The sequence below is a fragment of the Erigeron canadensis genome, chromosome 2 (assembly GCF_010389155.1).
Source record: "Erigeron canadensis isolate Cc75 chromosome 2, C_canadensis_v1, whole genome shotgun sequence".
NCBI lineage: Eukaryota > Viridiplantae > Streptophyta > Magnoliopsida > Asterales > Asteraceae > Erigeron > Erigeron canadensis.
Genome location: NC_057762.1, coordinates 22,467,991 through 22,528,294, shown reverse-complemented (window position 1 = coordinate 22,528,294; position 60,304 = coordinate 22,467,991). Strand labels below are relative to the sequence as shown.

The 60,304-nt window shown below is 33.8% G+C and overlaps 5 protein-coding genes across 5 annotated transcripts; 2 read left to right on the top strand and 3 right to left on the bottom strand.

Annotated features, from left to right (window-relative positions):
* Positions 1 to 4,649: 4,649 nt before the first annotated feature.
* On the bottom strand, positions 4,650 to 6,234 carry LOC122588780 (E3 ubiquitin-protein ligase ATL6-like). The gene has a single exon (XM_043760978.1). The coding sequence runs from the start codon at positions 6,072 to 6,074 to the stop codon at positions 4,902 to 4,904; it is 1,173 nt and encodes a 390-aa protein (XP_043616913.1). The 5' UTR covers positions 6,075 to 6,234; the 3' UTR covers positions 4,650 to 4,901.
* A 10,320-nt stretch (positions 6,235 to 16,554) lies between these two features.
* LOC122586864 (probable protein S-acyltransferase 17) lies at positions 16,555 to 27,222 on the top strand. The gene is made up of 10 exons (XM_043758876.1): positions 16,555 to 16,779; positions 17,675 to 17,768; positions 19,629 to 19,723; positions 19,817 to 19,984; positions 20,320 to 20,392; positions 20,499 to 20,551; positions 20,735 to 20,826; positions 20,914 to 20,966; positions 21,103 to 21,228; positions 26,766 to 27,222. The coding sequence occupies exons 1-10, from the start codon at positions 16,625 to 16,627 to the stop codon at positions 27,039 to 27,041; spliced, it is 1,185 nt and encodes a 394-aa protein (XP_043614811.1). The 5' UTR covers positions 16,555 to 16,624; the 3' UTR covers positions 27,042 to 27,222.
* A 2,452-nt stretch (positions 27,223 to 29,674) lies between these two features.
* Positions 29,675 to 32,881, bottom strand: LOC122586865 (guanosine deaminase-like). Its single transcript, XM_043758877.1, has 5 exons — positions 32,709 to 32,881; positions 31,579 to 31,638; positions 30,929 to 31,119; positions 30,459 to 30,563; positions 29,675 to 30,015 (listed from the first exon to the last, which is right to left on the bottom strand). Exons 1-5 carry the CDS (start codon positions 32,737 to 32,739, stop codon positions 29,827 to 29,829), a joined length of 576 nt encoding a protein of 191 aa, XP_043614812.1. The 5' UTR covers positions 32,740 to 32,881; the 3' UTR covers positions 29,675 to 29,826.
* A 4,192-nt stretch (positions 32,882 to 37,073) lies between these two features.
* On the top strand, positions 37,074 to 47,210 carry LOC122587877 (WAT1-related protein At5g64700). The gene is made up of 7 exons (XM_043760036.1): positions 37,074 to 37,246; positions 37,344 to 37,406; positions 37,480 to 37,596; positions 38,225 to 38,483; positions 44,006 to 44,164; positions 46,402 to 46,553; positions 47,078 to 47,210. The coding sequence occupies exons 1-7, from the start codon at positions 37,074 to 37,076 to the stop codon at positions 47,208 to 47,210; spliced, it is 1,056 nt and encodes a 351-aa protein (XP_043615971.1).
* A 3,466-nt stretch (positions 47,211 to 50,676) lies between these two features.
* LOC122589839 (guanosine deaminase-like) lies at positions 50,677 to 53,437 on the bottom strand. Its single transcript, XM_043762159.1, has 4 exons — positions 53,327 to 53,437; positions 52,124 to 52,314; positions 51,653 to 51,757; positions 50,677 to 51,052 (listed from the first exon to the last, which is right to left on the bottom strand). Exons 1-4 carry the CDS (start codon positions 53,352 to 53,354, stop codon positions 50,867 to 50,869), a joined length of 510 nt encoding a protein of 169 aa, XP_043618094.1. The 5' UTR covers positions 53,355 to 53,437; the 3' UTR covers positions 50,677 to 50,866.
* Between the last annotated feature and the right edge of the window lie 6,867 nt (positions 53,438 to 60,304).

Sequence of the window (60,304 nt, the reverse complement as noted above, 5' to 3'; positions counted from 1 at the left end):
AGAGTATCATCAAACTTTCTTTTATCTGTGACAATGATAGACCATAGCCACCAATAACCAAACCTTAGAAAATTTTATATTAACGTAATATTTGTTATCTTGTTTAATTTTCCCCCGTCTTTATATTTAAGGGTGAAAAAGCGAGTTTATATGTTTGTGTGTAAATAAAAATATGTGTGCATATTAAACATGAGTTATTATCATACACGATAAATTTATGCAAGTCTAAACAAATTAATCATAACTTTTAAAGAGTATTATTCGATTTGAATATGATAATTAGGAAATACTAGCACGTTACCCGCATAATGTGCCGGTGGTCGTGGTTGCGACGATGTGGTGGCGGGGGAGACTGTTGGTGGTAGATAGGGCGTCAAGTGGTGTATATAATTGATGTAAAAGGTTAATGGAGATATTTTAAAAGATAAAGGGTTGATAATGTAATTTAATCATTAATGTTAAGGAGGTAGTGTAAATGAAAATATTTTAAGGGTGCTAAATGAAAATATTATATTTTTTCATTACTTTCAAAAATAAATCGTTATTCATTTTATAATATAGTATAAAAGTATAGATATTAATTATACGGACAAAAACCATAGTTTCTTCTAATAAAAATGTCAAATTACTTTGTTGTACTCACGTAAAGAGCACATGAGGAGACTTAATGTTAAAAGTCGCTCATTCGCTCACCTTAGTTGCGAGGATATTTAAATTGAAGGATTTACTAAGCTAAGGTTTTTTTTTTTAATCACTATTATTTTAATTCGATGACGATGTATGAAAAAAGAATGAGTGCCCACAAAACTTTTGTATACGTGGGACCAACCGTAAATAAAACAAGATTATATGCATCTCGAATCGAAGATATATAATATTTCGAGGAAAAAACTTGTATAAGTTGACAAATTACATAGAGAATTGATATAATTTATTACAAAGATATATAATGAAAGAATTTTTTATTTTATTTTTTTGTTTGAATCTACCAATATATATAGCAATTGTGGAATACTTTCTAAAAATATTATAAAATTCCTACCATAATAAATGCATGTACATTAATTTGGTATGTATCATATATTATATAGTTGGAAAATGATTAACCGTGCTTAATGATATGCCTAAAATCTTAGGAAGTTGACATGTGGAATGCACTAATTCTCTTTCCTAATATTGTCTCCTGATTTTTCTACATGTCATCATCCTACAATTAGGCACACCAATTAGGTTGATTTATCATTATCCTATATAGTTATTTAGTGATATTTAGTTTTAGTTTAATATAATAAAATAATAATTAGTTAACGATGGTCAGTTCAGTTAGTTAGTCACGGCTTTACCCAATGTCTTGAATTTGATCCATATTCATAAATCTAATTTAACAATATATCATAAACCATTACATTTATCTTAGACAGAAACATATATGTATTATTTTACATTGACCTTTTTAACACTTTCTATCTTGACAACCAAGAATAGATATTAGTTGTTGCATTAAATATATATCGTGATAATACTATTTTGACAATTTTTTAAAAAGTATAAACTTGCGTAAAAGTATCTATGTTCGTATATGAATAGTTCGCACATGAACTTTACTATATATATATATATATGTTATATTGAGAGAAAGGTTATTTTAAGACCCCAAAATTGCAAGAACTTTTAGAAACCTTTTTTAAATTTAAATTATTTACTATATGATTATTTAGACATGTTTCTATGACTATATAATTACTTTAAAAATGTTCATATAACTATCTATATATATTTGATCATCATCAATCTGATGAAAACATTAATTTACAAAATACTTGCATATATATGACCAACCTGCATACATGTGCTGATAGCACTATTCATGTATATGTGATCATAGAATTCATGTCTCTAAATCTATATAATGGATGATAATTCATGTCTCTACGTAATTGTAATTTAAATCCAAAATTGCACCTAAATAACTCAGATACAATCGAAAAACAATCACCATGTAAAGAATAATCAATAATTAAGCTTGATTTAAAATTTTTTTTAAAGTTTTCTGTAACTTTTAGGGTTCCTAAAATAACTTTCGTATTTATAAGTATGACTTTTTGGTGATGAACACTTATTTTGGGATAATTGAGAATTAAATGACTTTGTCTATTGTAAGAAAACCTCATTGTAGATGTCACGTTTAGTTATGAACAAGTATATGTTGTAGTATATAGTTAGTAAATTGATACTTCAATTTGTATTATATAAAGCTAATATGTTTTCTTAGAATTATATTAACCACCCCCTTCAACTTTTAAGTATAGTAGTATGAGTTTTTGGATATTTTTTAAATGGAAAAATGATTGATCTTCATAAATATGAACCTAAAAATCCTCCTAAAACCTTATGAATATGAAATGTGGATTCCATTTAATCTTTTTCCTAACCAACCACCCCCCCCCCCCCTGAATTTTCACATGTCACCATCAAATAAATTAGAAGAATTTTTAGGCTAATGAATTAGGAGGGTTAATCATTCCTTTTTTTATTATTATTTCGACTGTTTTGTTTGTATTATAAAAATAAATATATAAATGAATGGAGCTTTAAATGTATTTATGTTGATATAACTTTGATCAAATATTATATAAACAAACACAAATTTAATCGTCAAAGTTGAAAAAGCAAACGAAAAAAACAAATTCAAATTAATATTCTAAATTAGGATGGATGAATTATTACACTAAATGAATATGTTTTAATTCTAAATCATAATTATACAAAAATATTAAAAACATATATTCAAACCATATACGATAAAATCATTTTCAAATAACAATTGCATTTTAACATGTCTTTTCTAAAACTATTACTGTTATTATAAGGATAGGTAAATGATTAATTTTTCTAAATTAATAACCTAAACCTCTTCCTAACTATTAGATGATATCATGTAGAAAAATTAAGGGACAAGATTAGGGAAGGGAATTATTGGATACCACATATCACATTGTCACCTTCTTCTAGTTTTAAAAAAAATTTTAGGCTAATCTTTAGAATAATTTATCATTTTTCATAAAAATAAAACATGTTTATCTAGTTTAGTTATACTAGCATTGTACCCGCGCGATGACGGCTACGGTGTGGTGGTGGAGGCGAGTGTTGTTGGTGGATGCGACGTCGAGTGTCATAGATAATTCATATAAAAGTAATTGATTTAAAAGGTTAATGGAGATATTTTAGAAAAATAAAAGATTGATAGTGTAATTTAATTATTAATGTTAAGAAAATAGTGTATGTGAAAATATTAAAAAGGGTTGTAGCCTTCCCGTGTTTTTAGGCCATAAACTAGAGAGTTAGGTTAAAGGTAAGCCGGCTAAGAGGACTAGGAGCTTAGCTTGCTGGCGAGAAAGGGTGAGTGTTCAGTACGCTCTTTAGCCATTAACAAGGGCTAAGCCACTAGGAATGGCTTGCTGGCCTGTTGGGAGAGTGGAACGAAGTGATTCTCGTTAGAGAAGCACGAGTGGAATGACTTTAGTGTCAGTAGGTGCCTAAATGAAGCGATTAAGCGTCAGGGGCTTTGCTGGCTTGCTGGCTAGCTCGTGCAATCAATAAAAAAATGATTCGCATTAGTAAGCTAGCTTTGTAAGCTAAGCAAGCCTGGTTCTCCAGGCACTACGGTAGGACGTGGATCGACCATGACGAGAATGGACTTCTCCATAATGTAATAGAAGAGTCACAGTCCAGTTCTACGGGCTTTCTCCTTTCACGAAGGAGATATGAATTCCATTTAGGCGGGTAAGGGCTTGGCTAGGTGAAAATATTACATAAGAGGACATTTTAGACATTTCTCCCTATGTAACTTTCAACATGGGAGGTATTTTCTTTAATATAGAGTATAGACAAATGATTGATAGTGTAATTTAATTATTAATGTTAAGAGAATAGTGTATGTGAAAATATTTAAAAGGGTTGTAGCCTTATAGGTGAAAATATTACATAGGAGGACATTTTAAACATTTCCCCCCATGTAACTTTCAACACGGGGGGTATTTTCTTTAATATAGAGTATAGATAAGAGAATGGTGTATGCGAAAATATTTAAAAGGGTTGTAGCATTATAGGTGAAAATATTACATAGGAGGACATTTTAGACATTTCTCCCATGTAATTTTCAACATGGGGAGTATTTTCTTTAATATAGAGTATAGATATATCAATCAAGTAAAGAAAATTCGTTCTTTGATTTATCCCTCATTTCATTTGTGACCCCGTCAAACAAAATATTTGAAAAAATAATGTAGTATGTGTATGTCAACTTACCTTGTTTGATATAATATTTAGCTAAAATAGATATTTTGTTCAATATAATCGATGATTAATCTATATAGAAATTTTCTTCGAAAAGAAAACAAAACTCAACCTCTAAAGATGTAAAAAGTCTTCCTACCATTTTCATACCTATTATAACCCTCACAAAACTAATTAATTCAATGTTGTAGATATTTCATCATAGCCCATAAGTTTTTGTTATGATGGTATAAAACGAAAATGAGAAGTTAAGTTTTGCTTCTGCGAAGGTTCCAAATTTAAAAATACTAATATCGACTTTTAACTAAACTACTTATAATTATAACTAACATTATAGCGTTAAATACTACTAATATCACATAATTAAGCATCCTGTTTAGATCATAATAAAAAAACACATTTTGTACATCACATTAAGTCGATACATATGTACAAATTTTAATTTTAATCTCAAAAATCAAAAACCATTCAAAATTTCATTAAATCAATAAATATTTTATAGCCACGAGCGTCCAAGGTCAACATTAGCGACTCCGACCAATAATGTTAATCGTATCCTGGCCCCACCAAATAAGCATCAATCAGAAACCGGCGATTCAAAGATTCTAAACCGGCGGTCTTTTCATACCGGGGTCATCACTTTTTGGCCCGACGTTATTAAGAGGCACGTCATCTGCCGTTGATGTTGACGTCGACGGCCCAGCGTTATCCGACACTACTTTTTGTGGCCTAACTGAAAACGCCCGTGATAAAAAAGAGGGCCACCGGTCCAACCGGTTAGTCACCCGGTCTAAACTTCCCATACGTTTGTAAGACCTTCCTTTGCTACTTCCTTCACCGGTTCTGTACCCTTTTTTAGTACTTCCTTCACCGGCCGGCATCCTTACCGTACTTCCAGACCGGTTCAGTAAAGCATTGCTGATCATTTGCTTCCTTATTTCATCCGGTAATCTTAAAGTGAACCGGTCAGTATTTTCACCCGGTTGAACCAGTGAATGCCCGGTTGAGTGCGATCTAAACTTTTCAAGTATCCGCGACACAGAGTTTGATCGTGGAGCTCTTTCCGGTTTAGCACTCTGATTTCTTTTAAGTACCGGAGTCTCATCTATAGGAATCGAAACCGAATTCAAACCGTTTATATTATCCAATTCATCTGATGCTGTAACTCCATCTGGATTCTGACTATTACTCGTCTCATCGTGTGTTAAATCATTAGGCAATTGTTGCTGCTGAGTAATTTCACCCGGTTGAGGGACAAGATTAGACCGGCAAACCGGGCAAGTAACGTGATTCTCAAGCCAAGCATCAATACACTCAGCGTGAAAAACATGATCACATTTCGGAATCAAACGAATCGTTTCTTCATCATCAAACTCATTCAAACAAACCGCACATTCCAACGCACCTTTACCGATTTTCAATCCCTTTACAGCTGAATAAGCAAAAGTCGGAAATGTTTCAAGAACCTCTGAACTAAGCCCGCGAGAAACCGCGGCTAACCGGGCTGCACGGTGCATAGAAAGAGCGCCACGGATACTTGACCCGCCGTCGTTAGAACATCGACGTATGTATATTGAAAAAAAACCCATGAAAAAAAGAGCGGCGACGAGGACGACGATGATAATAGCCATCGATGGGCTGAACTTGGCGTACGGATAGCCATCCGGTGGTGGTGTAGGTTGAGATTTCACAAATGTAAATGATAATAGTAATGAAATTAATAAGAAAATACACTTGGTTGATGTATTTGAACAATTGTTATTATTCATTGGATTCATTTTTTTTTTTTTTTTGTGAAAGTCGTCGGGAGAGGGCTAAGAGAAGGTAGCGTAGTTTTAGAATGGAGAGAGGGGGAAACGGTGAGGTGTGTTTGTGTTTATAGGTGAGAGTAGTTTGTGTGGGTAGCGTGAGAATTATAGGAGTCGATTTGTTCTTTTGACTTTTGCTTCAAGGCTAGTTAGGTTGGATTAGTAGCTTCCATTTATATTCGACGTGGAAATTTCATATATACATGTTTGGTTATAATACCTATATAATATAATATATGATTTAATAATATATACATAAGATCGATTTAATAGAATAACAAGTGGATTATATATATATAGCTAATATATTTTGTGATTAAAAATGAGTAGTCAATTCTTAAAAGTTGCAATTTCAGTTTTAGCATAGTAAGGATATTTATCTTTTATGAAAAAAATCATCTTCGATTTTTTGATATCGATAAATTTAGTAATATGATATAGTAATTTAGAAATAATTTTATAATTAGTGCAGGATACGTTATTTTTTTAAAGAGTTTTTAACTAGAAAATTCCAGTGTAGTTTTTTTGAGTAATAGACCGACTAGTATTATATTTAGATTAAAATATATACCATATGAAAAGAGAATGCAATATTTACTACACGTAGTATATGTAGAAGTTTTAATATTGAAAGTAGAACACTTTACTTTATATGCACATCTAATAATATAATTTCCATTACTCCTTAATCATGGTATGATTATTAATCTTGCCATGGATAACCGCTACACATTTTTTAATACCCACTCGGCCATACAAATAAGGTTCCACGAGGTGTGATGGCTTAGTTTTATTGTGGGCGAGTAGTATATTTGTCCAGCTATCTATATATCCTTTCCAATTTTTTTTTTTTTTTTCTTTTTGTTTTCTGTCCAAATCTTACTTGGTTGCTCTTCAATATGGAAATATACAATAAGGAAAAATATTTATAGATGCTCTCTTTGCTTTCGAATATTGGAAAATTAAATTAAGATTTTAGATTTTAGAATTTATAATTAAACTAGCGGATATGAATGACGATGCCAGCGGTAGCTGTGTGTGTTGTCATAGGCATTTGCCGATGGCTATGGAAATTGCTATAAATAAACTGGAAAAATATTTTACAGGTTTTGTTAATGTGCATTTATTTTAACTTAAAAAACCATCGAATAATAGATAATAAAACTTAAAAAACCATCGAATAATAGATAATAAAATCTAAATTTATGTTTATGTCATTCATGTAACTATAAGTGCTCATAGAATGGACTCTAGTACCTGATATAGACCCGACATGTCATATAAGTTAACCTTTCGGTATTCAATAAAGATACTAAAATGATTTCATATTTTCATTCTAACCATGCATCAAAAATTAATCTAATATTTCGAATCAAGTTATACTGTAAAAAATATAATAATACTATTTTATAATGTATTTGAACAACTGGATTTTTGGAAATCTCGATTTTTGAATATAAAACACTAACATGACAACTTACTCCTTTAATTAACATTTTTATGTTTATCTAGTTGTATTATCTCTACTAAAGAGTCAACACTAAAGAAAATACAAAACCCCGCTTATTCTCTTGCAAATCATTTCTACATTACATTACAATTAACTATAAATAACAAATAATATATCTCTAAATGTGTGCGAGATAATCCAAAACTAGCATTCAACAAAACCGATAATCGGCGAAAACAGCTAATATTGGCCCAGTCACACTTCTAAAGTTTCTTATTTTAATTTTATAAGTTTCATATATGGACTTAAAAATTTTGAGGAACCATTTACAATTGTAAATCATGCAAATACGATATTATTACGAGTACTTTATAGTGGTATTTAACTTGTTTTCCTATAATATTGACTGCTAATAAAAAAAAAATCAAAATTGTCACTCTTTAGATTACGAAAGTAAACTATCCATTAATAAATTAAAATCTTTAGTTGAAAATGGAGGGATGAATGAAACGGTCATGGTCAAGCTTTTCCATTGTTTTTTTTTCCCCCCTATTTTCCAGTCTTTGCAATCAAATGGAGACTTTGAATTAATGACGTAATCAGTTTGGTCACACATTCCCGAAGCCAGATTAGAAGAAAAGTGGAGTATACAAAGATGGAAATAAAAGCTAATTAATTAAGAGGAGAAACAACAAAGAAAAGTTTGTTTGTGTTTGGAACAGGATATGAATGTCTATAATTCGATCAATGCAAGTTTTGAAGAAATACCATACATATGATCCAAGGACAAAGTGACGAAACCCCTGAAGCTTGAGGCCCTATATGAAACATGAAAATCATTTTTAATGTGACTAAATACGATATCTATATCTGGCAAAACCATCTGAAAATGTCGGTAAAAAATTGGGCCCGAGGCAAAAAGAAAAGGAAAATGATAATGACAGCCCTAAGGGTTGTTATTAACAGCTTATTACATGCATAAAAAGTAGTACTTTATATATCAATAACCGCCCCCTGAATTTTCGCAAGACAAAGTACAAATTTTAATGCATCAAATTAACTAATACTGAGAGCTCTAAGGGTTGTCATTAACAAAACTCAAAAGACAAATAAGTCAAAATTATAAAAGTTCTAAAAATGTTTTAGATAATGTAATTTTAATAACTTTTTATAGGTTTATGGAAACAAAGGTTAAGAACCTATAACTAAAGATCTTTAAAAAGAAGGGCAGATGGTGTACCAAATAAAGGGTAAAGGGATACCCCGATGATTTTATAGATATCAAATAAATGAGTACAAGTAATGTGGCAGAATACCACACTAGTTCATATATACGACATGTCGTATATATGTAACAAGGAAACACAAAAACCTACACCTACTTCATAAACACCACTATTACGTTGAGACAACATAACTAGACCGTGAATATTTATGACTAGCTGAACTGGGACGAAAACATCACACGATGAGGCTGCTTAGATTAAAACTTGTTACAACTCATTACATTGGTAGGTTCCAAGCTGCCAAGGCTTGAGCAACAAGAGGCTTGTGTTTAAACTTTAATGAAACCAGCCTATAATGTATTGTTTGAATAATAATCTCTGATAATTGAGCTTGACTCCGTACTTTGTTTGTAAATGTTTGTTGATTCCTTTCTTGCCATATGTAGTACGCAGTAGCAGCAACACAAATCTTCCCAATAATTGTACTTGCTGATCGTGATTTAGAGTTAGATTCCAGCCAATTCATAATGTCACTCCAATTACTAGAGACATTAGCCATCCCGGGAAGGTCACGAACCAAATGCCAAACTTGAGAAGAATATTTGCATCCAAAAAATAGGTGCTCATGTGAATCAGGTCCTGTTTTACACAAAGAGCAAACAAGAAGATTAAGATTAGTAGCAGCGCCACCAACATCCCAACATTTCATGTTGTCATGGGTCTTGAGTTTCTTCCTTAGCAACAGCCACATATGGAACACATGACGCGGAATGCATTGAGGAAACCACACACTATGCTAAATAAAAGGTGTACCAAATAAAGTAAAAGGTGCTAAATAAAAGTTTGAACGGATGATCGTATCGTATCGAACCGAGTCAAAACTTTGTCTAAGACACTAACCGAGACATTACTTTTCTTTAAGTTGTGATACGACTCATATGAGACGTATTGTGTATCCTACCATACTAACAACTATGGGGTAATATATCCATTTGCAGCCGCCATTATTGTGATGCCTATTTTTTTTTACGGATTCTTGTTGTCTTGTACAACTATCTAATCTATCAAATCACCTCTGAAAGTAAAATGTATTGTTCCATTTAATTTTAGTTTATACATATGCTCTTCTCTCCCAGGCCCCTCCCTCCCTCGTCTCTCTCTAACATATACATGTTACCGACCATAAAACCACCACTGGAGAACACTATCGCAATCCAGCGACAACCAACATCCTTCTAAAATTTCGGGCCCCTACAGGTATTGGGTCCTAGGCTAATACCTTTACTGCCTATTTTCACAGCCGGTCGTGGAATTTGGGTTGGTTCAACTTTTTTGATGGTTTTAAACGACACTATAACTTTAGGGATTTTTATTAAGTCTAAACAAAAATCGCTTTTATATGTTTCTGTGTAACTTTTGTATATTTTTTCAAAGCGTTTAATTACAGATGTGGTGAAGGATGCAGATCTTTTTTTTTTTTTTTTTTTTACTTTTATTGATAAAAAGCTGCCAAATTGTGTAGGGTCAAAGGAAATATGAGAGTAAAGGGGGTTTGAATTTGGACGCGGGATAATCTTTATTTTGCAGGAAACACCCCCGGGGGCTGTGTGCGGGGGCTTCCCAGGGTGCTCTCGACGCTTTTTAGGCATTTTTTGGGAAATGGGACGCCTCACTCCATTTGGCCTAAAAATTCTTTAATTCAAAATTTTCGCGTTAAAACGTCTTGAGATGGTTAGTTTTTTTTGTTAAAAATTAACATCTCGAAATAGCTAGAAAAAGAATAAGATGCTTTGAAATTATATGATGGTTAATAGTATATTTTGAGTATTTCCTAGTTAGTTCAAGTGGTTGAGCACTTGGCTTATAAGCAAAAGGTCTTGGGTTTAATACTTGGGAAATACATAGAAAGTCTTTATATGAAGGCTTGGCTTGGGTATACCCAGGTTCAAGTCCGAGGAGGCAAGGTTTACCCCTATTGATCGTCGTGCTTTCGGGCAGGTTAGTAGGGGGTTTTCCCCCATCGGATATTTGAAATAGGCATTTCTACTTCGAGGGAGTTCTCTAACGCGGACCCGGTTAAGACAACGTATGTTAGACCTCTCGCTATCGAATCCCGATACAAAGTTCTCAAGCGAAATTCACCTTTCAAAAAAAAAAAGGAGTATATTTTGAGGATCCAAATTCATGTAATAGTCAATGTTTTAAAACTTATTTATCTATATTCCTTTATAATAGAAACTAAACTCTCTTCACTTAAATGATCTAAAAACTTGATATGTCTACTTTACCTTCTATTTTAATATATCTTTGTTTCCATTTTATAGATAGTGACTAAAATTTCCTTAAAAAAAGTTCAACCTCTATTTCTTCCATACGTAGAAACACATAGCAAAAACCCTAACTCAATATTTGTCCCCCTCCTCCCCCCTTTCACATTCCAACTGGAAAATTCATCACATCTCCACCTACAATGAAATTACCTTTACGTTAATAACTACATCATCACTGTCGTCTTTACCGCCACTACATTGCGCCAGCACCAATATAGTTATTCATAAAGTAGTTCAGTGATCTATTGAATTTTCCTTTTCTTTATACATAGCAATTTACTGGACCATTATTATTGGACTAAACAATGTCCGTAGGCATAATGAACTACAATGAACTACTTTAATTGGAATTTAGGGGTGACTCTATATGCGATTACACTACTTACGCACCTTAAAGATGGCCCAGCAAAAATGAAGTTTGGGATACCTTTAGCCTTTAGGATGTGATTTATCATTTGAAAAAATAACTTCAATGATCCAAAAGCATATAAAATATACAATTTTGACCAATTATTTGAGGTTTTAAAATGAAGAACAATTAATATCATCATTTGAAATCAATATCGCAATGCTATAGCAAAAACAACAGTGCGATATTGCGAAAATGCAATACTATCTTTGAAATTGCAATGCTAAACCAGAAGATTATTCGTATAATTAGTACAAGGTTTCTTACTTTTGCACCTTTTTAGAAATTGTAATTCTTAAATCGCCAATGCTATTTCGAAATCGATGCTATTTGGAAAATTGCTTTGATTTTGGAAGTCATCATATTGTGATTTTGAAAATAGCATTGCGATATCGAGATTTCACATTGCGATTTTTGTTATAGCATTGTGAATTTGAACTTACACGATGATTTTTCACATCGAGATTACACATTGCGATATTGTGATTTATGGTGGTTTTTCTATTTTTTAGTTCATTTCTATTATAAAAAAGATAAATAAAAACAAAAATAAATATGTGATGGATATTTTGTATCGAGGATCTATGATATTTAATCGAGATTATGAACGGATAAGGATCTAGCTTAAAACATATATATTGATTAATTAATTTCAGAAAGTTAGGTAGGGTGTCAAAAGCATGATCATATTGACATTTATTAAATACGGAATTAAAAAGTGTATAATTTCTACAAAAGAAGCATGGAATAATTAATCCCCGGCCTTGCTAATTACGATTGGGGGTGTTTAAAGTGGTCAGAGGGTTTTCACGGTGTGGTTTTCTCTTGAGGTCTTAGATTCGATCCTGTTATATGAAAATGTGGTGAGGAGCCTTAGCAATAATATACCCATCTAACACATGAGGAGCAAACTCTTTAGGACATTGTTAAGAGTTGAACCAGTATGAAGTCGTAAACGTATTCACATAGAGATGTTATCTATTTATTCGTTGCTGTCTATTAAAAAAAACGATTTCTCGTTATCTTATTGAACTATTTTGTCCTTGTACTTCCAAGTTGCCTAAATTTGAAAGTAACACTGGTTGTCTTTCTAGAAGGGCTCAAATAATTTGAAAGAATGAGAACGTTCCATAAAGAAGCAAGAAGGGCAGACATACTTGACGTCAACCCATGCTACAGTGAAAGAAAATATATCTAGGCCAAAATCTTAAACCAAATTAGAGGAGTAATCTAATTTATAGTCTCATTTTTTCTTTCTTAGATCTTGGTTTTCATTTATTGCTGGTTAATATTTGTTTCCAAGGTGTTTTGATGCTATATCTCAACGACACGTACTGTTGTAAATTAAAACGAAGTTAATATTAGTTTCCAATGCCTTATTTTTACTAATGATTTTTTAGTGAGGGAAGAATTTAATTGAAGTTGTTTCCATGGTCCTTTTTACACGACGTTTATGTATTGTTGACGAATAGTGGAAACTCTAATATTTTTCATAAACATAGTAGTTATGCTTTTGTTAGCAAATGTTGCTTAGTAATATGGGCTAATTTAACCAACAAGGAGTTAGCTTAGTGGTAAGGCAATCACTTGATGACCTTAATGTCTCAGGTTCAATCCGCTTGACACAAAAAATAATTCCTTTAAGGTACCCGTTACCAATGAAGCCTAAACTCACATGTGAAATTTAAATACGCGGGTTCGATCATTTGGGGTTGCCAGATCATGTGGGGATTAGGATGTAGGTATTGTACCGACATCATATGGCTCACACGGGGTGAGTCAATGGGTATCCAATTGTGCTATCGGGGCTATGGTTCCCTTAATTACCCTTTAATATGGGCTAATTTAAGATCGTGTTCCAAAGCGTGGTAAAATGGGCTGGATTCCGAAAATTCAAAAGTGATTCATCAAGCTTCCATGGAAGGTTTTGTGGCTGTTGGATTCTTTCCCATATAAGAAGATTAGTAGCATCTTTTAAGTAGACTATGAAATTGATGTCTTTTGTATAATCCTTGGATGTCTACGTCTGTAAGATGCAATGAAATCGTGGTATACGCACTTACAAAAATTCTTCAATGCTTCAACCGTCGTTGCTTCCCCATTTATGAGTAATAATCCCCATAAATTTAACATCACCATAATCGTTAGACAACGACTTGAACTTTGTGAAACCATCAACATTGGAACCAGAGGACATGGTGGTATGTTGAGTGACAGTATGTCGTAGAAATGATTTGTGAAGTTGATAGATACATAATAGAAAAGAAGATTATTATGGTTGTAATAGCTAAGATGTTCATATATTTCAAAAGTTCTTAGAAGAAAGAAAAAGAAAAAAAAGAGTTGAAATGATATCCGTACCACAATATTTAATTAATACACGACAATTTACATATTGTATAGTTGACTGTACAAGCTGGTAATGAACAATTGTAGTACATCCATAAAAAAAATGGTGCAAATATATCACTTCCCTTATTAAAAGAAGGTTCAATAAGTTAAATTTTTTAAATTTAAACAATTAATAAGCTTTTATGGAACGGAGAAACAAACACTTCGTAAAATCGGTTTACCCGTCATCCAAAGCGGAGTGGATTGGAAGCTCGCCAGCCCCCCAACAATGATATACTGGGATGGGCATGAAATCTGGTTGATACTAATACGTGGAGACATTCTGATACATTGCTTATAAGATATGCCAAGATTAGGTTGGACAAGATGTACCAATATAATTAAATTGGAAAATGATTCATACAACAGTATTTAGCCATCTAAAACAAAAGTATAAATTTTAATGCATAAAGTACAACTAAATGATGCAAATTTTGTTGTAGATGTCTAAATTTTGTTGTAGAAATATCATTTCCCAACTAATATATGTTGGAGGCTTTTTCTAATCAACATATGACGATAAACTTACGTCACAAGTTTACATTAGAAGGCCGTGAGACCTAGGTTTGTCGCATACCAAGTGTATGTGTCACAACTTTTCGTCGACCTACACATAATTTAATCATTTTTCACTTTATATTTACTTCAAGTGGTTCCAAACCCCAGCCACGACTTATACTATCAAAATAACACTCTTTTAAGGTCTAAATGATGGTTTGCCACCATCATATATCCAATAAAATGATTTGCATACAAAGCATGATTGTTAGATTATCTGAAACAACGCAATCAATAAACCGTAACACTAAAACAACCCCCAAATGATACCGCCATATTACCCATTCAATATCTTAAATACACCTTGTATAAGGGCTAATTGATGGCTTTATGTCACCAATTACCCCAAAAATCAATTGCAAACACAAAGGGTTGATAACCAGGAATGACTTAAATTGGACACCTAATGTTAATTAACTACCTTATTGGGTTATGATTAGAAAAGAGACAACAAAGACCCTCAAGATAATTAACAAATAGATGAGGAATATGAAAGAATAGCTATAAGGGATGAGTCAATCACGAAACTCAACCAAAACACTAAGATCAAAGAAAGGCTAACAATTTTGCTTTGAAGGAGATACTTGAGAGGAGTTAGGACAACGTAACTCTCACTAACCTGGATTAAACTTTTACAAATGACACACACGCCTCTATACTTCATTAAAGACCAACTTAAATCGGCTCTACAACTAACTGAAACAACTACTAATGTTTCAAGCACTAAATAATAAACGATAAGCTATACAATCAAACTATCGTGTCAATTAATAGCACATACACGTATATCCCGTTAGTCATTTAATCAAATGACAAAGAATTAATCACTTAGCAACTAAAACAATTAACGACATCTACCGACTTAACAACAACTATTGGTTGACTGACAACATAGTCAAAGATCTATACAAGGAAAAACGTTTAGGATGTTACACCTAGACAAGTAACATTCACATATGAAAATATCAAGTTATATGCAATTTTTTTTTATTATTTTCATATGACTTTTTACATGTGAATGAGATTAGAAAATGTCTATCCTGATATATAATTTATAAATTCTATTTTTATTATAAATTAAATAACTTATAAATAGATGGCCTTTAATCATAACTAGTTAATTAACCCGGGTTCAACCCGGACATGTTAATTAAAATTTTAAAATTATAAAGTATATTAAAAAAAAACATATATAGTGTTTACTATTAAAACATTATAACTTGATATAAATCTAATAATTCAATTAGCACAATAATTATACAAATAATAAATCAACTAACACAATAATAATTTTTAAAATAAAAATGACTACCGTATTAAGTAAATAAAAAAAAGATATTTTATTTGTAATATTATATGACAGGGAATTTTTTTTCTTTAAATAAATGATTAATGCAAAGGGTAATTTCTATTTTATTTATATATGACATCATAATTAAATTAAAAAAGTTTTAAGGTGAGATATGAATTTGACACATAAAAATAATCTAAATATATAAAGAATTTTGTTTTATTATATATAGAGACTATTGTAAATTTACATGGATAGTCCTTGTAGTTTGTTCAATATTACTAGTCTGCCCACATTTTTCACAATTATAACAAATGCTTTCAAAGTATTCATTTTTTCATTTAGACCGTTTTCATCTATGCACTTTTCCATACCGATCAATATTACTATTCTATCCACACTTCTCAAAAGTTAGACCAAATGCTTTCAAAGTATTCACTTTTCCATTTAGACTGTCTTCATTTATGCACTTTTCCATTCCGACTGTATTTAAGTTGTGTACATTTTCAATGAAAAACGTTTTCAATGAAAACGTATTTAAGGTATGCACTTTTCAACTTGGAACGTATCCAAGGTATACAATTTCACCCTACATCTTGTATAGGAAATTTTAAGTGAGGGATGGTGCGAGTGAAACATTCACACCTTGGGGACATTCGGAGTAATTTTTAAAAGCTAAGAACAAAATTAATAATATTAGACGAACCATAAGGACCATTCATGTAACTTGGATACATGAATAGTTTAAAGTATAAAAGGTCCGCAGTTACACTCATGTCTGGGGTTTGAAGCAAAACAAAGGATTCTGTTTTTCTGTGAGAAACAAAGTCAACCCAATTAAGTTTCCATAAAATCTTGGGGTTTGATGATGGGGTTACAATGGGTGCTTCTGGTGTGCCATGGGATTGTAACCTTATTGGTGGTTGTATCTTTTTTATGCGGTCAATGGCCTATCTTTGAACACACTTTTATTCAAAGACTTCACATCTTCCTTACCTTCGGTGCTTTTGATTACTTCAGGTAACTTCAATACTTTTCTTTTAATTAATAATGCCCACTAACTTTTTGCTATTCAACTTTTAAAATTTGTGATTAGATTTATGTTACTACTTTTTTTTTTTTTGAAACCTTTAGGAAATATGAAAGTTAAATGGGTATATTGATTAAAGTAGATTGCACAACTAGGAAAAACCCCCGAAGGTTCGTTGGCATTAGAACGGGTTAATTGGAAAAAAGAAGCAACCGTATCCAATTCCGTTTTTCCATGAGGTTTAGGGGGTGTGAGATGTAGACGATCCTAAAGGTAGAGAGGTTGCTTTCAGAAGGACCTGCAGTCATTTTGTAAGGAGTGAGGATTGAAATAGTAGCTATGTAAAAAAAGTAATAAACTTTCATATGCTTATGCAATTATAATGGCAGATTTGGATCGAGAAAGTAGCAACCGGGGTATAATCCCCCCTTCTTTTTACTATATAGTAAGTAAGTAAGTGACATCCAATACATCTTCCATGGGTTTATGGGTCTCAATTGTGTCTATGACGCTGTATGGGCGAGGTTGAGATGTAGACACCCTTACCTCCACCTAAGGCAGAGAGGCTGCTTCTATGTTCCACCTTAGTGAAAAGACCTCTGGCGTTGCAAGGAGTAACTATCGAACCCTTGACCCTTGTCTCCATAGGCAAAAGTGTTAACCACTTGATCCAATCCTTGCTTGTTTCTTTTTTCTTTTACTATATCTTAGGTGAAATGGTAGCTAAAAAATAAGTAACAAACTTTCTATAGATCATATGCTTATGCAATTAGAATGGCAGATTTGGATATAGAGAAATTTATGGGGGAAAAACTTAATGATTTTACTGGCAAGAAAAACTTTGATAGTTGATACTAACATTTCTGTATCTATACCATGATACAGGCGATTTGTTGAGTATGTGTTCGGTTCTAAAGGTAGCAATGCACTATATAGTATTCAGTACTACTGCTGCGATCGACCTAATCCGATTTTACAGGTTTCCCCTTATAAAAATAGTATACTGTTATATGTTTTTGTTCTGGAATTCCTTGTATAGATTCAATGTTGTGAGTCAAGCAATAGGTGTTCATATAGTCATTTATAATTGACTTAGGGAATAGTAGGTAGCAGAAGCTACGACTTTGGTTAGTCAATGTGTATACCAATTAAGTTTTGATTATTTAGCCACAATGATGTGCTGGTTTAGTCTATGTATGCCCCTACGTGTGAAGCCTGCAGATATCATGTCCACATGTTAAGTAGTCGTACTAACTTTAGGCGAGGTTTAGTTTGTGTTTGTACCACTCTAAGTATGATTTTTATAGTATTTACATATGACTCTGTCTATTGTAGTGTAGAAGGACCCTTATGGTTACTTAGCTGTATATTATAAGTCTTTCCGTGTTGGTTTTTAACACTACCATCAAGATTCCTCGAATATATTATTGCTTTTTATATAATGTCTAAAGCTAGTATGACGTACATCAATGCTGTCTTTGCAATGTTATTGGATAGCGAGAACCATGATTTATAATGTTAAAGAAGCTCTAAAAAATTATTAAAACTTATTTTCCTACAACTGTGAAACATGATAGGTCAACCATATTTTGACTTTTCCACCAGATTAGAAACAACAATAAGTGAAGAGTTCCATTGACCAATAAAACAATAAGTGATGCAAAGGCAAGAAAGTTACCGCTAGGAAGATGCCATCAGTCCATCACATTTTGATAATAATAAAATAGTGCTTGTGAGCTAAGAAATTTAGACTTGGTAGTTACATAGTTGGCACTCTGGCAGTAGTAACTAGTAAGTAGTAGGCTTCATGACATGAGGAGCTCTTCAGTATCAAGGACAGTAAGTTAGTATTTAAAAGAAGTAAGTTAATGAGGATTAACTCTCAATAAATAAATGTGTGATATGGATGTTGAAATAAGTCTCTGTGTGTGACTCCTAAAATGGTGTATGTCTGTTCATTCTGGGATTTTGTCATATATTCTCTCAAACTTGGTCAACCTAACAGTGGCAAATGGATGGGCCAAAATTGCTAAATTGAGGGTTATTCGAGGCAGGGCAGATTCCATCGGGCCTGAGTAAGGAGCCATGGGTTTATACAGGGCTCTGACTAAAGGTCTGCTGGTGGGTGTTTTAGAAAAACCTCAGTTGCTGGAAAAACAAGAAAAAAACGCAATATCTGCTCAAATAGTACTATTGTGGCACCAGAGAAATTGACAGTCAAATTGGTTTAATGATATGGACTTCGTCCATTTTGAATATTTTTCCTCACATGATTTTAATGAAAGGATCTATTGCAACATAGCCTCTTCCATCTCAGACTATATGGGTCTAGGTACCAAGTTTTCTTCTTTTTATTACTTTCATTGCCATGCCTTAGGCCCAGAGCTCCGTTAGAAGGTGAAAGTCACATAGGCATAAGGGCCTTGATGACACCATATCACTAACAATCTATGTTCAAGTACAGTTTTGAAACAAGAATTGAAGTTTAAGATAAATTACTCCACAACAGAAATGGATGTATTTCATGTAGTGGATGTTAAGGGGGAAATAGTAATTATATCAGTGAAGAAGTCTCAGATTTAAACTGGGGTATCACCTTGCTCTAGGGACAGGAAAACTTGACCCCCTCTAGACAAGGCCAATGTGGGTGATCATTTCTTTTCAATTCTTTTAATTTTATGTCTTTGTGTGAAAATATTAGCTTTTCAAAAGACATAAATGGCATCTGGAATATAGTTGTGTGGATAATTCGACTTTTGTGATCATCTTTCCGTCCTTTCAATATGTGTCTTCCAATTTTTGTAAAGTGAGTAATTCAACTTTCTCCCTTTTCTTGCAGCTGATATACCTAGCTATAATTGGTGGTACTTATTACTTGGTTGTGTACACAACTTTCAACTATATTCCTGGACATTATTTGGGAGGATATCACAGGTATAAAGTCAAATTCATTTCATATGTTTTGTCAAACATTCAGCTTATAAGTGATGTATTTCATTTCCCTTAGACTCGAAATATTGTTTGCAGATACACAAGCTTGGCCGCTGTTGGTGTTGGCATTTTACTTTTCCTTTTGACCAGTTTCTCTGACCCAGGAACTGTGAATGCTGACAATGTATCTCAATATCTCTCTGTGTATCCGTATGACAACATAATATATTCAGAGAAAGAATGTCCCACCTGCAAAATCCTTAAGTATGTCAATTGTTTTTATTGGACTCTACAGTTTTCTTTCTACAATAGATGTCGATCACTAATTACTTGAGGTGGAAATTTTTACCCATTTACTTCTGAACGGCCAGTTCTGGTCATATATTTTCTGGAAGGAGACAATCATGCAAAATCAAAACTATTAGCTTAAAAGAAGCGGATTAAACTGATTGATGGCTCCCTAGAATGTATTTTTAGTGCATGGAACTTTCTTTATATAACATCTGATAATTAATCAAATAATGGGATATTGCAATCATATATTGACCAACTGATAGTTTGTAATAGATCTAAATACAATTTGTTCCTGTGTTATCCAGACCCGCTCGGTCCAAGCATTGTGGTATCTGTGATCGTTGTGTTGCTCGGTTTGACCATCACTGTGGATGGATGGTTTGAGTTTTCCTCTATACCTATATATTTAATTTATTATTAAAGGATAACCTTCTTTTCCATAGTAAAGAATAATGTGAACCAATTATGTTTCTCATCATTTCAGAATAATTGCATAGGGGAGAAAAACACGCTGTACTTTGTGACGTTTCTTCTCTGGTGAGCACAACCTGGCCTTTGTAATAAACTAATAGCAATGAAAGTTTAATGCTTGTTGTTTTTTAGTTTTCTTCTAATTCCAAAAGCAAGTAATTCGTAGCAGCATTTTAAATGTATGTTAAATGTATATAAGCAATTTTTACGTTTTTTGGTCTAGACATATGATTCAATTTGGTTCTGCAGGCATTTCCTTCTTTGTGTATATGGGACTGCTGCAATTGGGTTGGTTCTTGCTGGGCGATTGAAAGAACTAGAAGTTGTACATATTCTAACAGGTAGTGTGGAGTCGATGATATCTATAGTTGTTAGCATCATGCTCATACTGAGATCTCACTTTCAATGAATACGTGTTTTCATTTCAGTTTATTATGGCATTGAAAATTCATTCCGGAGTTTGGCTCCACATGTTGCACAGGTTAGTATGCAAGCTAAGATCTTCAGTAGAACCTTAAAGGGGAATATCTGAGACAAATATGCTTTGAGAAGTGAATTACTTATTCTATATATGTATATTCCGTGTTTATTTTAACGACATGTATTTGTTGCAACAGTGGTTAATAGGCTCTTACAACACCCAGATACTTCTAATGGTTTTCCTGGCGATAGTTTCTCTGCTTTTATCTGGTTTCTTTGGGTACCATCTGAGCCTTTGTCTAAGCAATACTACCACTAATGAGGTATGTTAGTTTCCTTTACTTGTTATAGTTAGCGATCCTAATTCTGTCATATATATATGAATGGATTGGTTTGGGTCACGTGTGTACTTCCGTGGCGTAAATGTGAAAAACGGGTGAAATGGTTCGCCAGTTGGCTGGAATATCTTCTATTTACCCAGAAATTCTGATTACTATTTTAGTTATACGAGAGCAAGTACCCGCGTTGCGGCGGTGAGATGATGGGGTGATAGGTCATAGAGTGTGATAGCCAAATGCCTTAGCCGTACTGGCTCCGTCCTCGGATTTAAAAATTCGTCGAAAGTATATCGAATGACATCTCTAATGAAAGAGCATGAAATTTTAAGAACACCCATATAATTTTTATAATTTATCGATGTACGGTTTTTGAGATAAAAGATTTTGAATGAATTGGAGGAATAAATGATTTCTGGGGGAGAGAGAAAACAAATGATTGGTTGAGATTTGAGGAGAGAGAAAGGGTGTTAGGTAAATATAGAATTGAAATATGGGCATTTTGAGAAAGTAAATGTTGAAACTTAAAATGTAAACAGGTGAGATCTGCTTTATAATATAGTATAGATAGGCATTTAATCATATTTAATATACAAATTACTTATAAAACTAAAGTTTGTATGAAGCAAGTGTTTTCGGTTGACCCAATCCCAGCTACTCATTCATCTGGCACCTTGATTCCATAAATGATAACCCTTGAACCTTTCTTATAGGATTGTATTTTGGAACTAAAACACTCCAATATATGGCAAAATAGATAATTTTTGTACGCAAGTTTTTCAAAAAAAAAAACTTTGCAATTATGGCAAGTCCCTATTGGTCATTTACATTTGTAATGAGTAGCTTTTTGATGCCTCATAGGAAAGAAATTTAAAGCTATTATCTATGAACCTTGATAAGGTACAGACCAGATCTACACAGCAAAAGAATGGAAAACAGGATGACAACTAGCAAAAGTCGGCTGTTGTATTTATAGATAGATAAATACGGAGTTTGAGCCTCAACAGCTCCTAATGAAAAAGACAAAAGACAATAAATAAAACAATAGCAATTCTCCAATGACCTAAAACACGGTGGCTACAAGCCTTATTTAAATAGAACACAACCCACCCTAACCGTAACTCGGAGAACACATAATTAACTAATAGTAATAAACACACAATTAATCAATTAAGAGCCCAGCCCAACTTTCTGCCACCTCTTGATTCGTATCACTACTTACCTCCCCACAACACACCTTGTCCTCAAGGTGTGACTTCAAACTCTAGTTCAATCAGTCTTAGGTCCGGGATTCCATGGCTTGTGTGGACCTTCCATCTCGTTCGCCTCCTCCTCCTCTGGGTCTATAAGCAGCCCAAGGCACCTCAAACTCTTCTCCGAAAAGCGATGACCCGGGCCAAACTTACCATTACACTGAAAACATAAATCGTTAGCTCTTTTATCCGCAAACTCAGCATCACTCAAGCGTTTTGTCTTTTTAAGATCTCCAACTACAACATCTATATCCCCAACCGTTCATCTAGTACCACACCCAACTCCAACCGTCCTTGACTTGAAATCTCCTTTAACAACCTCAGCCCCGCCACTAGCTCTATCATCATCAATCATAATTTCTAGCAAGGTTGCGGAACTCGTGAATCGGGATCGGAGAGGAGGGGAGTCAGGATTTTTTAAAAATCGGATGGGAATTGGATCGGTGAATAGTGAGTTTTTTATGTATAAAATAGTAGTTTTTCAAACTTCAAACTTAAACATAACATAATTTTTCAACATAAACATAATTGTTTAGAAACAATAGCATGATTCTTAAAACTTTAACAAAAAAAAAAGTTTGATTTTGGTTGACCCGATCCAATACAGCTGAATCTTGACCGATACGGCCGAGTCTTGACCAAGTTGACCCGAGTCTAGAACCTTGGCCGATATTCAGATCGAGTATGGCAAACTCGTATCGCCAGTCAGCCGATACATGATCCTACTCGGCTGTATTGGCCGAGATTCAAAAGAGTGATTACTAGTTTAATAGTCTTAGTAAAACCCCTCAGTTGTAAGAGTCGAACCGCGGTATGTATCTCTGGCTTTAATCCGTTCAGGAAAGTACTAATCATGATCGGTTGAGCAATACCCTCCAACTGTGCCGCCATCCCTCTCAAACAAGCTCACATAATTCCGTAGAGTACCTTCCTGCTTAATGGACAAGAACTGCTCATACAAATTTCCAGCTTGAGAAGCTTGAGAAGGCTGAAAACGGTGCAAGATCCAAGCCTTCAGCATATCCCAAGGACGAAAAGGTTCCCGCTTTTCTCTCCAACGAAACCAAGATAACGCCTGATCTTCCAAACAAAGCACAACACCCCGCAGCCAATCCCTGGTTGTGTAAACCCTTGGACATAAAGAAGCGTTCCATCTTATAAATCCAACCGTACACATCGTCACCTCCAAATAAAGGCATCTCCAGCTTCTTGAGTTGGTATTTAGCCATTACAAGAGGCTAACCCCAGTTCGTATCAAATCCCTTAAAACCAGAAGTTGGAGGACGACGACCCTCTTTGAAGATACCCTCCTTCGCGTTACCACCACCTCCAAAATCTAACCCCACTGATCTAGAAGTTGCTACTGAAAATTCAGGGATAGAAATCAAATACGAAGCTGGAAGAATTGGTGTCGACTGAGAAATCAAATCTTGAGTTGACGGCTGAGCTGGTGCTAGTTTAGCCAATGTTGCCAATAATTCTGAATGTGCCACCAAAAATTCTGAATGTCTTTTATTACCTGTTGCAGTCAACTGTATCACACGTTCCCTTCAATCCCAACAGAGCCTCTTCAATAGCAACCAAACGCGACTCTGTTGTAACCAGAATTTGTTCAGGGCTTTGTTGAAATTGCTCAGATACAGCACTTACGTGTTGCACTTCCCCTTCCAATTCAGACGTCTGTGTTGATGAAGATGTTTTCTTCGGACCCATTCCTCAGGTAACAAGATGGTAGCTCCGATACCAATTGATAAGGTACAGACTAGATCTACACTGCAAAAGAATGGAAAACACAACGACAACTAGCAAAAGTTGGCTGTTGTATTAATAGATAGATAAACACTGAGTTTGAGCCTCAACAACTCCTAATGAAAAAGACAAACAGTAAATAAAACAATAGTAATTCTCCAATGACCTAAAACACGGTGGCTATAAGCCTTAATTAAATATGACACAACCCTAACCCTAACTTGGAGATGATATGATCCCACATCTCCCACATCGGCCAAGTATGGGATTGGTTGGTGGTTTATAAGCCTAGGTGTCCCCTCCTCCTTTGAGCTAGCTTTTGGGAGTGAGTTATACACCTAGCTTATGGCATGATACGAGCCTATTATGGGATGGGTTCGTATCAGGAGAACACATATTTAACTAATAATAATAAACACGTATTTAATTAATTAAGAGCCCAGCTCGCCAACTTTCTGCCACCTCTTGAGTCGTATTAAACCTCTATAAGCTTTGTGGTGGCGTGGTGCACTAGAATCCTTTTTGTGATTGATGCCTCTACACATAGAAATTGTTTGTTGCTCAAAACATAATGGGTTGTACGCATATACACATGAACAAATGGCATACCTGGTGTTTACTAGCACCACATCGCCTTTGCTTTTATTATGGCTATAGATGGTAGCAAGCTTAAATTTTAAGGGTATATTTGGCAAAACTAGCTTATAACATGAGCTAGTACCTGGAGCTTTTATAAGTATAATGTGTTTGGAAAGTAGCTAAAACTGGAGCTTATGGATATAAAGTGACATACAAAGATAAACATATTGACTTAAAACAATAAACGTGTTGAATGTATTTAGTTGGGAGGTATTTAGGTAATTAACATTTATATAAGCTCATGCCACTTTCCAAAATCTACTACAAGTAGCTTATGGAAACCATAAGCAAACAAAAATTTTGATAGACATACAGAGGCGGAGCCAGGATTTTCGATTGAGGGGGGCTAGGTAACGATAGATACAAGTTCAGTCCCAACGTATTTGATGCCCGGAGCAAAATAGCTAGAATATGTCTATACCAAAAAAAATTGTATGCAAACAGCATAGGGGTTTATAACATCATCAAGCTAGCGACTCATTTATATATCAATCCTATGAAATAAATAAATGTTATCAACTTACGAATTTTCTTTATAAGTCAAAAGATCAAATATCATAGTCACCTCTTGTTAATATCCAAAAGATCAAATTACATTTATGTCTTTTGAATACCCAAAGAAAGTCTATATTTTTAAAAGATATATATTATACTCTAAAGTTTAAACATCATTAGATATTAAATAAATAAAAGAAAATTTTAATCGAAAACTACATAAAATCAGTTGAGTTCAACGAATAAAGAAAAGGCAATAGAAATGCAATTCTACAAGAATAAGAGTATATAAACAGTCTATAATAGTTTAGGGGTTAAAGTTAAAATTGTTTTTAAATATTCTATAAGTCAAAAAGCAGTCATCTTCTTCCTTTGTTCTGTACACCTGCAAATGGATTAAAAATAGAAGCTTTCAACGACAAAATTTATTTACTTATGCCGGATATCATTCGCATCCCAAAAGGCCTAAAAGTATTTAAGTTAAAAAGGTTGGATCTACAAGTTAGGGGTGGCTTGGAAACTACGAGCCCCCATTCTCTCCGTCGTCACCTGCAACTTCCGGCGGAAAGCTTGGTCGTTGGGGGGGGGGGGGGGGGGCTGAGCACCCGCTAGTCCCCCCACTAGCTCCGCCTCTGTAGACATATGAAGCTTATGAGCTTGAGCTAATGAAAAACCGTAAGCACAAGCTCCCATAAGCTTTTTTATAAGTTGTGCTCCAAACATACCCCAAGTTATGTAGATATAAACTTAGTAGATACATACATTGTTACAGTTTATATTATTTATTTGTCTTCAGTATGTTTTTTCTTTAACTCTTTATATGGCTTAACATAATTGTCAAGTTCTAATATACAAGTATAGTTAGTGTAGTAAATTCAAAGCGCTACGTGACCAACAATAGTTATGTCATTTTTTATTGGCAAACGATTAAAAACAAGTCACCTCTAGTAGCTTGTTTTATTCAAGCAGCAAACACATCTTTCAGCTTTAGTCAATTGAGCATTAGTGTTATTAGTTACAGTTGGCAAAGGTGGGTTGGGAAACTGGTTGCGCGGGTATTAGAGTATCCGAGCTATTAGACGTAGGTGGTAAATCCGTAGATTAAGCGGGTTGGGTGGGTCAGGTCACATACTGTCACTTCTGAAAATGCATTGGATTGACTGGCTTTTTTTTACAAGTTCTAATCTTTAAAATGCTATCTTAATAAGTTAGAAAACGTTTAAAACTTTAGGTCATTCACTTGTTCCATGATTTCAGATGTTTCCTTTGTAGGTATTTGACCTCTTGTGCAGTTTCTTTATAAGATGCAACCCGAATTAAACAAATTATAAAAGTTGTTTCAATTTGTCATCTTTATTATTGGACATATCTAAATTGTTGATGTTGCAGACGTTTAAATGGCAAGACTATTTAAGCTGGCAGAGGAAGGTGCAAGAAGCAAAGGCTAGTGCAGAAGCACTAAAAGCTAGCTTAGGTGATTTAAGCCAAGAGATAAAGCCACCAGATAGCAAATGGAAAGCCTTCTTCAAAAGATCACATCTTGAAGAAGTTGAGATCATCAAGGAGAACATTTATGATCGGGGATTCTTCCGAAATCTTTTTGAGATTATTTATCCGCTTTCATCACGACGCACATTTTTGAAGCAGAAACTAAAAACGGGATGAAGGTTAGATGTCTTACCTATAACACATGGGTTCTCCATTCAAACGATTATCATGGTGTAATTTGCTTTCATAGCCAGTATATTTGCAGGGCTGTAACCAAGTTTTTTTGTCTTAGGAGAAAATAGTAGAAACAATTAAATATATATATTTAAAGTTTAAAGTAGTATTAATCCAGTACCAATCCCTCTTAATTTGCATGATTAGAAGTATTTGGTTTCAAACTATTTAAAAAGTAAATAACGATATACATATACTTAATCTCATGAAAAATGCATTCATCTGATAGATGAAATCTAAAAACAGATTAAGTTTCATTTGACGAATCCATGATGCATATTTTAAAAGCAGACAAGAAAAGCGACCCTGTGCACATTTTACATTTCTTAGGTTCTGGCAAATAAATCTGAAAACTTACGAATACAAACAAATAGTTGTATAACAGCATATGTTGCCAAATGCAAAATAAATACAAATACCTCTCCTTGCTTGTGATGGCCACTTCAAAAACCTAATGGTTCAGGCCTTTAACATCAAATATTTAAACTTGCACTTAAAGTTTGCCCAAGTGCAAAAAACTTTGCTTTGGATGCCAAAGAATTCACAACCACCTCGACCGATTTCACCTCATCACAAAACTCAAGATGCATCAACAACGAAGAAAAATGCTCATCCATTACCAAGCCGAAACCTACTCAAGAGCTTTTAACCCAAGTATAGACGAACCACATTTACAATCATACAAGCTCTAGGATATTTCCGATACTTCACCAACCTCCTTAAAGGGTGATGAGTCAAATAACTCTCGTTGATGTAATGGTACATGTAGGCGTCTACTTCAACATCTTATTTCTCAAGAGGTAAGCTTCTTTTCAGAAAAAATTTTCTACAAAGTAATGTGACAACACGAAAGAAAATGTAATATCAAGGCAAAGAATACAATTAATATAGACACGGCCACACGGGTCATTGTAGTCCAAGGGTGTGTTTGGTTTATTACCATATATTTTCTAAAAAGGTCACTTTTATTAATAATAGTTGTACCAACAACCTTGTTGGGCAACCAAAAACGTACATACAATACTTGCATCATTCTAAAGATACATTAGTTTGGTTTATAACTACAAAGAATGTATGACTTTCATTCTTGAAAGTGTTTGGTTGAAACTTTGAAATTACAGTTTGGGTAGCAACCATTAAAATGAGCAACCTTCTCCTGTGCACAACATTTCTGCCCATCCTACCTCCTCTACCCCATCTATGTCTCAGTGGTCTTTCATCGGCATGTTTTGATCTTCTTCCCCGTTAAGTGAGACACCGGTTCAGATACAAGAGCTCCTTTCTACTTTAACCGTATGTGAAGAGTGGGATTGGCTTATGATTTTGTAGAGTTTAACAAGTATTTATGCAAATCAGATATAGAGGACTTTGCAACAAACTTTTGCCTCAACTTTTAGTGGAATTTGAAGTGTTCACCAAATCCGTAGTTCATTCTAAAATCAAGAAATCAATTTTTTTTTTTTAAAAAAAAAAATCATTTTCTTCCTTGTTTAGTATATTTTCATTTGTTTCTGGAGATAAATGTACTAAAATATATATTATATTTTCCGTATTTTGCTATTCTATATATTAGCTCTTAAAACTAATTTGTATGTAAACTTTCCTATATTATTTCTTAGGGATAATGATTGGTACATATTTTGTGGAGGGAGAGATCTAGGATAGTTGAATACTAAGAGGTGGTGGATCAGAATCATTTTTTGAGGAGGTCCAAACAGGCTTTGGACAATTTAGGTTTCAAAGTAGAAGACTACTAGCATACAAGAGTTAAAAGCAAGAGAAAAAGAAAAAGAAATAGGAGGACAACCCTTGGAGGAGGTAGTGATACTGATACTAGACTACCAGCCTTGATGATTGAAACAACATTGACGTTTGGACCTAACAGTCAGTCGATAGTGAATATGATTGGAACCCATGGTTGCTTTGGGTCAGCCAAACATGGTCCTTTTGGCCTTGTCACTGGCCATTACCTAGTCCTAGACCATGATCACGTGTACCTTGTCACCAGACAAGAAACAGATGGATCAAGAGATGGAAATTACAACTCATTCACTTGAAAATAGGTTGACTCGGTTAATGTTATTTATCTAATGAATCAAAAGGAACAAATAAACAAATTATGCGAAAATGAGAGCAGGTCAAATGGTCGAAAGTTGCCAGATGCGTTCTTTCTAATGTGTATACATCTACTTATTCAAAAAGTCGGATTATTATGGTAATAATATAGTCTTTTGTAGTTCTACCCAACTATTTATCAAGAAAAAAGGGACAAATATTTTAAGGTTCAAACTGACCAAACACCTACATAAAGATACCCATTTTGATTCAACCCTGTTTTGACCCATCACCTAATCCACCCTTTGACTCATTAACTAACCCGCCCTTTGACCAGATCGTTTTACCATCCCTAACTGCCTCATAGAAAAAGCATATACCTAGGATCTTCCAGCTTTCAAGATTGATATCAAACTGGATTTCTCATACCACCTCCGGCATTAATAACCTGCAAACAAAAAATACCCTCCATGACACCTATGCCAGAAACTTTCTAAGCATCCAGATGAAACAAACAATTATAGCATGGATAAAACTATCGTATTTCAAATCAATTCATAAAGAAGACATTCATATCAGCATAGCATCATTTGATGCAGATAAGTTAGAAATCAGTTATGAATGATATAATTCAATGGAGAAATAGTTCCAGATCTTTGAGTTAGATATCAGATCAATACATAGAGAACTTGGCTTTGGTGTTTTCAAATACTTGTTCAGCAATAACAGCTCCATTACCATCAGCTTTTTTGATTTCCAAGCTAGCTTTTTGATAAAACCCAGTACCTCTTAATGCATCGGCAATGAAATCATCAAACCCAATTGCAATTGCTGCTTCAGCTTTTGCACCATACACTAACCTCTGTATCCACATAACAATGAAAATCTATTATTACTTGACTTAACTAAAATAATCAAATATGTAGTGATTGTAGTTTAACGAAAATGTTGCCAAATATGCGGATTAGACAGGTAGAGTTAAGGGTCAAATTGTCTTGATCCAAAACACTTTTGGTCCAATCTTTTCATGTTCCCTATAAATGGTTTGCGTTGGTTATGCTCATAAAAAGTATGTTATCACGGTAACAGTCTTTATTATGTAGTAAATTTAAACAATAAAATACACTTTGGGTGACTTTCACCCTGTTTGACATCATATTTCCATTTTTGTGCTAGTTTTTTTTTTTTAATATTACCCGTTTATATTCAAACACAATCTGAACTAAATCAACTAACCATTCATAGGCATATGGGCCAAACTTTCCATCTCTAATATGGTAACAGTAAAAAGGAGAGAAACAAAACCTTGATTCTTGAAAGATGAATGGCACCAAAGCACATAGGACAGGGTTCACAAGAGGCATATATCTCACAGTCAGAGAGCTCAATTTGGTTGAGCTTTTTGCAAGCCTGAGATTGTGGTATAAATAGTTATTTAAATAAAATAGAAAAATAGAAAAAATACAAATATGATAAGAGTACAAGACTAAATTCACAAACCATAATACTCTAAAACAAGTCCATAAAAATAAGAGAAAAAGACATGCACTAGCACCAACAAACAATAGTAATGCATACATGGAGATTGGTGTTAAAAAAACTCGTAAGATAAATGGAATAAAGAAGCAAGATAGCAATTTGACACTATTTAAGATTTGCGGAATATAAGTGATGGAACTGAACACCGAACACATCGTAAACACACGACAAAACCATAATACTTGACCGATAATTCTTACATCTTAATATTAGTATGTGTCTAAAAAGATTCTAACCTCTCTTACTGCTGTCACTTCTGCATGTGCAGTTGGATCAGTGTGTTTTAAAACCATATTATGACAACTCACAACAATCTCATCATTCTTAACAATAACTGCACCAAATGGACCTCCATCTCCACAATCTACTCCTTTGTATGCTTCTTCAACAGCTTTTGTCAAAAATATGTGATCCCTATCTTGTACAACTGTTTGACAATAAAAAAAATACATATTTTCAATATATTTATTGTGTATATTTCTATAAACACTTCCTCTGTCCCAGAAAGGCAAAAAGATACAGAGCTTCCTCGTTTAGGTTGTCTTAATCAAAGGCAATTTTCCTTCTTCGCATAATAATTTAGGAATTTCCATATTTGTCTAACAATAATTAATCAAAGTCATTAGTGAAAGTGTGAAACGGTTCTGTGTCCAGATCTTTTCTCAACGTTCTTTATTAAGGGGAAACTCAGGGATTTGAATATATTTCAAAGAAGTCGACCGTTCCGATTTTCAAAGTGTAGTTCAAGAATTCTTCTATTAATGAGTATGCAGTCGATCGTTCAATTTTTGTTGATAAAATGCAGAAATGTGACAGCATACATGTAGACTTAAAAATAAGCAGCTGAACCAAAAAGAAAGATACGTTATAGTGCATCTTATCTAACCTTGCTGGTGGGCAGCGAAAGCTGAAGCAACTGAGACAGTTCCATCTTTAGTTTCAACAACTATTTGAATGTAAAACAAGAAAAGTTAGTACAGACATCTTTAGGTATATGCCCAACCATTAATGTACACCATTTAAATAGTTAGGAATTTGTTTCTGCAAAATAATAGATCTACTTATTGCTAAAAAGCTTAATGAACAAAAAAAGAACAAATCACGTAAAGATATAGTTAAATTCAGAACAGCAACACTTGAAAACAAAAGCAAAAGAAAAGGTAGAAACTTATGATACAGGTGACTATGTATTGGAATAACAGTCCCGTAGAGGCCTAACCTTAAGAAGTTCCGATGAAAATTACAAACGACCCTAGAACAAGTACCCACACAGTTCAAAATGGAATGACAAACAAACCTGTACCGAACCAAACCAAGCCACTAGCCTAGGACGATACCTCACTGCCTAAGATCTATATCCATACAGCCATGGGTCCCCTTACGGGCAACTCCAATAAATCTCAACACCAACTTTTTATGCTTCTAATAAAGAGAATAAACATGTCTAAACAAATATTCATCTAATACCTAGTATTAAAGAATGGCCCACCCAGCCCGTTTTCATACAAGATTGATACCATGCCCAATTCCCACAAGACCATTCGCAAAAACTATCAGCTGAGCTCCTTGATTACATAATGTCAAAATAATTTAAAAAGTCTTTGCTAGCTTTAAACACTACCATCGATTCGATAGTTTGGCAATTTTAAACTAGCTTAGTTTAAACAGAATAGATTAATGCAGAAACCTCCGTTCCAACATATAAGTAACATATTAACTTTACCATAAAACTGATTTTGTCGCCACACAATTCTAAAAAACTTGTGTTTCTAAACTAGTTTAGGTTAAGGCTGAATTGGGTACGGTTATTACTTTTTTTAAGCATATCCGATCGGATAATAAAAGGTCAACAGATATATATATCATATGAAAAATGGATCTCGTGTCATGTCATAAAAAGTAAAGTCGAGATAATTAAATAAAAAGTGGTGAATACAAGTAGATGTGAAACGAAGATCGGAACTTAGTAATAAGATGCAAAGTAATTAAAAAGAGAGTAGTGAGTGAGTGACTTACTGTTGTCATTAGCGCCAGTCTGATCCTCCATGATATATTAGATTGTAAAAAATGTAATTTCAGATGAGAGCAAACGGATGATTTTGGGATGAAGTAATGAATGGGAGGTTAGAGTTGGAGATAAAGACAAAAGACAGCAAGAAATTGGGAGATGGAGAGACGTATGGTATAGGGTATCAATAAACTATGGAATACAACATGTGATTCGGGTGTTCAAATTAGAAAAAGGAGAAAAAAATAAAATTTATTTTTTAATCTCCATCCTTTTTCAATTCGAAACGAAAAAGAAGAAAGGAATGAAAAATTTTGTTCTCACACCGGTAAATGAGACCGAGATCAATATCCGATTTTGATAGTTTTCGGGATTGGAATTAGCTAATATTGTCTAAATCTTGTGCTGATATTGACTTATATAAGACCCGGACCATTATTAGGTAAAAGAGATTTTTAAAACTAGTACCGTTGGTGCTAATATTAGTACGAGACGTTATCAGTTGCATGCTCATTCCAAGTTCAAAATATTCATATATTGGTAAGTTATAGTGGATTTGATAATAATATGAAATCTATAGTTTGGACATTTGCGGCTCGAGAAAGGGGAAATGGTGTAATCGTGCCGGACATGATCTCTAAAGGTCGATACTTAATAATATTTAATTAAATAATATTATTATTTTATTTTAATTTATAAATATATGTTTTTAAATATTATGTGATAACATGGAAAAATAACAAGGTAGCGTGAAGAGGTACTATGGGCATTAAGTGCATCGGTTTAGAAAGGGTGATGATATTTGTACCACATATATTGATACATCTACCACAACTGTGCATTAAATACTTGTATTGTACTCTGTAGAACTTGTACTCTGTGGTAACTTTATCAATTTTTGTGGTACTAATATCACTTCTCGTTTAGAATACGTCATGTTTATGGTCATGTAGTCCGATATAAACTTCATAGAGCTAGTGAAGCTCAATTACTTTTTAGTGTACACTTTTTGGCATGTTTGTTTTTCTAACTATTAAGTGACTAATATATAAAGTGACTAAATGATTAAATAATGTTTGTATTTATTAAGTCAATATAATTATTTTTCTAACTTATTTATTAAGTTAAATATAGACTTAATGAATTAAGTATTTTTTTTATTGCCAATGTGAGACTAGCCCACTTGGTAGATACTTATGCCTCTTGGGGAGAATACCAAAATTCAAATCTTGACATAGGAGAATTTTGGGTAATTTAGGAGTAGATTAGATATAGTGTAATAATTTGCTCTTCAAAAAAAGAAGTATTTTTTTTATTAAGTCGATAACACAAAATATGGGGATATCATACGTACAGCGGCTGTATGTATGATAAGTACAAGTAAGTTGAAAATCAGGGAGCATTTTTGATACATATATAAATTGAAGGATAAAAGTGTAAAATCAGGAGGCATGTTTGTGTGTGTAGTACCTAAGCTTGGGTACAATTTGCTGTACCCATCATTTTCCCCACAAAATATATACTTAAATCCTCGATGCAACATTTTATGCCATAGCAACTTTGAACGGATTGGTATGTATTGGCATAGAAAGAAGTAACCAATTAACTGAGAAGGGTTTACAAGAAGTTGTCTAACACCAATTAACCTCAGGTTCTATACTTTTAATTAAGGGCAATTAAATAAGAATATTTTTAAAATGAGAACACTTAAAGAACTTCATTTTGATGTATTAAAAGTATATATATAATTTATTATCATTATTTAAGTGTTTAAAAACATATTAGAAAGATCATGTTTCTAAATTTTTGTTTAACACTTTGTAATTGATCAATATGACTTATCATGTAGATATCAACTTAAGAGAATCTTTACTATTAATGTGGAGAAAATAGACAATAATCTATCATTTTCGAATCCCCATTTTCATCTTTTTATACATACAACATAAAGTATATAAGGAAAAAATGTGTAGTCGTCTTGCTTTATTGGCAAAAATCATCGGTAAGCTTCGGCAAATCGGCAACACTATAGCACTTGTATCGGCTACTTTTGGCAAGTTGAATCGGCTACTTTTGGCAGCCTTCATCGGTATGTTTTGGCCGATGCTAGAGAACGTTGGAACCTGACATGTGAACATTGGGAGCGTTTTTTCATTTCTTAAAGTCCTAAAAATGAACTTTTTTTAAAAAAGTATTTACAAAACTTATCCCTATCTTTATTTACTATATATACAACATAATCTTACTTTCATTTTCACTTACAAAAAATTTACTTACTCTCTATATATCTTATCTCTTTCACATATATTCTTAAAAATGATTCCTACTAAAAAATCAACCAAAAACTACCGAGCACCAAGAAATCAACTCCCATTTCAACTTTCTAGAACCATCGAACCACAATACAATTTCGGCGGTTCTTCAAATCAAAATGAAACTCAAAACCAAACCATGATTAGTGAAGACTTCTCTCAATTGTTAACCTCGGAGTTCTCCGTGCAAATCGACACGGGCCGCTTTCAACTTCCTAGTTCCCAACCCATTATCACTTTTCTTGATGATGATGATAATGAGCAAATGCAACCTGACGAGGCATATGACGATGTGCGAGACACCTCTAGCAAGGAGGAGGTGGAGGCGCCACCTCCACCCGGTCGTGCATGGGAATGCGAAAAAAGTCGCCTCAAGCACAAGAGCATCCCCGATCCCTTGGAGTGACAACGATGAAGAATTGTTGGCTCGAACATATTTTCATATCTCTACTGATCCTGCCACCGCCGATCAACAAAGATACGAATCCTTTTGGAATAGGATTCATGAATACTACAATAAGGAACAAAAAATTCATTCACGAACATACCATCAAGTCAACACAAAGTGGAAGAAAATGCAACCAGTATTGAACGTGTTTACCAGCATCTTCAATATGATGTTAATTATCTAACCTTTATACATAAATATATTTTACGTTTTTATCTATATATATATATATATTATGTTGTTTTACGTTTATGTGTATATATATATATATATATATGTTGTTTTAAGTTTTGTATTTATGTGTTTATAGAAACATATATAAATGGGGTAGCGGTGCTGATGAGGGTTATATCTTGACACAAAGCTTGGAAGAGTGGGCGAAACGACACAAGAATAAAGGATTCAAACATATCATAGCTTGGAAAGTTACAATAAAACATGATAAGTTCTCGTATGTTCCACCGGTGAGTGGTTTTGGTACCACTCATACTTCGACTGAGCCTACTACTCCTACGAACGACACTCCTTGCACCGAAGATACTAGCGGTAGTGAGAAAAGGGCTTGAATCGATGAGTCTTCGAGCCACTACACTTGAGTTCCTGATTTGAATGAGGACTCGATGCCTTCATTTGCTCGCAAATCACGTAGTAAGGCCACAAGTTCGGTCAAAAACAAGGAAGTGTTGCTTGGATCCGTTGAAGAGTATAGGGAGGTGAGTATTGCACACAAAGAAGAAAAGAGGCTCAATCGCCAAAGGAGGATGGCCACCACCGTCGAATGTGAGAACCTTGCGCGGGAGTTGTTACAATCCCAACTCGAATTTCAACGACAAAAGACGATGGAACTAGACCTCTAAATCTTTGCGCAACCTCGTGAACATTTGGTCGATCCCATGCGTAGCATACAAGTGCAATGCAAACGCGACATCGCCGAAAAATACGGGTGGCCAAGTGATAACTTGTTGTAGTTTGTTTATTTTCTAGTTGTATTGTTTTTTTATTCTTAGTTCTAAATGGTTTTAATTTGTATTTGTATTGTGTTTTGTAACTTAATGAAACTTTAGGGTTTGTTTGGTAAGTTTTTTAAATTGACAAATTGGCAAAATGTGGCACTTTACCATCAACTTTGGCAAGATTTCGGGTAGTATTGACAAGTTTTTGGTAAAAACATGTGACATCTCTTTATTGGCTAAAAAAAGCCAAAACTTGCAAATTTGTCAAAAAATTGGCGCTACATCTTTGCCCCTAAGAGATCTAGTGTGATTCCTGTTTGGCTTTTGAATTCACATCAACTTCACTTTAATTATAAATATATATAGGTATTGGTTCGATTGAAATATATTCACTTAATATTGCAGTGCATCATGTTTTGGTAATAACATATAATACTTATGAAATTCATCATATTGCTTTGCCGCTTTTACCGTTGATACATTAGTTTTATATACTTGATTTATACACGTGTGCTTTATAAATATTCGTGCATTACTTTCATAAATTACTCGTACTACAATGTGAATATATATATATATATATATATGGAAGAGGTAGCTTAACACAATTTGAGCCCATATTAGTTTAATTAAGCCTAAGAAATTAAGCAAATTAGAGAAATGGAGAAATATATGCCTTACCTGGCTGTTGTTGTCATACAATCAATATATACAGGAATGTTTCTTCTATCCAAAGCAGCTTTTGATGATGGTATGAGTACACACATCTTTGTTTTTTACCGCCAGGCCGCTGGAACTCTCTTCTTAGTACCTTTTGCCTGTTTCATTGAAGGGTTAGTTAATTAATTAGTTTCAGTTTAGTTTATATATGATATGATATGATTATTATAAATATTTTTGTGTATCCATATGATACTTTTCATATTTCAGGAAAAATTCACCACCTCTCTCCTTCATCACATTCTGCAAGATTTTTGGTCTCTCTTTACTTGGGTATGTTTTTCTAAATACATAAAAAAAAATGGTATATATGTTTTTCTAATTTAACGTTGAGAGTTTATTTCAGGATTACAACCAGTTTAAATATCCACGGAATTGCCCTTAAGTATACAACGTCAAGTTTAGCTGCTGCAGCTTCAAATTGTCTCCCCACAATTACATTTTTCATCGCATTTCTGTTGAGGTACGATCGAATCAAGCTTATTAATTTCCTTTTGTTCAGAATAATTCCCAAAAATTGGTAAACAGGCTATAAGGGGAGTGTATGTGCAGTGAATTTTAATTACTTGTAACTAATAAACCTAATATTAATTAGTTAAGGGAAAATATATTATGTTGTTATAGCCAGTGGCGGCTTAAGGTTTTTTGAGGCCTCTAACGAGATTAATTTTGGGGGCCTAGTTCATTACCATATAAACTAAATTAAAAAAAAAGTAGCTCGTCTTTTGTTATTGAACTACAAGTAATAAAAAAATATGCAGATGATGCAAAAATCAAAAAGGCATTACTGCAATGCAAGTTATATAATGATATTTAATCCAAAATTCAAACACTAAGTCTAATATACAAGATTTTGAGACCTTGAAAATTTGGGGGCCTAAAACGATCGTCTAGTCTCATAGTACTGTTGAGCCACCTCTGGTTACAGCATAGCTACTGCTCTCACAATAAATTTGTCACATGATCAATAAATAAACAACGCCCCCTGAATGTCAACAGGAGGGAAGTAAATGCTGTTAACAACATAGTAGCTGACCCGGCCCGTTATTTAACTCTTTTGATATCTTCTAATTAAACCTAAATATTTACAGGATAGAAAGTGTGAAATTGCGTACATGCTCCGGTGTTGCAAAGATTACTGGCATAGTCGTGTGCATGGCCGGTGCAGCAACAATGGCTTTGTACAGAGGACCAGAATTGCACCTATTGCTACACCATCATCTTTTATCGAGCCATGCTGATCAACTTAATGTAACTCACGATTCATCAGGTTATAATTGGACTTGGATCAAGGGGGTATTGCTGATGCTCCTTAGCATCTGTTGCTGGAGTCTTTGGATTGTTCTACAGGTACTCAATTAGTTTAAGAGTAAATTACATAAACTGTTTCTGTGGGTTGTTGATTTTTTCATACTAACTATTCCTTGTTGGAAAATTTTGCACAAACCATCCCTTTTTGAGTAAATTAACGACATAAATAATCCCTCATCCAGTTTAAATGACTTTATCATCCTTTTTCAATACACTACAATAAATATATTGTTTGTAACTTTGTATGCACATTTTCTATACGCTCTTTAAAAATGGGTATTTTTTTAAAAATTATTCACAATTAAAAATGTGTATAAATGGTCTACATTAAAAAATGTGAAAAATTTACAACTTTCACATTTAAAAGTGTGAAAAAAATTGTTTACACACTAATAAGTTTGTACAATATTATATTTGTACACACTTTTACATGCATGTATAGAACATTTATTTTCGCAGGTGATTTCTACGCACTGAAAAATCATTTCGTCGTGGATTATTTTTACGCAAGTGCGTAGATATCATTCGCGAAGAAATGATCTCCATATTTATAAGTTATAAATGCATAAAATAGGTAAGATCTTTTTTTTTTACGTAGTGAGTTTAATTTGTTGGTCTTAATAGAAACAGTATAACCATATTCCTCCTAAATATATTAATCAGCTTCGTAGCAATTAGCAAGTTTTTTTTTTTTTGAATATTTTTATGATTATTAATTTATTATTTAAGATGTCTATAGGTTAACATGGGTTCTTAATCTAATACTATATGTAAAAGCTTCAATTCGGTTCGTGAGGTGAGATGATACTTTAAACATCAATTTGTAACTTTAAAACATGATTGTAGAACTTAACTAAATATATCATGACGTTTCCCTCAAAAATTGTCATTACCAATGCAATTAGAAAAAAAGAATTTTCTTTTATTTTAAAGTAAAGCTAGCACTACCTAAAAGAATATTTAAAGTAATATAATTAATTTAAAGAACCAAATAGATAAATAATTTTATCTAGTAAAATTAAAGTTAATTGAAGTAAAGAACTAAAGATCCCATCATTGACATGTTTAACTTCTTTATTTTAATTCATCGTCAAAAGACCATATTACTTTTATGAATTAAGGAAGACCTATCATTTCCCGTTAAAATTCTTTTGTATCAAGTTAGCCTTTATGAATCTCGACCATGTTGCAACCAAGAACATCTCCGATACTTTTTTGTTTTGTAATGCATTTTTTCAGTTAGTTAGACAAAAAAAAGTGACGCAACTCTTCAAGGACACGACTTCCGTCATGTGGCGCCACGTAAGCAACAAGGTTTTGTTAGGAAAATGGGGAAGTGGGTAGGGCCGGAGCCATAATTTTTTTTGCGAGGGGACAATTTTAAAGGTTGTTTTTCATACTTACAAGAGTCGTATCCGAAAATACAAAAAATAAATAACTAAATAAAATAAAATAAAAAAAGCCTCTACCTCAACAAATAGAAAATGGACCCTCAAAAAATTGGTTATCCACACCATGTCTAGCACTCATATCTAAAAATACTAGTTTTTTTAATAAATAATGACCACGTGTGTCGAGCAAGGTCTTATTAAATGGAAACGTATACAATCATATAATGCAAGAAACCCAAAAAAATATATTTCTTTGGATATAATTAGCTTGCATATATATATATATATATATATATATATATATTTTTCTCTACATTATGAAAGGGTAATGGAGGGAACCCTAAGCCCGGTACCACAATTGGATACCCATCGACTCACCCTATATGAGCCATATAATGTCGCTACAATACCTCCATCCTAATCCCCACATGATCTGGGCATCCGAAGGATCGAACCCACGTATTTAAACTTCACGTATAGGGCTTCATTGGGTAACAGGTATCTTAAAGGAATTATGTTTTGCCCTAAGTGGGGATCGAACTCGAGAGGTACCTTAAGGTCACCAAGTGTTTGCCTTACCACTAGGCTAATTCTTTGTTGGTTTTCTCTACATTATGATAATTATAAGTAATTGTTTGTGATAAATATATATAATAATTTGAAAGAAAATAAATTTTCTATAAACAGTTCCACTATAATTAAATAAACCTACATAATTTATAAATAAAGTCCATAAAACATAATTTAGGAACAACACTTAAACTACACTTAAACAAACCAAATTAAACATAATAAAGTCCAACACACTAATAAACTACATATAACAATACTTCTCCTTAATGTCTTGTTTCGCTTTCTCCATGATTGATCTTTCGGGTTCACCAAGATGACTGTAGTGGTCAACACTTTCAACTCTACAAGCTTGATTTGGGTATTCTTTGCTTGAAGCTTCTTTTCTCCAAACTTCAACTTTTGCTTGCCCATATTGATACGCTCCTTACTCGACTTAAACAGCCCATCTAACTTCACCGAGAGACTATCAAATGTGTTCGAGTACCTAGCCACCCCTTTTCCCTTGCCGGACGAACTCAACGACCCCCTATGAGTGGCTCTCCTAGTCGCGTCTCTCCCAGGCGCGTGCTCCGGGAACACAGACTCATCCTCGATTAAGTCATTAAGATCAAAGTTCACACGTGCATCTGAATCTTTTTACACAAAACATAAAAGATGTTTGCGAATTTTAAAAAAATGGCCAAAATATTTTTAAAAAAAATCAAGTCGAAATAAACAAAAAAGGACCGAAATTTATACCTTGACTTTGTGGTTCGTTGGATGATGATATTTTTGACCTTTTTGTGGTCGCTTCTCCATGAGTTGCCCTTACGTCTTTCTCGGTCACATAATGAAACTTCGATGACCATCTCATCTTTTCCCAAATTTCCAAATACTTGAAATAAGCCTTGTAAGTCCCATGATACTTGGCGAGAACTTTCTTAACCACATCCGCATCATTTGCACCACTTTGATGATTGTTTGAGTTGGTGAGACGAGTGTAGATTGCATTGAAGTTTGAATTTAATGGACGCATCTTCCTCCATTTTGCACTAACATCTTCCACGTCACGATAATCTTTCTGTTTCTTAAAAAATTGTGATCAAACTGTCCGTTATCCTCAACCAATACGTCTTTTCTTTTTGATAGTTAGTTAAAAAAATCAAAAATGCATATTAGTTTATATATATATATACAAACCGAAAATTTATATATATATATATTTAACCGAAAACTTATATATATATATATTTAACTGAAAAAATATACACCGAAAATTTATATATATATTTGACCGAATTATATATGAAAATGTATACCTTCCTCCGGGTCTTCGGTAACCGATAGCCAAGCCGTGCATAAAGCCATTTCTTCCTCCTTTGACCATGGAATCGAGGGTGTTTTCAACCTTGGTTCGTCGGGTGCTTTCTTTTTGTGTTGACGCTTATTTTTGAGCCTTGAACCGCCGACTTCATTTTCGAGTTGGGTTTCTTGTATAACTTCAATATTGGGAAAAAGAGGCCTTGGTCATGGTGTATGTCTTGACAATGATGGTCTTGGTGATGGAGTGTCAACAACTCGTTGTCGATCTAAAAAAAATAGACATAATATTATTAAACTGTATAAACAACATATGTATATATATAATTAAACTTCAAAAAAAAAAATACATAAACAACATATGTATATATATATATATATAAAAACAAAAAAACTATAAATATATAAACTACATTTATATAAACATCAAAAAGTGTATAAACAACAATTGTATATATGTATATAAACAAAAAAGTAAAATACAATATGTAAAAAGTTATCAAAAAATGAACTCGGCATGTTTTGTGGTGCCGTAACCCGACCAAAACCGTAATAACCAACTCGTTGTGGCTCATAAAATGGTATAAAACCCGGCATTTGTGGTGGCGTACGTAGCACCCATTTATGGATCAATTGGAACAATGTTGCGTTTGGTAGCATATTAGTATCGTTGACGTCTTGTTGATTTTGATTGTTCGGACGCATAAGACGATTATTGTTATTAATATTAAAATTAGGGTTGTTGTTTATTATTATTATTATTATTATTATTATTATTATTATTATTATTATTATTATTATTATTATTATTATTATTATTATTATGTGAAAACATTGCTAAAAAATGTAAAAAAGAAAGAGAAGAAGTAGAAAAGAAAGAAATAGATGTAGTACGTGAAAAGTAGAAAGTTTATATAGCAATTGGTAAATTAAAATTAAGGGTTAAAAAAATTTTTTTTGTAAAGAAAAAAGTCGTTGAACGGTTATAAGTCTGGGAAGAAACAAAAAAAATGGGGCGATCGATTTCAGTTGCTTGGCGATTTTTTATAGTGTATCGCCCAAGCCCTTAATTCTTTTTCGAAAAATTTCAACGATGGACTTTTAGCTTTTAACTTTTAAGATTAAGAAAATAACTTTAGTGTATCTTTTGATATTCGATCATTTTGATGGTTTGAAATTCTTTGATTCTTTTTACGCATTAATATTTTTAACAATAATAAGCTAAACATAAAGATCTTTAATGTTTTATTTTGTTTAGTTTTTTTTTGATTCCAATGCTTATGTCTATTATTCCTGAAAAGGCTTTTAAAAATCCGTGATAACTGATAGTTCTTCTATACTTTTAAATATACAGATTGTATACACACACATGTTAATATAGTTATTTCGGATGTCAGTACAAGAAAGTTGGTTTTTTAGAACGACTAATGTTGTCCCTAAATGCCACATATGTTGTCCCTCAAAACATGTGTGATGACACATCTTAAAGGTGATCAATATCCTTTAATAGTGATTAAATTAAATAAATTAATGATAAACGATAATATATCAATAAATTACGAAGACGTTTAGAAAATCATATTAAACAATTAATATTTTTTTATATACATTTAAACAAAAGTTTTAAAGCAAAAATAACAATATTATAATAATAAATTGTTTACGTCTCAAAACTAGTCCCAAACCATTGGAGGGAAACATTTCTTTATGGCGGGAAATTATAAAATAAAAGAATACTTTTGGTGGCGACTTTTGTAGAATATGCATGTAACCGGTTTCCAAAAAAAATAATTATAAAAAATATCCGAAAAAGACTTTAGCGACGAAATTGTCGTCTATAAATCTTTTTTTTAGCGACGACATTGTCGTCCGTAAATTTTTTTTTAAAACTTTTTTAACTCAAAGTCTTGAAATTTTGTCGTTTAGTGCCTTTTTGCAACGATATAATGTGTTGTCCCCTCAAAAACTTCGTCATGTATATATATATATATATGGGATATTGAAATTCAATACTGAAATATTAGATATTTGACTTTGTAAACCTCTAGTTATGAGGATGAAACAACCCATCCAATTTTTCAAATTTTATTGCTCTTCCTAAAGAGTGGTAAAATTTGATTCGAACAAATTTAATAACATGTGACTTTCGAGGTCGTTCATTCTTTTGTTTCTTTTTTAAAACGCTGAAGGATGTATTATTAACAAACTACTAGCAAAAATTCATTCTTTTGTTAAGTCTTCTAATTACTTGTTCAAATAAAATGCGCTCAATTGATATTAACGATGTGATGACTATAGGCAAAGGTCCTGCCAAGCTATCCATCAAAGTTGTGTTTCATATCTCTTCAGTGCTTGTTGAGTTCCATGCAATCGTTTATTGTTGCCGTCATTTTGGAAAGAGAAGCATATCAATGGAGACTTGGTTGGAATATCAGACTTCTTGCAGCGGCTTATTGTGTGAGCATATTTCCACCTCAAATACATTTTAGATGTTTATTAACTATGTAGTTCTTAATAATGCTATGTTGTGTTTACTTCTGGTTTTAGTCTCAAAAACCAATACTCGATCGTATTTTCTTCCAAATTCACTTCAACGAGTTAACCTTCACCGTGCTTCGCGAGAAACTCTTCATTTTGAAACTTCTATGAAGGCAAAAATGTTTTTGGTTATTGAAAATTAAATAATTAATTACATAAAAATAAATTTAAGGAATGAAAGTTAATTTATACTAACTTAAATGCAGACATTCTAAATAGGCAGCGGCTATCTACACACATCAACTGTTTCCAGAAACACATTCGAAACGTCCCCTTTTATGTAAAACTTCGCGTTTATCGCTCCGTTTTATATAAAACGCCGCGTTTGGCCGGTGTGTAGATAATAAAAGTTGTAAGGAGAATTACACGTGGTCTGACACACATATCAGTCATTCCCCCGTTTTAGGTACCGTTTAACCTAATACGTAGCGTTTTATGTATCAGATCACGTGTAATTCTCCATATAGTTTTTACTATCTACACACCGGACAAACGCGGCGTTTTATATAAAATGGGGCAATAAACGCGGCATTTTATATGAAACGGGGCATTTCAGATGTGTTTTTATGAACAGTTGACGATATATCTATAGTAGCACTCTTTAAATATAATAGTGATCAACTTTTAGTTGAAATATTGGAAGCTAAAAAACTTTATTTTACATCGAAATAAAAATTAGGGAGGAGTTAATTAGATAAGCATAAACAAGGGCGTAGCCACCATAGGGCGGGGAGGGGCGCCCGACCCCCTGAATTTTTTTTTATGATGTAGGGGGTATATATGTTTCGTGTAGAAATTGTTTGATATATTCGGTATCGAGTATCGACCCCCCATTTTAACTGTGAAATTTCCTTTATATACCAAACAATAAAATTGATCCATTACATTTTACAAATACAAGAAACACTTTAAAACCACGACTATTTATGATAAAGGCTAAGCTACTACAAATACAAATAAATATAATGAAGATTCTAAAATTTCACCACTATAATCAAAGATCCATAAAAGGAAAACATTATCTAGACAAGATAACTAATTATATAAGTTGGTTTTGTTTTACTCAATTTTTATTTGCCTAACCAAATTCTTAGGAACTAAACTAAGTCGGGCTTTGTTATTCCTTTTATGTGAAAATGATGTGTAAAACGGTGATTGTATATACATTATAAATAATATTGTATTTGTGCACACTTTTAGTTATTGTGAACAATTTAAAAATTCTGTCACGCTTTTATGTGTGTAAAAATATGTAGAACTAAAAGTGGGTAGAAATTTATCCACACTAAAAAGTGTGTAGTGTGGATAAATTTCTACACACTTTTAGTTATGCACATTTTTACACACATAAAAGCGTGATAAATTTTTTAGTTTTTTCACACTAAATAAAATTGTGGATAAATGCAACATTATTTATAGTGATAAAAAGGTTAAACTTGATGGTTTAATTTAAAATTTTTACGTTCATCAATCAAAGAAAGTTACATATGAAAGTTAAATTCACACAATAAGAAAAATATAAAAGGTACTTACACTCCCAGATCCTACACCCTATATAAATATATACAATATAAGATACAATATACAGTTACTAACAAGAAAAGCTATTATATAAATCACAATTTTAAAATAAATTATAAAGATTTCATTTTAAAAACATGCATGGTTAGTTATTTTTGGCATTCATTATCAATTTTTATACTATAACCAAACATTACAAAACATATAGTTTGACTGAAATACCATAGTAGTTTATATGCATTATGACATGCCATGCAATGTTAAAAAGTGCTTATGCACATTAAAAATGTCAGGTTCTTAATTTTCAAAATTTAACTTTCTCATTTTAACCTTAAAGTAATTTTCTTTACGTTACGTAACACTTGATGAAAGTTATATAAATTTATTGTGTTTTTTAGATGTGTTTTTATTAGTGTAATTTTTATTAAGCTTTGTATAACACAAAAATATATGTAAGATCAAGGTTTATAAAAAATGATTTGAATATTCAAAATATGACACTATTAGTGGAACATAATTATATATATTTTCGTTGTATATACTCTAATACTCGTGATTATTACAAGTTTAATACATTTATATTCCAATTTAAATCAATGGTCTATATATCTATTGGGTGTGTGTTTGTTCTTTAGGGTTTTATGGTGACGGGGCTTGCATTCTACTTGCAAACATGGGTAATTGAGAAGAAGGGGCCAGTTTTTCTTTCCCTGTCTACTCCTCTTGCTTTTATCTTTACCACTATCTCTGCAACATTTCTCCTCGGTGAAATAATTGGTATTGGAAGGTATGAATTCCAATGTTCATTATATGATTTGAATTAGTAATTTCATATAGTAGAAAACTTTTTTTCACTAGCAAATCATGAATTGTCTCATTAAATGATTTGGTACATGTTTTCAAATTATAATTCAATACGTTTGTAATAAAACATATACACCCAAGAGTACTGGTAATGGTTAGTTGGTTACACTACCACATCAAAATGGTGTGCACGTCAGCACCAAAACATACAACCACACCAATTCTGTAAACTATCTTAAAAAATTAGACTCAAAAAAACCATCCACTACTCTAAAGCAAATACATGCACCCGGAAAGTAATGTGTTGTTAAATATGTAATTGGGAATTTTATTTTATAAAAAATCTTTTCATCCCACAGTTTTCCGATTTAGCTTTAACTTTATAAAAAAAAAATGATCGAGTTTACAATGTAGTATAAAACATATGAATGTTAAAACAAAAAGTGACTAGTGAGATTCTGTACATAACCTGTATATAGATTTAATTTTTTTTTTTTATTTACTAAGTGTGATAGGTGGCATCTTGCTAATTGGAGGCCTTTACTTTGTTTTATGGGGAAAAATCAAAGAGGAAGAATTATTAGGCAACAAATTAAGGACTCTCGAACATAAAGGCAATACCTCCGCCAACATCACATAGCTAAAACAATACTCGTATAAGTTTTGTCAACAAGTTGATTAGAAGATATACATGTTAATTAATGGTTCACGAAAAGGTTTTCTCGATTCCTACTCCAACATAATTTTGTTTTTCTTCTTTTTTTTTTTTTGTTTGTTTCTTGTATCTTGTATCTAAAAGTGTCTACTTCTTAACTAAAACTTTTTCTTTCTTCCAAGTTGATATTTTGTATTTTATAACTCTTATATAAGGATGACCAAAATGCTTGTGATATTTATGTAAGTGCTAATTAATAAAATAAAAATATGATTGTCCGCCAGAATTTTGTCTTGGCTTTTGTGGAGTTTTTACCGGGTGGGTGGGGCGGGCGGGGGAGGGGATCGGGTAGGTCTACGGTATCCAGTCCTGATAACCGTGATCTGGCCCTTGCTGTTCTTAAAAAAAAGTGTACCCCCAACCCTTTTTAATTAATAATAAGGTTGGTCATTTATTAAATTAAATAAGATATTTAAAAAATAGAGAATTAATAAGGAGAGATGATTAGGCTCAAAGAAAGATTATATATGGGTGTTAAATGTACCCCAACCCCCCTCTTTTAGTTATATTATAAATAGATGCCAGTAGTAAAGTAGCCAAATACAATAAAATATTCAATCCGATCCATAACAGACAACAAGAATTTTAACATAACTATAAAATAAGTAAACACGTAAAATCAAGACGACTAATAAAGTAAGCAAGGAGAGGCCACGATGAAACACAAACGACCTCTTATGGACTAAACCAAAAACCCGTTATACAAAGCCGCAAATACCAAAGATATTTATTCACCGTCCGCATTTTTCAAATTCCCGCCTAATTTCCGTTTGCCTGATCCATTTGTAGCAACTAATTTTGTATAGATATTGATATCGGGTCGGGTTGGGTCGGGGTTGATATGCCCCAGTCCCTGATCCGAACGGGTTCGAGTATAGGTATTCTCATCGGGTATCAGGTTGCCCCGTCGGGTCGGGTTTTTTTTTGCCATCCGTAACCATGAATTTCTCAGTAAGGTCCCTAAAGCCCCAAATATTCAGAATCTCACTCGGCATTTGTTGAAGTACCAACATAGTTAGGTCACAAAGAGAAAACTTCATGATCCTTAATATCATCTATAGTTACCGAGGGACTCTTAGTAGGCTCAACACAAGCTAGTTTCAGATTTATCCTCCATAACACTACTGTTCTTGAAACCCTGATCATGCACAAAAGCACCCTTATTAGATTGAGTAATATTTTCCTTGGTTACATCAGCAACCTTATCCGTGCAAACACTATTTTCTTTCACCTGACATGCTGGATGTAAAATCCTTTGTGTACCATATATTGCTCTCTACATTCATCTCAGCATCCTTATTCTTCTTATCATTTAATTTAGCTTGCTCCTCGCCCGTCACATTAGATAGTTTATCATCCTTTTCATTAACTTGCACATCATACACAGATTGGTCCCTTCTCTCTGCAACATCCGCGGCAGCACCTTTACTAAGAGTATCAAACGTTTTAGATCCAATGGGAATTGGAAGGGGTTCACTTCCACAAACTATATATTCGTTGACTCTCGTGTCAACAAATCCTTGTTAAAAACCAAAGAAACCCATCTACTCTTTTATCATTATTGTTTTCAGGTAGCCTGAAAAGGCAACCATTTTCTGAATTTCTGTTATGACAGTTCTCTTCAGTCCTTTTCTGACATTCCATTGGCATCACTAAATTCCATATGTTGTAGCAACTTAACCAATGAGTATGTAGACTTCGTTTAGAGTAATGACCAAATATAACTGTTGGAACCCCAAGCTGATCTAGTCTGGCTAAAACCAAATAAACTTCAAGCTGACTCAATTCCATATGATTCATTTCTAAGCTGACCAAGTCATACTCATGTTAGGATAATGCAAGCCAATACTACAAATTATCCACCCTAAGTAAGCTGATCTATATTTCCAAGCTTATTTCAGCAACAAAATAAATTACAAGCTGACGTGTATGCAAACTGATCCGTACCTTGGCTTATACATAACTTTTTGAAGCCAAGTATTCTATAAGAGTAAGGTGAACCTGTGAAGGCTATTAAGATCACCAGATTACCTTAAACTTGGGTAAAACATGATGGAGTGATTTGTATCCATAATGACTTCATAGTTATGATAGCTTGGGTCCATGCCGCATCAAACACTTAAAACAAGAAAAAGAAAGTGGCCCAGTTCCATCATTCTTGGACTGATCGAGATAAGACATCCAGATTCATCTCAAATTTAAAATACCCTTAACATCAATGAGACCTATACTGAGAAAAGGGTTGTGATATGAGGCTGGCATTCTTGATATTTGGAACGACATTGTTGTTTGGGCCTTAGGGTCGACATTGAGTATGATTGGAACTCAAGGTTGTCTTGGGTCAGCCAGACACTGTACTTTTGGCCTTGTCACGGGCCATCACCTAGTCCCAGACTATTGGCAGACCTCAATTACCTTGGTCCTTCAACCGATTCCATAGGATATAACCACCGTAGTCAGAAAACCATGATTACTTGTACCTTCTCGCTAGAAACATTTGGCTCAAGAGGCGGAATTTTCAACACGTCTACTTATAGAAAATGGTTGATGTTGGGACATGTTTTTTATCTAATGGGTCAAAAGGGTCATATGAGTAAATAATGCGTTGGTGGCCCATTAGTAAGGTCTTTGACCTTGGGGGGATCCACCTGGGTTCGAGTCTCACTTCCCACATTTGTGGGGGTGGATTAATAGGGATTTTTCGAGAGTTCTGAGATTCATCTCAGGCATGCATGTAATTTAGGAGTAGGAGTAGATCCATATGACGTTCTAAAAAAAATGCTAAAATGAGAACGGGTCAAATGGTAGAAAGTTACCCGACGTGTTCTTTTCTAATGTTTATATACCAACTTCTTCAAAAAACCAGATATTTATGGTATTGATACAGTTTTTTGTAACCAATACATTATTTATCAACATTTTTTTTTATTATTTCTCTACAGAAAGATGCCCATTTTAATGCAAACATATTTTCACGCATTGCTTAACCTGCCCTTTGACCATTACAAAACCCATCTGACCAACTAATTTTACCACCTCTAGGCTCTAGCTGCCTCAAGGAAAAAGCTTACACCAAGGATCTCCTATTGAAATCAGAATGAATTTCTCAAACCACCTTGGATATTAACAACCTGTTAACAACCTGCAAAAGAAAAGTCTCTCCATGACACCTATGCCAAAAGATATATGAGCATCAATACATCATCCATATTAAACAAACAATTATAGTATGAAAAAACCTATCAGATTTCACATTAATTCTTTAAAATATATTTATATCAATAGCAGCATCATGTGATGCAGAGCGGTTAGAAATCAATTATGAATGATATAATTCAATGCATATGCGGGAACTATGAAGGGTCGGGGGAGGAACCCACCCACCCAAATGTTTTCGTTTATTTATAGGTTTTTATATCAAACATGAATATTATACAAAGAGTTCTGTTTTACATACGGATGAACTTTTTCCCCTCAAACAAATTGGTTTTGACTTTTGAGTTTTGACCCCCTCAAACAATATGGTCACGTTCCTCCCCTTATCCAATGGAGAAATAATACAGATCTTAGAAAACGGATCATTACATAGAGAACTTGGCTTTGGTGTTTTCAAATACTTGTTCTGCAATAATGGCTCCATTACCATCAGCTTTTTTGATTTCCAAGCTAGCCTTTTGATAAAACCCAGTACCTCTTATTGCATCTGAAATGAATTGATTAAACCCAAATGGAATTGCTGCTTCAGCTTTAGCACCATACACTAATCTCTGTATCCACATAAATTATAAAGATCTATTATTACTTGACTTAGGAAAAATAAACAACGTAGTCTAACTAAAATGTTGCCAAATATGCGGATTAGACAGGTAAAGGGTTAGATTGTTTTGATCCACCGATCTTTTAATGTTTTCTATAAATGATTTGTCTTAATTATGCACACAAAAAGTATATTATCACAACAGCAGTCTATCATTTTACATGGTATTAAGTAATAATTTAAATGACTTTCAACCGTTTGACATTGGACCAATAACCGCTTCTGGTAGCATTTCTTTATAACATCATCCATTTGAACGCAAACACAATTTAATCGAAGCTTTCATTTTCTTTTTGTATCGGGTTCTATTTATAAATATGAGCCCTTGTTATTTTTAACAAAACGGTTTTCAATTATTTTATTAGTTGCTAATAGTGTTGATTTTTTTGTTTTAAATTTAATAACTTTCTGATCAAAAAATCATACATCACTGTTTTCTCAAGGTTTTTTTTCCCTAAAGCATGGCAAAGGTTTATTAGATAGGTAAATGGGCCAAACCTCCCATCCCAAATAAGATAATGTAAGAAGGAAAGAATTGAAAACAAAAAACCTTGATTCTTGAAAGTTGAATGGCGGTAAAGCACATAGCACAAGGTTCACAAGAGGCATACATCTCACAGTCAGATAGATCAATTCGGTTGAGTTTTTTGCAAGCCTGAGTTATAACAAGTATTTAAATAAATAAAATAGAGAAAGTACGATAATAGAAAACAAAATAAGACTAAATTCAAGAAACGATGATATCTCGAAAAAAGTCAAAAAATAATACGAAAAAAGGGCATGCAGGAGCAAAAACAACCAACACTAATGCGTAGATGGAAATTGAAGTTGACAAAATGGCTTAAGATAAATGAAATTAACCAGCAAGATATAAATTTAGCACAAAAGAACATTAAGAGTTTAAGCCGATTGAACACAATAAAAAGGAACACTTAACAGTAACACATCATACGCAAATGACAAAACCATAATACTGAGACCAATAATTCTTAAAACTTATGTGTATTATTATGTGTCTAACCTCTCTTACTGCTGTCACTTCTGCATGTGCAGTTGGATCAGTGTGTTTTAGAACCATATTATGACAACTCACAATAATCTCATCATTTCTAACAACAACTGCACCAAATGGACGCCCATCTCCACAATCTACACCTTTGTATGCTTCTTCAACAGCTTTTGTCAAAAAAATGTCATCTCTGTTTTGTACAACTGTTTGAAAAGGAAAATCGGCTAAGTCCCGAAAAGATACAGTGCTTCCTAATTTGGGTTGTCTTAATTAAAGGCAATGTCTATCTTAGGAAGATTATTTAAAATTTTTCATATATTTCAATTAACAATTCATCAAACTCATTAGTAAAGTAGATTTTTGGTCCACATCTTTTCTCAACCTTCTTTACCAATGGGAATTTAAATGATCTAAATGTATAGAAAAGCAGCCGATTTTTCCAATATCAAAGTGCACTTCAGGAAGTCTTCTTGAATTTCTATTTAAGAACACTGAAAACATACGTAAGAATGAGAATTTTTAATACAGTCATTCGGTAGCCAAAAGAATCCCAAACAGGCCTTATGAAGTTCCAACGACAGTTACAAACGACCCTAGAACAAGAGCACCCACACAATCCAAAACGAATTGACGATCAAACCCGTACCTAACCAAAACCAGTAGCCTAAAAAACGACACGTCACTGCCAACAACAGTCTATCTCGATAGAAACATATAACAATACACCCTGCAAACTGGTAATTTCAATAACTGTCCAGCAGCAGCTCCCATTTTATTTCCAATAAATCTGAATTCTCAATACCAACTTTTTATGGTTCTAATCAACAATATAAACACGTCTAAGCGGATATCCATCTAATACCTATTATTAAAGTAGTAGCCGGCCGTGTTTATACCAAAAATTTTAAATTCATAGATCATTCACAATAACTATTAACTGAGCTCCTCCATTACACCATGTCCTAATGGTTTGTTATTTTACCGGACTCGTCTACTAAAATTATGTGCTAGTGAGCTAGCTTTAAGCTCTATCATTGATTACATTATTCTTTGCCTTTTTTTTTTTACATTAATATATACATGATGAATAAACAAAGTTGATCAAGTAAAGTCAAAGTGGCAATCAGGTTTAGATTTATTAGTATGATGATGATGGAAAGTGATTAATAAGAAAGAAGAAAAAAAGAGAAAGGGGATAGATAGTCAGTGACTTACTGTTGTCGGCAGTAGTATGATCCTCCATGATCGGCAATGCAAATGTAATGAAAAATAATAGTATAAACAGAAAGATAAAATTCCTTTTAAAATGAAAAAACAAATAGGGAAAAAAGGTACACGCAACTCAAGTCAAACATTATCAACCCCATGCATATTTCAAATACCATTGGGAAACCTCCCTGATAATTATCCGAAGTAACGACAATTAATAGGGATATATCAAGCCAAGCCTTCATATAAGGACTATTTATCTCAAAGTTGATAAAATGAAGATTCGAACCAGAGACCTATAAATCACCATGCCCATGATCCTCCATGATCGGCAGTAGTATGATCCTCCGTGATCGGCAATGCAGCGTAATGAAAAGTAACTAGAATAATACTGTCGTACTTCGTTGCGAAATTGTGAGAGTTTATTACTTCGATTTTCACATAGTTTAAATATAACTTTCATTGTGTTGTATGCTAATATCATGAATAGGATAGGATACGATACGGTTAGAGCTGACAATTTCTGACACGGACCTGTTAGCACGACACGACACGACCTGGTTTTTTTGTGTTTCGTGTTTGGCCTTAACGTGTTTCGTATCTTAACAGGTCCGGACCTGTTAAGACACGATAAGATACGATAAGACAAGTAATATATATATATATATATATATATATATATGGACATGTTAAGACACGTTAAAGACATGATAAAGACACGTTAAGACATGATAAGACACGTTAAAACACGGTAAGATACGTTATCAAGTCCCTTATCGTGTAACCTATTAAAAATCGTGTCGTGTTTGTGTTTGAAAAAATTGACACGATTATCGTGTCGTGTTCGTGTTTAACCTTATCGTGTTCGTGTCTTATCGTGTCGGATCGGATACGATACGCCAACTCTAGATACGGTACATATTAATAGCAGACCACATAATAAATATAATACTTTATTATTTGATAATTTAAGGGAGGTGATATTTACGCTGAAGTTTTTTTGTACTTTTACGAAAATTTTAATGGAATTCCCATAATACCCTCATGTTGGTCAACCGAACTAGCCAATCAAACCCAAAGACGATTACTGTCCAAAATGTAATGATCCTTCATGGCAATCTCTTTTGCTTCCAAATTTCAATCATCTCAATTTCTCAACTTAGAAAATTTTTCTACATCGATTTTGATCAGTTGAAGTAGTTAGTCACCAGCCCCTCAGTTAAAATTCTCCAATCCTTCAAAAATTTAAAAATCATCATCATCGTCGTTGTTGTCATCGTAATCAGTCGAACACATTACTCATCGCAACACCAAATATGATGTTTTCATAAGCCCTAAAAATTCAACACTCGCTATTCAGAAACCGCATGAATTACAACACTCGTATGCAGCAAGAATCCACCAAATGTGAAAGAGAAGGTCATCATAGTAAATTACTAGATTTTAGATCCGTGTACTGAACACGAGATTTGTGAAGTCCCTCACTCAATGGTTTAACCCACAAGTGTAGAATAATAAGTCAAGTATGCACTAAATTAGACTAGTATTGCTTTGAATATAAATGCAAGAATATAAATAAAGCAATAAAGACTTAAGCAATAAATAAAGTAAACAAGTATGTAAATAGTGGAACACAAATATAATTTTCAAGTGTATTTTATTTAACAGTATTTTATTTATTGATGTTAAATAAAATACAAGGTTGTTGCGGAACTTAGATATTACAAAAGTAAGTATCTAAACAACCTATGAATTACAAGTGATTTATATTTTGCTAAATAAACTCCTTTGATCGAAATACTTAAAGTTGTGAAGTATAATCGTTTAGATCGAGAGTATTTAGGCAAAAGCACGAAATTGCAAAAGTGATTTGGACGAGGGAAATGACTTGGTATTTATAGGTAAAAAGAACTAGTATTTAATTCTTTTGGTCATACAAATAAGGTTTCATGCATTTAAGCAATATAATATATTTATTCCTTAAAAGCATTGATCAAAGTATAAAGTCAACTTGATGTGACTTGTAATACTTTAACCAACCACCTTTACACGCGTGTAAAAACTTTTAACAAAGGACAAATGGATTGTCCGGATAAAAGCGTGCAAAGGCAAATAAGTCAATTTCTCGTAATAAGTGTTCAGACTTGTAAGGTCTAGAATACTGACAAGGACTCCAGTCAGGAGATCTGGTAAAACTACCAGTAGGCTCCGCCATTTGTCAGTCTTCTGTCTTCGACTTCAGTGAGAATGTCTTCAGTGGAAAGATTGACTGAAGTGAAGTCCAGTGAACCAATCTGGTGAAATCCAGATTCCTGTACAAGTAAATGGTTCACTGGTTTTCTCATAATTTCTGGACAAATCTTCAGAGGACTCCAGTCTTCTCGTCTGGAGTGAGTCCAGTAAATCTTGACCTAACGAATTCCACCTATTTGTTTAGAAATTATGCAAGGATTTTCAAGCTTCTATCTATACAAGTTTGTGTTTGAAAAATTCTTGAATTTTGACTAAGTCTAAATTTGAGTTACTGGAAAACACTTTATAGATCATCAATGTTTCCAGTTTTTACATTTTAATTCTGCTAGACTTAATCTGATCAATTACTTGTGAAAAATAAAGCTGACAACTTATATGTACAGACATCAACTGGTAAAAGTTACAACTTCATTTAGAATAAATACAAGTACAAGTAAAAGATAAAAGAGTTAGGTCTTTCTTTTGTTAGGATGTCCTGAATCTTCTTCAGTGGCCTTCCTCTTGGGAGACGGAGAGGCATCTGGACTTCTCATTCCTAAGGCAACCTCCATTTGTATCTTCCTATTGAACTCCTCAATTCTTTTGAGAAAATACTTCATATCTGTAGATAAATTAGTCCGCCCTCTGTAAGTCAGACCAATTTCTTTCAATTCTGATAACCCAAAAGCTTTCACTGAAGTACTTTCCCTTTCATCTTTGAAATCCCCTTCCCTGGTAAGCTTGACATGAAATTTAGAGTAACTTTCATGGTTTTCAGCAAGCTTAATCTCAGCAACAATGATTTTCCTGGAATTGGCTCTGAAAAACATCATTTCATCATACCTAGCTCTTGTCTTTGCAACCTGAATCATTTCTTCTGTCTCTTTGGACACTTTCCTTTGCTCTACAGCCTTTTGTAGTTGTGTTCTATTGATTTTCTTGGAGACGTCCAGTGGGATGAAGGTGCTGAGATCTGCATCTCTGGCAGCCTTGGATTTTCTGGCAGGAGGTTTGGGCAACCCAGTGATCTTCTTTCTGTACTCATTTTCCAGAGCTACAACATTTTTCCTAACTTGCTTCTGAAGATCAACCAACTCCTGCTTTCTTTGTGCTATAAGGTCCAAAATACTTACCCCATATATCTCTGCATCATACATTTGTTCATCTTGAGCATATCTGTAGCGAATATGAAAATCATCCAGAATATCTAAACATTTTTGAACTCTGGGATCATCCTTCATTACTTTGTATATATCAACAAGGATTCCCAGTCTGCTAGTATTATAGGAATCTAGAGTTCCCATACTTGCCATTTCCATTTTGTGTACCAGCAGATGGTTCTTTTGATTTCTTTTAAAAATTTCTATCAGGATACATTCTTGTTCCAGTTTCTCGGCTTTGTCAACATCGATATTGAGTAGAGGTACATCACGTTCTTCAACCTCATCTCCAGACACCATGTGAGCTTTTCTGGTTCTTTTCGGAGTGGTTGTTATGTCTGGAATTTCTTCGAAAACTGGCTCACTGGCATCAATTCCAGTAGGCTCTTCTTCTTTTATCTGGGCAGTGGCATCAGTGCCAAAGGCCTCTTGAGCACTGGCATCGGTACTAGTAGGTTCTTCTTGTTCTACAACTGGAGCACTGACATCAGTACCATGCTTTTTCTTTTCAAACAACTTCTTCCACACTTCCACCTTTCTTTGCAAATCTTCCCCCTTGGAAGGTTCACCAGTCGAAGATTTGTGAACATTCCAGATCTGTTCAAGCATCAGGCGATCATTTGATCCAAAGGTTCTTCCTGCAATTGCTTGAGGCAACAACCCATCTTGAACATTTCTTACGATTGACCCAGAAATTTCTTCAGTAAGTTCCTTTAGCATATCACCTCTAAATTTGCGTACAACTGCATCACTGAGGGTGCTAATAACAGCATTCTGGTCAAGGGTTGGCTTACTCTCTAGACTGCTAATTCTGGTGGTCAGTTTCTGAACTTCTTCTGTCAGACCTGCCAAAGGTTGAACAATACTTGTTTGAACTGCAGTCTGCACAGAAGCCACCAATTTCTCTTCCAAGGACTGGACTGCCACTTTGATGTTTTCAGAATTTTGATTTGTGGCCAGTACCAATTCGTCAAGCTTCTCAAAGACAAGTTTTTCATTTCCAGCAAATATGGTCATCTCTGACTTAAGATTATTAGAGAGTAAAGATTTAAAGTCAGAGACAACTTGAGAAGATGACTGGAGGATCTCTCCAGGCCCGCCACCTTATTCGAAAGGCCTTGGACCTCGGCAGATGAAGTTGGGGAGAGATCTCCTGGATGCGTAACAGTTCTGGCAGTCAATAGTACTAGAGTCTCAACCCTTGTAATGTTTTCGGTTTGGTTGAGGGATACCAGAGGTTCGGATGATTGAGGAGAAGAAGTGAAAAATGAAGTGTTTTGAGGTTTTGAAAATGATAGAGGTGGTACATTTGAGGATTCTGGTGGTGGTGGAGGTGGCATTTCTGATGTCTCAAGTGGAGGGATGAAAGATGCAATAAGAGTACCTGCTGATTGTTCTTCCATCTGTACATCTTCACCCAGAAAACCCATGGAAGTATTAAAACTTTCTTTAGAAAGGGGAGATTCAGCATCCCAATCTGGCACATTACCAGCCAACTGCTCACCATCCTCAACATTTAAATCTATCTGGGCCTCCTCCAATTTGCTCAACTACCTGCTCAGATTCAACGTTTTCTTGCTCACTTATAATCACCTGCTCATCATTTTCTTGCTCAACCTGCTCAACAATTAAAGTGCCATCTGGAGCCATAATATCACCTGCCGTAGAGTGCAAGACTGGAATCACTAAAGGTGAGGTTCCAGTGACACCAGCCTGTGCAGACTTATCCAAAGTTTTCACCACTCTCCCTACCAAAAACAATGAGAGTAGCTGCTTGCAGATTTTCCCTTATGACATCACTAGACTCCTGTTCGGAGGAATCCAGTTGGCTAGCAATGGTACTAATAGGATTGACCAATAATCCTTCTCTTCTAAGACGTCTGGTTGTTGTTCTTGGTCTTCTGGAAGTGGTAGATCGAATGACAGCTAAATTTTGCTGTTGGTCAAAGGTCACCTCGGTTTCTGGTGACTGCTCTTCAGTAATGAAAGCTTCAGGGGGACCCACATTAAGTTGAGGGACACCTTGAGTTTCTTCTGAATCAACTTGTCTGGTTACATCAGTTATTTCTCTTCTAAAATTGTGTATCATAACCTCTGGGATCTTAACCTCATTACTACTGGAAACCAAACGTTGAGATCCCTCAAATATTCAGCCATAGAGAAGTGACTGGTGTTATAATCATACTCAGGACTCAAAGCTCTTCTAAAAATCAAGGACAAGAATCGAATAAAGGGAACATGAGCTTTTCTTTTATGAGTTTTAATTCTTTCAGCCAAATCATTCCAAAAAATTTGAGCAAAATCAACTCTAAGACCATACCATAAACAATAAGCAATCAGCAGTTGAGTCTGATTGATCTGGTCCAGCCCTGCAGATCTACCTCCAAGACACTCAACTATATGAGTGAAGAAAAATCTCCAAGAAGCGTTGAGTTTACTCATGTATATCGTACCTTTTCTCTTTAACACATCATTTTCATCCACGATGTCAGTATAACCCATTTCCCTACACACTTCCCTATGATTAATGCCAGTTGGAAGTTGTAAAGGCAACTCATTTTAAGCAAAGTAATTCAAACGAAGGGCATCTCGAAGATTATCGACAGTTAATTGGAGAGGGCGAGATCCCTTTTTAAGAGTATAATGGATGGTATCATCATCACCAGCCTTGAAGTGAGCTGTGTACCAGAATTCACAAAGATAACCATGGTGCAATTTTCCAGGGTTCATGGTGAGAGCCCCATATAATGGACAACTTAGAAAGAAAGAATTTAGTCTTCTAATGATGGTTTGGGCACCATGATTTCCGGCCAGTTTTGCCATCTAGTTGTGCATATTGATTCTAATTTTGTCAGAATCAATGATGATGTCATGGGCTTTAGTAACAGTAGCAGGAGGAGTATAATTGTTTGTGAGGAGATTTTTATCTGAATTCGATTGTCTAGGAGCCATTTGAGTATTGAAATTGAAACTGAAAAATTAGGGTTTATGAAGATTTGAAGATATTGATGATGAAATGCAGTGAACAAGAGAGAGATATATGATTGAAATTGAATGAAGAGAGGAGTAAATGAAGGAATTTGAAGATTTGGGAGTAAATGATTTTCGAGATAAAATGAAAAATGAAAGTAAATATGGGTATTCATAGAGGAGAGAGAAAATAGAATTCAAAACGGTAAATTTGAAATATTTCAAAACAATTTTGATCGGTTTTGACATCCGCATTTAATGTTTCCCATCACACATAAATGTATGACGGTTGACAGCCCACAAAATTACCAACTTGCACTTTTTATCTTCCCAAGGTAACAAAACCATCATTTTAAACTGTCCATTTTAAAGAGTTTGCATACATGGCACGCACTAACATCAAGTATTAAAATATTATGACAGACACACCATGACTCATTTCAATGCATCTAGAGGTTGACTGGACACTCTAGTATCACTGGTGGATTAGGCCAGTGAAATATGCATTGATGTTACACTGGAGGGACACTCCAGTAAGTACCCAGATTAAACCATACTGGTAACCTCAAACATGCACATCAACTAATATAGACAAATGAGAGGGACACATTTACAAAGCGAC

Excerpts from the sequence above, each read along its gene's own strand:
- LOC122588780 (XM_043760978.1), bottom strand. The coding sequence starts at position 6,074 with ATGAATCCAATGAATAATAACAATTGTTCAAATACATCAACCAAGTGT.
- LOC122586864 (XM_043758876.1), top strand. The coding sequence starts at position 16,625 with ATGATGGGGTTACAATGGGTGCTTCTGGTGTGCCATGGGATTGTAACC. Across the intron at positions 19,724-19,816 it reads TATTTGGGAGGATATCACAG|ATACACAAGCTTGGCCGCTG; the intron begins GTATAAAGTCAA and ends TATTGTTTGCAG. Across the intron at positions 20,393-20,498 it reads ACCATCACTGTGGATGGATG|AATAATTGCATAGGGGAGAA; the intron begins GTTTGAGTTTTC and ends TCATCATTTCAG.
- LOC122586865 (XM_043758877.1), bottom strand. The coding sequence starts at position 32,739 with ATGGAGGATCAGACTGGCGCTAATGACAACA. Across the intron at positions 30,564-30,928 it reads AAGTGACAGCAGTAAGAGAG|GCTTGCAAAAAGCTCAACCA; the intron begins GTTAGAATCTTT and ends CCACAATCTCAG. Across the intron at positions 30,016-30,458 it reads TTCATCTTTCAAGAATCAAG|AGGTTAGTGTATGGTGCAAA; the intron begins GTTTTGTTTCTC and ends ATGTGGATACAG.
- LOC122587877 (XM_043760036.1), top strand. The coding sequence starts at position 37,074 with ATGGAGAAATATATGCCTTACCTGGCTGTTGTTGTCATACAATCAATA. Across the intron at positions 37,597-38,224 it reads TTCATCGCATTTCTGTTGAG|GATAGAAAGTGTGAAATTGC; the intron begins GTACGATCGAAT and ends AAATATTTACAG. Across the intron at positions 38,484-44,005 it reads GTCTTTGGATTGTTCTACAG|GCAAAGGTCCTGCCAAGCTA; the intron begins GTACTCAATTAG and ends TGATGACTATAG.
- LOC122589839 (XM_043762159.1), bottom strand. The coding sequence starts at position 53,354 with ATGGAGGATCATACTACTGCCGACAACA. Across the intron at positions 52,315-53,326 it reads TCATACTACTGCCGACAACA|TTGTACAAAACAGAGATGAC; the intron begins GTAAGTCACTGA and ends CTTTTCAAACAG. Across the intron at positions 51,053-51,652 it reads TTCAACTTTCAAGAATCAAG|AGATTAGTGTATGGTGCTAA; the intron begins GTTTTTTGTTTT and ends ATGTGGATACAG.